Source organism: Heterodontus francisci, chromosome 43 (assembly GCF_036365525.1).
Source record: "Heterodontus francisci isolate sHetFra1 chromosome 43, sHetFra1.hap1, whole genome shotgun sequence".
Taxonomy (NCBI): domain Eukaryota; kingdom Metazoa; phylum Chordata; class Chondrichthyes; order Heterodontiformes; family Heterodontidae; genus Heterodontus; species Heterodontus francisci.
The window spans coordinates 9,116,593-9,188,681 of record NC_090413.1 but is presented as its reverse complement, the minus strand read 5'-3'; the positions used below and the strand labels follow the sequence as shown (position 1 = coordinate 9,188,681).

The window sequence follows — 72,089 nt, the reverse complement described above, 5'->3', positions numbered from 1 at the left end:
GTCGCCATTGCGTCATTTGCCAATTACCTTAAATCTGTGCCCTCTTTTTCTAGATCCTTCCACCAATGGGAACTGTTTATCCCTATCTACTCTGTCCAGACCCTACATGATTTTGAATACCTCTATCAAATCTCCTCTCAACCTTCTCTCCTCCAAAGAAAACAGTCCCAACTTCTCTAATCTATTGACATAACTGAACTTCCTGAACACTATAACTATTTTCGTGAATCTTTTCTCTACTCTCTCCAACACATCAATCCTAAAGTGCAGTGCCCAGAACTGGACACAATAATCCAGTTGAGGCCAAACCAGTGTTTTATACAAGTTTAACATAATTTCCTTGTTTTTGTACTCTATGCCCCTATTAATAAAGTCTAGGATGCTGTATGCGCTATTAACAACTCTCTCAACCTGTCGGTCCATCTTCCATGTTTTTTTGCACATTTACCTCCAGGTTCCTGCACCCCCTTTAGAATTGCAACCTTTATTTTATATTGGTTCTCCACATTTTTCCTACCAAAATGAATCACTTCACACTTCTCTGCATTAAATTTCATCTGCCATTTGTCTGTCCATTCTACCAACCTATCTATATCCTATTGAAGTTTAACACTATCCTTCTCACAGTTCACAATGCTTCCAAGTCTCGTATCACATGCAAATTTTGAAATTGTGCCCTGTACACAAAGTTCTAGGTCATTAATATATTTCAGGAAAAGCAAGGATCCCAACACTGATCCCTGTGGAACTCCACTGCAAACCCTCCTCCAGCCCAAAAACATCCACTAATCGCTGCTCTCTGTTTCCTATCCCTCAGCCAATTTCCTATCCATGTTACTGTGGTCCCATTTATTCCACAAGTATAACTTTGTTCACAAGTCTATTGTGCGGCACTTTATTAAATGCCTTTTGGAAGTCTATGTACATCAACAGCATTATCCTCAATAACCCTCTCTGTCACCTCATGAAAAAATTCCAACAAGTTTGATAAACATGATCTACCCTTAACAAATCCTTGCTGGCTTTCCCTAATTAGCCCGCATTTGCCCAGGTGACAATTAATTTTGTTCCGAATTATCGCTTCTAGAAGTTTCCCCACCACCAAGGTTAAATTGGTCTGTAGTTGCTGGGCTTATCTTTACACCCTTTTTTGAACAAGGTTTTTCAAACAAAGTTTTCAATTCTCCAGTCCTCTGGCACCACCCCCGAGTCTAAGGAAGACTGGAAAATTATGGCCAGTGCCTCCGTAATTTCCACAGTCACTTCCATCAATATCCTTGGATGCATCGCATCTGGTCCTGGTGCCTTATCCACTTTAAGTACAGACAGCCTATCGAATACCTCCTTCTAATTAATTTTAAGGCCTTCAAGCATCTGAATTACCTTCTGACCTGCACAGCGTCTTTTCCTTGGTAAAGACAGATGCAAAGTATTCATTTACTACCTCAGCTATGCTCCCTGCCTCCATGCGTAAATCCCCTTTCTGGCCCCTAATTGACCCCACTCCTCCTTTTACCACTCTTTTACTGTTTATATGCCTATAGAAGACTTTTGGATTCCCTTTCATGTTAATTGCCAGTCTTTTCTCATACTCTCTCTTTGCTTCTCTTATTTGTTTTATCAATTCACCTCTGAACCGTCTATCTTCGGCCTGGTTCCCAATTGTATTATCCACCTGACATCTGTCATACGCACCCTTTTATGCTTTATATGAACCTCTCTTTTGTAATCCAGGGAGCTCTGGATTTGTTTGTCCTACATTTCTTCTTTGTTGGAATATATTTTGACTGTTTCCGAGTTATCTCTTTTCTTAAAGGCAGCCCATTGTTCAGTTATTGTTTTGCCTTCAAACCATTGATTCCAATTTATCAGATTCATTCTCACCCCATTGAAGTTGGCTTTCCCCCAGTTAATTCTTCTTACTCTGGATTGTTCCTTTTCCATAGCCAACCTAAACCTTATGATACAATGATTACTGTCCCCTAAATGTTCCCCTGTTAATGGTAGGTTAATGATATTGTTAAAGATGCACACATGAAGGGCATTGTTTAATCAAAGTAATTCATGACAAAGCTACTTCATCGGACACGTCATCAGGATGCGCCGCGGTGCGTACATGCGCAGACGGTCTCATGCCCCCTGCCCATGCGCTGCGGTCCGACCTGCCAGGACCGTTGTGCACATGCGCAGATGACGTCATCGCGTTATTTCGTCTTCCTCGCCGACGCGCCAGTTTGGCCTCTGCGCATGCGTCAAAGCTTCGGCGCGACTTTTTGAAAGTGGAAGGAGGGGAAGTTTCGTCGGGCATTTTCTCGCATTTTATCTGAATTATTTATTCGTTTTGGAGACTTGCTTCATTTTTATTTGACACAGGAGATTGTTCCAAGGTAAGTTGCTCTGCCTTTGTAAGTTGCTCTGAAAACATTTCCATTGTCTGGGCCACCGCATGTTCTCCAGTCCCTGTTGTGAGTTGCTCTGAAAACATTTCCATTGTCTGGGCCACCGCATGTTCTCCAGTCCCTGTTGTGAGTTGCTCTGAAAACATTTCCATTGTCTGGGCCACTGCATGTTCTCCAGTCCCTGTTGTGAGTTGCTCTGAAAACATTTCCATTGTCTGGGCCACCGCATGTTCTCCAGTCCCTGTTGTGAGTTGCTCTGAAAACATTTCCATTGTCTGGGCCACCGCATGTTCTCCAGTCCCTGTTGTGAGTTGCTCTGAAAACATTTCCATTGTCTGGGCCACCGCATGTTCTCCAGTCCCTGTTGTGAGTTGCTCTGAAAACATTTCCATTGTCTGGGCCACCGCATGTTCTCCAGTCCCTGTTGTGAGTTGCTCTGAAAACATTTCCATTGTCTGGGCCACCGCATGTTCTCCAGTCCCTGTTGTGAGTTGCTCTGAAAACATTTCCATTGTCTGGGCCACCGCATGTTCTCCAGTCCCTGTTGTGAGTTGCTCTGAAAACATTTCCATTGGCTGGGCCACCGCATGTAGCAGGATGAAGGCACAGTGACTGTGATTTCTGGCGCCAAACAGTACACACTGCAGATACATGATGGCCAGGCTACCTGCAGCTGCATCTTCTCCATTCAGACTTTGTTGCCCTGCAAACATGCTGTTGTTGTGCAGAGGCATCTGGGTCTGCCTTTGGACAGGCTCGCCCCCAATTGTTGCTGGCGTGCATCTCAGACACCAACGACGACAGGCATGGCTGCTGCCATTGCGATTACAGAGGAACAGCCAAGGCCCCTCAGCCACAATGAAAAATACCGCTTGATTTCAGATCAATTGTACCAGCTACAACAGGCCGTTCTGCAGAGTGGAACGGCAGCATTCATGAGGAGACTGGACTGGCTGCGGCAACAGACTCTCTGCTGGCAGCAAGGACTGGCTGATGAGATGGAGCCATTTACTATACCCAACAATTGCCCGGAAGCACCTTCGGATGGAGGTGGACGCGCGTTGGACATCAGTCACGTGTCACAAACCTTGGATCCTGAGCGTCTCACCCCCTGGCCTAATGATCTGACGGACCATACATATGCCTGCCTGTTCAAATCTCCACTTCCCCTACCTGCGGTACCCTCTCCTTGCTGCTCAGTTACACAGTCACCTGCTCCTACACCCATCAGGGCAGTGCTCATGGACACACAGCCACCTGTTTCCCCATCCGACGTTGAAACAACCATGCAGAGCCTTGTGAGACTCCGCAATTGCCAGTTGCTGCCTGTCAAGCAGAGAGGGCGTCCAAAGGGGTCAAGCACTTGGGGAACATTCAGCAAGAGACTGAGCACTAAAAGAAACAAGCATGCCGTGTCCAGTGGTAGCAGAAATGTGAATGCTCTTGCTGTGAACACAACTGGTGATAGTAGTAGGCAGGATTAAATGGGAATGGATGGAAAGACGCACGAGTAACATAACCACTGGCAGGGAACTGCTGGGCTAAATGGCCAGCTTTATGTTCATAGCCCAAAAGAAATGTGCTTCTTTTCCAGCACCCTCACATCATTCATGTTTTCCCTGAGAGCAGCATTGAACCATCACGAGATAGGGGCAGTAACATCATCCTGCCTCCTACAGCTGAGGTGGGTACTAAGTGATTCACTGGCAGTGTTATCAGTACATGCCTTTACCGCAGAACACAAAGCATGCTCAACAGTAATTTCATTGGAGGGAGGGAAGCTCTGACACTGATGTTCTTTCCTTATTTCCTTTCATGTAAAACGTGCCCTTGAGAAAACAATCCTTGACACTTAAGGACGGCATTCAAGCAAAGGAGGCAGTGCAGGAGATGACGCAAGGATGTGCTGATTCCTGCATCTGAGGTGGGTAATAAGTGCTTCATTGGCGACGTTATCAATTGGTGCCTTCACTACAAAACTTAAAAAGGTGTGCACAACAGTAATTTCTGTGGATGGAGGGAGGCAAGCTCTGACTCTGATTTGCTTTATTTCTTTTCATGTAAAACATGCCGTAGAGAAAACAATCCTTGAGACTTAAGGTCAGCATTCAAGCAACGAAGGCAACTAGATCATGCTGCGGAGCTCATCACGATGTGGAAAGGAACATTGCATTTATGGATGAATTGGGAATGCACATTGGGATGCGCTTGGGGAACATTCACCAAGAATAGACTGAGCTCAGACTCTTGTGACTTTGCCTTCTTCACATGGACAATACAGTAGTGGAATAGAGAGCCAAGCGTTTATTCACCACAAGGCTCTCCAGGAACAATCTCTTTAGCTGTGCATAGCAGAGACTCGGCCTGTCTGTCTAACGGGAATGCTGGACACAACACTCATGTATCCATGCACAGCAGTTCCTCGGATACTTAATGAACTTAATAAAACTTTTCAATAATTAAACCCAGAATTGTTGAGGTTTTGTTTTGCATGCTATTTCCCCGACTTTGCAACTGCACTTCAGGTATTCAACTATGGTGGGGGGGTAGAGGGAGGGGTGGGGAGAGCGGGGAGGAGTGGGGAGAGGGAGCATGCAAAATGCAGGGACCAGACAGTTGCAATGCCTGAAGTACTGTGGAGAAGTACAGAAAGCAACTGGGTAGGGGAGAAAGCAACTGGATTGGGCATCCGCAGCTGGAGGGAACGGCTGAATGGAGAGGGCCGGAAGTGAGAGGCCAGAGAGAGCCGCGGGGAGCGAGCGTGCGAAGACCTTGGTGTCACCGGGTCCAGGGACTGGCCAGTAAGTCTTTTGCTGTTGTGTTTATGGCGCATGCACAGAAAAAGGCACTCCTCTTCCGCTCCGCTGCTCCCCCCCCCCCCCACTCTCTCCCCTTCCTTACCCCTCCCTCTCCCTCCCCCCTTCCTTACCCCTCCCTCTCCCTCCCCCCTTCCTTACCCCTCCCTCTCCCTCCCCCTCTTTCTCTCCCCCTCCCCCCTTCCTTACCCCTCCCTCTTTCTCTCCCCCCCTCCCTCTTTCTCCCCCCCTCTCCCTCCCTCTTTCTCCCCCCTCTCCCTCTCCCTCCCTCTTTCTTCCTCCCTCTCCCTCTTTCTCCTCCCTCCCCCTCCCTCTTCCTCTTTCTCCCCCCTCTCTCTCCCTCTTCCTCTTTCTCCCCCCTCCCTCTCCCTCTTTCTCCCCCCCTGCCTCTCCCTCTTTCTCCCCCCTCCCTCTCCCTCTCCCTCTTTCTCCCCCCTCCCTCTCCCCCTTTCTCCCCCCTCCCTCTCCCCCTTTCTCCCCCCCTCCCTCTCCCCCTTTCTCCCCCCTCCCTCTCTCCCTCTCCCTCCCCCCCTCCCTCTTTCTCCCTCACCCTCTTTCTCCCCCCTCTCCCTCCCTCTTTCTTCCTCCCTCTCCCTCTTTCTCCTCCCTCCCCCTCCCTCTTCCTCTTTCTCCCCCCTCTCTCTCCCTCTTCCTCCCCCCTCCCTCTCCCTCTTTCTCCCCCCCTCCCTCTCTCCCTCTTTCTCCCCCCTCCCTCTCCCTCTTTCTCCCCCCTCCCTCTCCCTCTTTCTCCCCCCCTCCCTCTCTCCCTCTTTCTCCCCCCTCCCTCTCCCTCTTTCTCCCCCCCTCCCTCTCCCCCTTTCTCCCCCCTCCCTCTCCCTCTTTCTCCCCCCTCCCTCTCCCCCTTTCTCCCCCCTCCCTCTCCCCCTTTCTCCCCCCCCTCCCTCTCCCCCTTTCTCCCCCCCTCCCTCTCCCCCTTTCTCCCCCCCTCCCTCTCCCCCTTTCTCCCCCCCTCCCTCTCTCCCTCTCCCTCCCCCCCTCCCTCCCTCTTTCTCCCTCACCCTCTTTCTCTCCCCCTCCCTCTTTCTCACCCCTCCCTCTCCCTCCGGCACCGCTACCGCTGATCTCCCCGGCCCCCGCGCTGCTGATCCCGGCCCCCGCGCTGCTCTCCCCGGCCCCCGCGCTGCTCTCCCCAGTCCACGCGCTGCTCTCCCCGGCCCCCGCACTGATCTCCCCGGCCCCCACGCTGCTCTCCCCGGCCCCCGCGCTGCTGATCCCGGCCCGCTCCACTCCCTCACTCCGGCCATTGTATTCTGCCACGTGTTTGTTAGGTTTCATCTCTGTGATTCTTTGAGCAGCGCCATCTTTAGTCCTGGCAGCTGCGTCAGTCGCAAGCTGTGACGTTTTTGTGGCACATGCTGTATTTGCGCATGTGCCAAAACAGCGCCACCTACCGATCGCGTTGTCAACAATTGCGGTCTTCAAAGTAGGCCTGGAGAGGTGATAATGATCTCTGGGGAAACAGTATCACATAATCTAAAGTGTTTTCCTCTTTCAGTTATAGGAATGTCTGAGGAGACAAGAAACTCACTCACTGAACTCGGGACTAAAATTTCACAGCTTCAGGAAAGTAAGTTAAATAATCATCAGAGAGACATAGAAATATAGAAAATAGGAGCAGGAGTAGGCCATTCGGCCCTTCGAGCCTGCTCCGCCATTCATTATGATCATGGCTGATTATCCAACTCATTAACCTGTTCCCGCTTTCTCCCCATACGTTTTGATCCCTTTCGCCCCAAGAGCTATATCTAACTCCTTTTTGAAAACATACAATGTTTTGGCCTCAACTGCTTTCTGTGGTTCTAGCTCACCACTCTCTGGGTGAAGTAATTTCTCCTCATCTCAGTCCTGAAAGGTTTACCCCATATCCTTAGACTATGACCCCTGGTTCTGGACTCCCCCACCATCGGGAACATGCTTCCTGCATCGACCCTGTCAAGTCCTTTAATCTCCAATTATTCATACTGGAAACTATCTGAATGTTGACACTGGAATCAGCTGATTGATAATACTGTACAGCTACTCATCACTGACTCCAGTTACTATATACATTTGTATCTGGTGTGATCACATCAGCAAGCAATTTCCCTCCTCTCTCTGCTCCTGGAGATGCTGAATTCCCCAACTGACAGGAGGGGAAAGGTTACCCCAGGGTTTCCAGCTACCCCGGGAGGGGGAGGGGGTGGGGCAGAGCTCCTGTGTCTATAACAGGTGCAGGCTTTGCAATCGCGTGGATCTGAAGGGAGGGGTCACCAGCCCGGAGTCTGAGTTTTCTCTGTGAATACAAGTTGCGTGCGTGCGGGGTGTTTAAAGATAATGCGGCCTGTCCTTGGGCCTGGGGCTCTCAGAGGACAGGCCACAGTGCCCTGTGGTCAGTGGATTTCATCCTCCACAGGGACCCAGCAGATCCTTTGGCTCTTTTTGGACACGAGGCCTCGCAGCCAGATACATGACTGTGCTGTTTGCCTCATCAGCTTTCTGACTCCACTGCTGGGTGCCCACCGCTGTCTGGTGCCAGGCCTGTGTTAGGTTCAGGGCCTTGTTAATGACCAGAACCCAGAACTCCAGAAAGGAGTGGGACTTTGTCAAAAGCCTTCTGAAAGTCTAAATAAACCACATCCACTGGCTCCCCCTCATCAACTCTACTAGTTACATCCTTGAAGAAGTCTAGTAGTCATAGTGATACAGCACTGCAACAGGCCCTTCGGCCCACCAAGTCTGTGCCGACCAACAACCACCCTACAGTCATCCCAAATTCTCTACCATTCTCCTACCACCTACCTACACGAGGGGCAATTTACAGCAGCCAATTTACCTATCAACCTACAAGTTTTTGGCTGTGGGAGGAAACCAGATCACCCGGCGAAAGCCCACACAGTCACAGGGGGAAATTGCAAACTCCGCACAGGCAGTACCCAGAATCAAACCCAGGTCCCTGGAGCTGTGAGGCTGCGGTGCTAACCACTGTGCCGCCAACTAGTAGATTTGTCAAGCATGATTTCCCTTTCAGAAATCCATTTTGACTCTGTCCGATTCTACCACTTTTCTCCAAGTGCTCTGCTATAAAATCTTTGATAATGGACTCTAGAATTTTCCCCACTACCGATGTCAGGCTGACTGGTCTATAATTCACTGCTTTCTCTCTACCTCCCTTTTTAAATAGTGGGGTTACATTAGCTAACCTCCAATCTGTAGGAACTGTTCCAGAGTCGATAGAATCTTGAAAGATGACCACCAATGCATCTACTATTTCTAGGGCCACTTCCTTACGTACTCTGGGATGTAGACTATCAGGCCCTGGGGCTTTATCGGCCTTCAATCCCATCAATTTCCCCAACACCATTTCTGTACTTCCTTCCTCTCACTAAACCCTGTGTTCGCCAACATTTCTGGTGTTATTTGTGTCCTCCTTTGTGAAGACATCTAGTTTAGCCATTTCTTTGTTCCCCAATATAAATTCCCCTGTTTCTGACTGTAAGGGACCTACATTTGCCTTCACCAATCTTTTTCTCTTCACATACCTATAGAATCTTTTACAGTCAGTTTTTATGTTCCCTGCAAGCTTACTCTCGTATTCTATTTTCCCCTTCTTAATCAATCCCTTGGTCCTCCTTTGCTGAACTCTAAACTGCTCCCAATCCTCAGGTCTGTTGTTTTTTCTGGCGAATTTGTATGCCTCTCCCTTGGATCTAACGCTATCTCTAATTTCCCTTTTGTGCCAGACAGAAATAAACAATTGTTGCAGTTTATCCATGTGCTCTTTGAATGTTTGCCATTGCCAATCCACCGTCATCCCTTTAAGTAACGTTTCCCAATCCGTCATAGCCAACTCGCACCTCATACCTTTGTAGTTTCCTTTATTAAGATTCAGTCTCAGAATCAACTACGTCACTCTCCATCTTGATGGAGAATTCTATCATATTATGGTCACTCATCTGTGTGGAAGGCAACAGCAAACACCTCAGTTATTCATTGCTAGGGAGTGACTCAAGAAATCTTGGCCTAGAAATTGAATTGCGCTAAGCCTGTTGTACAGGTGCCGAAGGATCCAATATGGTGGGTGGTGAGTTCATTAATTCTGTGCTGGAAGTGCGGCGCTTCCCAGATTGTGAAAGGACATGCAGCTGAAACATACATTTGACACTTTGCAGATGCAAATAGAAAGTCTGGCAACTTTGCACAATCCACCTCTCGTCCTCCATCCAACTGCTTCCCCTTCCCAGACTGTATCCCTTCCACCTTCCCCCAACACCTCTACTTCATCACTGACTACTTTCCCTGTCAACTACCTCCCCTTCCCCGCTCCCTGCACCACCCCCACCCCCTCCATGTCTGTTGCCCTGATTTTCTCCCCTCACTGGATTCTCCAAAAGGCCTCTGCTGGGCCAGATGATCTTGCTGGCTCCTGGGTCCATTGAGCTGTCTCTGGAGTTTGGCACCTGGGTCTGTGGAGCTGCCTCTGGGATTATGACTGGGGTCTGAAGTCCACTGGTAATAAATCATTAGGCCCAGCAGACTGATTTCCCATGGTCCTTTTTATCCACATGCAGTTTGCCACATTGAAATTATGTCTGGTTCAGGCCAGATCCAATTACTAGACCCTGGAGTGTGAGATTCTGAGTTGGATAACTCCTGGGGTCAGACACTTGATGATCTGTAACCAGCAGCTTTACAATGCTGGGTAAAAACTCGGTGAATAAGGAAGTTTGTGAGTGTCCCAGCTGCCTCTAACATTTATTCAAATGTCTTTCCAGATCTGCCTCATTTCCAGTGTCCTGACCAATGGATCTGGTTCTGGCAAAACTGTTATTACTTCTCACCAAACAAAAAAGACTGGGCAGATGCCCAGAAATCCTGTGCATTAATGGACGCCAATCTGGTTGTCATCAACAGTGCTGTGGAACAGGTAGGAGATCATTATAATTTCCAATTCACCAACGGCTGATCATTTGTCAGCATGTTCAGTGGTGATATAAAATCAGAAGGACAGAGACAAAGGCCATTCAGCTCTCATTCCTACGCTGATACTATCCCTTCAACTCGATCTACTCCAAACAAATACCCTGCCCTTTCATCAAATGCTTTTCTATTCCTGTTCAAATATTTTTCTAATTGCTTTTTAATTGTTGTTATAATCTCTGAACACACAGCATCTCTGGGGTTCCAAACCATGATTCTTCCTTCTGCTGCCTTAGAATGAAAACATTGTACTTCATTCCCCTGACAGCGTACATTCAGCTGCTCGATCCCCTCTGATCCCCGACATAGACAGGACTAGGAAAGAGGTTCTGCATACGAGCAGTTAGGGGCTGAATTAAAAAGTAGAATCTCTGGATTATTACCTGAGCCACGAGCAAATTGACATAGGGTAAATAAGATTAGACAGTTAAATGCATGGCTCAAAGATTGATGTGGGAGAAATGGGTTTCATGGGGCACTGGTACCAGTACTGGGGAAAATGGGAGCTGTACTGTTGGGATAGTCTTCACCTGAATCGTGCCGGGACCAGTGTTCTGGCGAGTTGTATAACTAGGATGGTCGAGAGGGCTTTAGTTTAGTTTAGTTTAGAGATACAGCACTGAAACAGGCCCTTTGGCCCACCGAGTCTGTGCCGACCATCAACCACCCATTTTATACTAATCCTGCACTAATTCTATATTCCTACCGCTTCCCCACCTGTCCCTATATTTCCCTACCACCTACCTATACCAGGGGCAATTGCTAATGGCCAATTTACCTATCAACTTGCAAGTCTTTGGCTTGTGGGACGAAACCGGAGCACCCGGAGGAAACCCACACAGACACAGGGAGAACTTGCAAACTCCACACAGGCAGTACCCAGAATTGAACCCGGGTCGCTGGAGCTGTGAGGCTGCGGTGCTAACCACTGCGCCACTTTAAACTAAATAGTGGAGGTGAGGGATCAAGTGAAAGAAGATGTGATAATTTAGAGAGAGAGGAGAAGGCAGGAGAGCAATATAGAAATAAGGGAATTGATAATCTGAGAGTGGTAAGAAGCGAAGCTTGGAAGAAAGCAAAATTGGTAACAGGATATAGAAAAATAGTGAGCAAAATTAGAACTCGGACGAATTGAAGGAAAACATCAAATAGGATTAGAATAAGGAATAATGTTAAAAAGAGAAAGTTAAGGGCACTCTATCTGAATGCACATAGCATTTGCAAGAAGGTAGTTGATTTGAAGGCACAAATAGAGATAAATGGGTATGATTGAACTGCCATTACAGAGACGTGGTTGCAGGGTGACCAAGACTGGGACTGAATATTCAATGATATTCATCATTTAGGAATGATAGTCAAAAAGGAAAAGGAGGTGGGTTAGCACTCTTAATCAGGGACAAGATCAGTTCATTAGTGAGAGAGGTTCTTAGATCGAAGGATCAAGATGTACAATCAATTTGGGTGGAGCTAAGAAACTGCAATGGGCAGCAAACATTGGTGGGAGTTGTTTATAGACCACCAAATGGTAACATTGGATATGGTATAAATCAGGAAATTAGAGGTGCATTTAACATGGGTAATACAGTAATAATGGGCAAATTAAATTTATCCATAGACTGGGTAAATCTAATCAGCAGGAATGCCGTGGAGGATGAATTCCTGGAATGTGTGCGAGATGGGTTTCTGGCGCAGTACATTTGACATTGATCACAAGTCGTGGGAGTCAGTTGCCAGCGTTCGCCAGAGCTGGCGGGCAGCCATAAAGGCGGGGCTAAAGTGTGGCAAGTCGAAGAGACTTAGCAGTTGGCAGGAAAAAAGACAGAGGCGCAAGGAGAGAGCCAACTGTGTAATAGCCCCGACAAACAAATTTTTCTGCAGCACCTGTGGAAGAGCCTGTCACTCTAGAATTGGCCTTTATAGCCACTCCAGGCGCTGCTCCACACACCACTGACCACTTCCAGGCGCTTACCCACTGTCTTTCGAGACAAGGAGGCCAAAGAAGAAAAAAAACACATTTAAGAACCCACTAGGAATCGGGCTATTTTAGATTTAGTATTATGTAATGAGAAAAGGCTAATTAATAACCTTTCTGTAAAGGAGCCTTTGGGAAATAGTGACCATAATATGATAGAATTTTACATTAAGTTTGAAAGTGAAATCTGAACAAAGGAAACTACAAAGGTAAGAGGGGCAAGTTGGCTGTGGTGGATTTGGAAAATACACGAAAAGATTTGACAGTAGACAGGCAATGGCTAGTATTTAAATAAATATTACATGGTCTGCAACAAATATGCATTCCTGTAAGACACAAAAACCCAACATAAATCAACCATGGCTAAAGTAGTTAAACATTGCATTTGATCAAAGGAAGTGGGTTATATGATTGTCAGGAAAAGTAGTAAGTCCGAGGATTAGGAGCAATTTAGAATCCAGCAACAGATAATGAAGAAACTAATAAAGGGAAAAGGGAATATGAATGCAAGCTAGCAAGAAACATAACGGTGGACGGTAAAAGCTTCTTTAGGTATGTGAAAAAGAAAAGATTAGCAAGGACAAATGTGGCTCCATTACTGGCGGAGACAGGAGAATTTATAATGGAGAACAGGGAAATGGCAGAGAAACTAAAAATTACTTTGTGTCTCTCTTCACGGAGGAAGATACAGAAAATGTCCCAGAAATACGAGTGAACCAAGGAACTTGTGAAAATGAGGAACTGAACGAAATTAGTATTAATAAAGAGGTAGTACTCAAAAAGTTAACTGGGCTGAAGGTTGACAAATGCCCTGGACCAGATGAGCTGCATCCCAGAGTGTTGAAAGAGGTGGCTATAGAGATAGTGGATGCGTTGGTGGTTATCTTTCAAGTGGTTAAGAAGGTATATGGAATCCTTTCCTTTATTAGCCGAGGTACAGAATACAAGAGCAGGGAGGTTATGCTGGAACTGTATAACTCATTGGTTAGGCCACAACTTGAATACTGTGTGCAGTTCTGGTCACCTCATTACAGAAAGGATGTAATTGCACTGGAGAGGGTACAGAGGAGATTTATGAGGATGTTGCCAGGAATGGAAAAATGCATCTATGAGGAAAGAGAGGATAGGCTGGGTTGTTCTCCTTGGAACATAGAAGGCTGAGGAGAGATCTGATTGAAATGTAGAAAATTTTGAGGGGCCTGGATAGAGTGGAGGTGAAGGGCCTAATCACCTTAGCAAAGAGGTCAGTGACTAGGGGGCATAGATTTAAAGTTATTGTTGAAATATTAGAGGGATGATGAGGAAATACTTTTTCACCCGGAGGGTGGTGGGGGTCTGGAACTCACTGCCTGAAAGGGTAGTTGAGGCAGAAACCATTCAAAAGGAGTCTGGATATGCACATCAAGCGCCGTAATCTGCAGGACTATGGACGAAATGCTGGAAGGTGGGATTAGAAAGGGTGGATCGTTTTTCCACTGGCACAGACATGATGGGCCAATGGCCTCTTTCTGTGCTTTAAACCTTCTATGGTCCCATTCAATGAATATTCTCTGCTGTACAGGGACACAGTCAAGGCTCCTTTTATCCTGGCTTCTTTCCAATTAACCCTCCCTTCTCCCAATCATCTTTAGCTTTGTTTTTAAAGGATGCATTTCTTAACCAATCCAGGATAATTCTTTGGCTGTTGCTCATCCTTTGGATTTACATAGGTAATACCCCTTTGTGTTGACTACTTTCTCTCAATGCTTTTCGTGGTTCCTTGTGTCATTATGAGACAAATCTACCTTTTGTTCACACAGAAACTGTTTTCACCATCTGCTCTAAAGGTCTCACCATTTTATTGCAAGTAAGCATTTTAAAACTTGACATAATCTCCCAGAATCCCTCTACCTTGACATCTTGTCTATACTATGCCCTATTTCCTAGGTTTTCCCACTTTACCATACAGCAAAGAATGGTCTTAACAAAGCTAACTGTTGGTTTATGGTAATAAGTTAGTTGTTAGTTTATAATAGCTGGATTTTAACAATTAGTATTCGAGTTAGCTGACAACAGCTACATTCAAAATGATGAATACAAATGAGGCTTGCAGCCTCATTATAATATTGAAAATAGCAACCTGCCTCCTTGCAGCTGGTTGGTCACCCCACACCACCACCATCCCCACGCCCACCCCCCCCCACCCCCAACCCCCATTCCCCCTCCTTTAGAACTGATCAGTCTTTGGATTTTTAAACACTTTAACCTCCCACTAAACCCAATGAGGTTAAAACTACGACCCCACCCCCCCCCCCCCCGCCCCAGTGTGTGAGAGGGAATTGCAGTGCTTCAGTCAGTGCACAGTCTGCACTGCTTTGTTCCTGACAGAATTGGCTGGGAGGGGGTTTCGGGACAACATTCCATCGAGTAATCTCAAGAAAACACATCTTACAGCTTCTGCTTGAGCCTCCTGATTCCCTTCCAGTTCTCGGGTCTCTCGTCTTACTCCACTTGCTGTTGCTCCTCCAGATCTTTCCCTCAGTTGGTGTTCAGCATCCAGCAGAGCAGTGACGCTGGGCATTAATTGGATGGTCCTGGCAAGTCTCGTGTCTAGGTGTTGGCAAACAAGGGCAGCTTTTTCTTTATTCTTTCATGGGATGTGGGTGTCGCTGGCAAGGCCAGCATTTGTTGCCCATTCCTAATTGCCCTTGACAACTGAATGGCTCGCTCAGCCATTTCAGAGAGCAGTTAAGAGTTAATCACATTGCTGTGGGTCTGGAGTCACATGTAGGCCAGACCAGGTAAGGATTGCAGATTTCCTTCCCTAAAGAACGGTAGTGAACCAGATGTTTATTTTTGACGTCATTGTTTCATGACACCATTAATAAGACTAGCTTTCAATTCCAGATTTTTTCTCAATTAATTGAATTTACATTCCTTCAGTTGCCAGGGTGGGATTTGAACCCATGCCTTCAGGGCATTAGCCTGCATCTCTGGATTGCTAGTTCAGTGGCATTACCATACGCTACCACCTCCCCAAAAATAAATACTGACTTGCACTTGCAATTCCCAAAGACACCCTCATTCTGGTGTTGGGGCTGAGTTGGTGAGAACACTCTTATGACAATAAGTGACACATTTCACAAAGACCAATTTCACCCTGTTACTGAGTCAAAACTAATTTGAAAGCCAGAGACTTGGATCTGTTGAATGTACGAACCAGACTGTGCTGTTAGTGTATGGTAAACTGAAGGATTTTGCACCACCAGTAAGAAGACAGTGCTACTGGTTCCCCACTGGGTCTGTGGAATATTTGAATTTACAATTATATTTTTACTGTGCTACTGTTCACCCAGTTGCATCCTTTCCTCTTCTCAATTATTGGGCTGGGTTTTCAATCAGGGGATGTGAACCGGAAATGGCAGCTACTTCCGGCTCCACACAGCATGCCCATGGGAATTTAAAATCTTCAGCCCATTAAAGACCAGGGAGAGGGCTTGCCGTCCAATCAGGTGGGCAGGATCCCGACACCGGAGGGCCAATGGGAGCTGACAATCTGCAGATGGTGACTGCGAGGGACAAGCGAAGGCAAGTTTATTTTTAAAAAGTCACAGCAGCCTGGCCATGATCCTGGAGGGGCAACCTCTCCAGGGGACGCAGAAGCCATTACAGGATGTTGTCCAGGTCAACGTGAGCTTCCTGCATTGCTGACTGGGAATTCCATTCATGGGCCCCGTAATTAACAGTAATTGGCTGCCCGCTGCTTGCCAACCAGGAGTCAATCCGACCCCCACCACCCCCCCCCCCCCACCCCTTGCCCTCATTCAAAATAGCTCAGGGTCAGGAATGTACCAACGAACAAGCACGGAGGCCAATGGTGCCAAATTGCCTGCACCCCCACTTACCTCATCTCTGATCTGGACCCCGAACTAGTTTAAATATCCAGCCCATTGCCTTTCAAACGTGTATTACAGTTACATCAAATCCCTCTGGTGCGCATGAGCTGCTCTGATCAGAATTCCCATGATGCACTTTACACCTAATAATACCCATGATGCACCTTAAAAGAAACATCACAAAAGTGGACTGGAAGTGATTTCTGTTCTGATTCAATCTCGCTCCAGATAATTTTGGGGCATAGGGAAGGTGGAGTAGAGGGGGAGATGGGGGGGGGTAGGTAGAGGATGGAAGGGAGGTGGATGATGGAGAGGGAGGCAGGAATGGAGGTGGAGGAAAGGGGGAGGTGGGGGGGGAGAAGTAGAGGATGGAAGGGAGGTGGGTGATAGAGAGGGAGGCAGGAATGGAGGTGGAGGAAAGGGGGAGCTGGAGCACAGGGAAGGTGGGTGGAGGGGTAGTTAGGAGGTGGGGGGGAGCGGAATGTGTGCGGGGAATGTGGGGAAGGGTAGGAGCTGGAGTTTGGGGAGGTGGGGGAGGGGGAGGCACGTTGAACGGGGAGGGGGAAGTGGTGAGGGAGGGGGGTTGCGGTGTTGGGCTGAACAGGAAGGTAGGGATGGAAAGGAGGTGGGGGATGGAAGGGAGGTGGGGCAGAGTGATTGATTACATTTTAGTGAATCCAAGGCCATAGGTTTTTCTGTCTACACTCAGTGCTGAAGGGAGCAGGAACTGTTGAAAGCCCATTATATCCCTCAAAGGAAGAGGACACATGTCACTACAAGTTTGAGATTCCCGGAGCAGCTTTGCTCCAATGGGCCTGGGCTGGAGGGATGTGAGGAAGCAGGACATGCTGGTGTACAAACACTGCACTGACACTTCAACATTCTGGAAAATTGGATGTGGTCCAACACAGTAAAGGGACAGTAGGAAGAGATGGAAAGCCCTGCCCACACATGAACCAGACCAATACCAGTTCAGGGCTGATTTCCCGGTATACATGGACTGACTGTTTAAAAATAGATTCAATATCCACTGACTGTAACATTAAGGAAGACGATATTAGATTGATTTTTCACAGATCATGAAATGACGGGCACTACATGGCCAATCATGCCATTTTCCACTCTGTGTGGTCACGACACAGTCTTCATCTTCATTCCCTTGCTGGCCACTCTCCCAAAACCTGAATGAAGAAAGAGAATAGAACAGAATGAATGGACTGTTGGACAGTCACTGTAGCCTCAAAGACGGTACAAAAATGATTCAACACAGGAGCATGGAATTTTCTTTGTGCGTTAGCTGCTGCAGGCATTTATTTACAAGTTGCCACCATTTTGTGCACTGGCACTAGATAATGTGCCTTCTTTCCTCTCGCTTATGAAATTCTGATGTCCAAACAGTTGACCATATTAACATGTAGAGCCAACTTCTTAATTACAAATTAACTGGATCCATGCAGAAACGCGGGCATAGCTTCATTCTTACACTGTAGGAATGTTGCTTGTTCAGGTGTGGAAGCGATGGGCAGAAAGTGACCTCGAGTAGAGAGGCATAAGTGACAGTGGAGAGAAACTGAGAAAAAACTGGCCCAGGACTCTAACTGTGGCCGAAGCAATGTTTTGTGAAAAACAATAATTTCTGCCCCCATTTATGAAACGCAATTGCTATCGGCCTTGTTTGTGTCTTCAACCTGCACTCGCACTTTCAGGGAATTGTTCGAATGAAGTTCTGTAAGGGATTTGCTGTTTTTCTAGAGTTTTGGGAACTTCTGCCGAGGTTACAACAGACGATTGGGATTATCCCCCTGTGAAAAGTCAGCTCTTGTGTATTTGAACTCTGGGTCTCTCTCTTCATCTGCACCCTTCAGCATGTCTCCATTGAGTGTAAACCCTATTCTTTGTTCTTCCTCTTATTGTGGATCATCACATGCTTCTCCATGTTCACCTTTCTCTGCCATCTGCTAGCCTATTTCACTAAACTTTCTGTCCAAGTCCTTCTCGTCCTCCTCACTGCCCAACTTCCCACTTTCGTGTCGTCAGAAACTTTTAAGATTGTGCCTGCCATTGTTTTTAAGTTAAAATATTAAATTGTCTTGGATCCTGTAGACATAATAGCGCCCCGATATCAATGTGTTTTGAGGCTCCGACTAATAATCGAATGGTGGGAAGATGGTGATGGGGCAGAAAACCAGCATGAGACTGGCTTTGATTTTAACTCCTGTACTGTCCAGTTATTGTTGTGCAGAGGGAGTTAAAATGCTCCTTTAGATCGATAATGAGAAATATTTATAGCAGAAGATGGAAAGGATACAGATCAAGCATATTCTAGGAAAAGAGGGAAGCTGAAAAATGTGTTGCAAATATACAAGACTGTTTTCTGGCTCCATGTTAATGAAGAAACCAGGAACAATTATGTATTAGACAGAGTATTTAGTACTGAGACTGACCTCATTATTGGGGGCTAGATTTTTAAAAGGGTTGTGTCTGGATCGAAGGTGGGGGGAGTGCAATTTGGTGACACTGGCCTCCATGCCACTTCTCTGCCAGTTGCCTGGGCACTAAGCTTTGGAATTCCCTCCCTCCACTTCTCCATCTCACTTTCCTCCTTTATGATACTCCTTAAAACTTCCCTTTTTGACCAAGCTTTTGGTCATCTGCCCTAATATCTCCTTACGAGGCTCAGTATCTTGTTTTATAATGTTCCGATGAAGAACTTTGGGACATGTTATTACATTGAAGATGCTACATAAATACAAGTTATTATTGTTGCAAAGAAATTGAGTGGCTGGACTGAATGCTATCTGTGGGAACTAGAGTTCAAACTATCAGCATACCTTGATGTCTTGTTAGATCAATATACGAAGAGGTAAAATAACTTTCAGCTGAGTATGGGCTGCATTGCGTAAGTGAGCCCGAGTCAGGGATAAGAAGCTGTCGGAATGTATGAAATTCACTCATCCATATTTTTGATCTGGGAGATGTTGAGCTGGTCATTGTTGTTTATAGTAATAAAATGAAGTGGTTCATATAGCCATGGTAACAGAATGATTGGAAGCAATTGAGACAAACTAAACGCATCTTGCTGTTTCCTTGTTGTTGTTCTCATGTCACTTTTATGTATCTTTATGATTTAGTGGTGGTATACATGAAGATGAAAGGTAGAATTAGTATAAGAGTTGAGTGAACCACTGTTTGTTACTCATGCTGGATTGTGGAGTGTGATTTGCCTGACTATTCATTTTGGATCATGTAATGTGAGCTCAATAAGCACCCTGTATTCATACTAGAACCATGAAGTGCGATGTCTCAAAGAAGACCTGATTCTATATTGTTGCAGTTGATGCCTGTGTACTCTGGTGCTTAAAGTAACAAATCAAAATTGAACAAGAAAGTGATTCAATGCTATCCACCCTAGGGTCTTTGGGGAGATGGGATACATGCGGTGTGAGCCCCAACACATCATTTAATAGCTTACTGCACTCTCTGGGTTTGTTCATTTAGCCCTCCCAGCTTTAAAAATGGTGACAAGACAGATCCAGGTAACTATAGGCCCATTAGTTTGACATCAATGATAAGAAAGATGCTTGAGGGAATAATTAGGGCTGCAATATAGGCTTGCTGGCAGGACAAAGGCAGAAAGTAGCAATAGATAGATGTGTTTGGTGTTTGGAGGGATTGGTTTTGGGACTGTGATTCTTTATTGTTTTTATTAATCTTCTAGATGAAGGTGGTGGGTGCACAGTTTGTAAATTTGCAGATGATACCAAGATCTGCCAGACAGTTCTCAATTCATTACCTCTAATAAGAGACTTTAATCTTGTACAGAAACTTCCTGTGCGGTACCTTTTATCAAAAGCTTTTTTGAAGTCTGAGTATACAATGTCTACTGGGCTTCCCTCATTCGCCATCTTCATAAACTGCTTCAAGAATAAGATGTGACCTTTTTATGAAACCATGTCCTGTCTCCCTAAATATCCCTCTATCAGCAAGCCTATATTGCAGCCCTAATTAGCGTCAGGACTCAACTGCTTCAGGCAGATCTTAATGTGTTGGAGATTGGGCTTGTGACTGGCAGACGATGTTTAACTTGGAAAAGTGCAGTGTTAAGCATGTGGGCAGGGTGAATGCTCAACATTCATACATACCCCTTTCAGGGAAAAGCATTAAAGAAGGTGGAGAAAGCAAGCAATCTGGGTGTTCTAGTACATTAATCAGTATAAAGCATCTTAGTTATCAAGATCGGCTAAAAGAGTTGGGACTGTACACATTAGTGTATCAAAGACTTAGGAGTGAACTGATAGAAGTTTATAAAATATTGAATGGAATAGATTGTGTTCCAGCTGACTATTTTGTTCCAATGAAATAGATTAGAGAGGACCGGGGTCAAATTCTAAGCTGTATAAAGCCAGATGCAGGTTCGATGTCAGGAGGTGGCTCATTTCCCAGAGAGTAGTAGGCCTCTGGAACTGGCTGTCAACTTGTGAAACAGATGTTGATTCACTGAATTCAAAAGGGAATTTTACAAATACTTGGAAAGGGAAGATTTTCAGGACTATGGAGAGAGAGCAGGGAGAGTGGGACTAATTGGATAGCTCTTTCAGTGAGCTGGCACAGACCCGTTGGGCTGAATACTATAAGGTTCAATGATTCTATATAACTTAAAAAGGTCCATTTAGCATTATCAGTGCAGATAATGAAGACAGTTGGGCAAAATATATAGAATAGAGGAAAGCTGCCGCAATAGAGATTCGAAAGACTGAGGGAGTCAGAGTAAAATAATTAAAACATAAAAGGCAATAAAAGGCTTTTTCTAGGCACATTGGTGTTCGAAGCGTATGTAAATGTTGGAGTGGTATAGCCCTAAAGAAGAGTGTTAGACAGATCATGGAGATTATTACTCAATAAGAGATGGTACTTAGAGAACTGACCGAAAGCTGAGGACCAATTGACCATCAATGACGCTGGGGAAGCAGGGACAGAAATTCTGAAAGACCTGTTTATAATTTTTCAAAGTTCTGTGAACTGGGGAATTGTGCCAGAGGAATGGAGAAGGGGAAATGGGACGGGAACAAGCCAGGGAATTACAGTCCAGTTATTCTCACTTCCGTTGGTAAACTGAAATACTCAGCACTGAGAGAAACGTGAGTTAATCAGGGAGAATTCCATGAACCTCTAAAAGGAAAGTCATGCTTGACCAACCTTCTTGAATTCTTTGAAGAAATACTGACAGGAAAATGAAATGCAGTGGATGTTGTTTTCATGGATATTTAAAAGCATTTGATAGCAGAGATTTATGGAGAAGGGAATCATGATGAAGGTAATGCCACATGGCATTAAGGGATTAAAAGAAAGCTTGACGGCAGAAATGAATGAGCTAAAATTCGGACAGATTCAATATGATAGGTGATGCACTCTGGATTACTGCCCAGGCAGTGAAAGTGAAAATTATCTTATTGTATAATGCAAAACACTACTCACGTGGCATTTGAATCATATTCTGTACCATCCACCCATCTCCACTTCCCTTCTTCAATACTGTCATAGAGTCCAATCCAATGATCATATTCTATATTCTCTTGTACAAATATCTGACAAGTAAATAACAGTTTAGTGATGCTGGTGAATTTTTTAGTGGTTACCAGTGCAACAAAGGTTGTTAGTCTGGTGACAATAACTCTGCTTACCATTCACACATGACTGTTTATTATAACAGTTTCATAATAAGCTTTATTATAGGTCTTCCATATATATTAAATAACATACAAATAAGACAATCTGGTTCCCAGTAGTACTACTACCTGGAGAATGTGCTCTGAACCCCGCAGGAAAATAACACATGTCATGAGCCCCTGCATGGCTGCTTTGCTCCTGATCATTAAAGACACTCTAAAGTTAAAGGAGCCCTCATTATATTCTTATCCTATAATACAACCTTGGCCTGTATAATACATAGTTTACACCTTTGGCTGACTCTGCATTTTTAGCTTGGTTACGTGGTTTCTTTCTTTTAGCCTTTCCTTTGTGCCATAAGTTTTGTTTCTAGCGCAATAACTGCTTTGGCCAAATGTTTATTCTCCTCCCTAGACCTGGATGTTTTCATTCTCTTCCCGTGGTTTCCATATTGACTGTTGTTCATATATATATGTAGAGAGAGACAAGATTAAGACTTCCCATTCTCTCACATTTACTCCACCATTAAACATGCCAAAAGGAAGGAATGCTGGGATAGATTGATTTTTTTTAAAAATCATCTTAAAATATTCTAACAAACTACATTGAAAAAAAAATCTGTAACAGATGTTAATTATGAGTCTATCTATATCACATTGTAGTGTATGACAGGAGATAGTTAAAGCATGTCTATCTCACTGCATGTTGCGACAAGAGCTAATTAAAAGTAAGAGGGAGAATCTTTGTTAGTTTCTCAATGTCCTCGTTCAGGGGATGTGAGCATCGCTGGCAAAGCCAGTATTTATTGTCCATCCCTAATTGCCTTTGAGAATCTGGGGATGATCCTTCTTCTTGAATGCTGAAGTCCATGTGGCTAGGGTACTCCCACAGTGATGCCCTGCCATTAAACTCAGTAAGTTCTGAGGGAAACCCGAAGGGAAACAGCCCCCTTGCTCCCTACTTGCTGTCGGGCAAATATCAGGCAATATGTCTAGCACACTGGAATTGGCTCATACATTCCTGAGAACTGTCTTGAATATTTTTCAGAGTTCCCTGAATTCCAGAGATTCCTAGAGATAAATCCTAGAGGATTGGAAAATAGCAAACATAGCTTCCACCTCCAAACAAACAAAGGGACAAAGCACAACCCTTATTAAAGACCTATAAAGTTTGGAAAACCTACTTCCTTTGGGAAGGTGTCAGAAAGTATAATGAGGGATAATGGAGCATCTTGAGGGCATGAGATAGACTAATTGAGAAGGTGGTAGATCTACTCACTAGGGAAGATTGTGGATGTTATTGACCTGGATTTAACAAAGGCCTATGACACATAATAGGCTACTACACAAGCCCATAGAATGGATGGGAATGTAGTAAATGGATTAGTAAATGGTTGGCAGGCAACAACAAGTAGTAGTGGATGGGCAGGTATCTGCCAGTTATCAGCGAAGTGCCACCAAGCTCACTGAGAACACTGATGACTATAACTTTTACAAGCAATTTTGAGGAAGGAATTGGGTCCAAAATGTCTAAATTTGCAAACGATTACAGATCAGAGAAGTAAAATGGTGACTATCAATGTGCACAAATGCAAAAACGTCTTGACAGGCTCAATAAATGGGCAGAGAAAAGGCAAATGCAGTTTTATACAGAGAAATATAACCTTATGGGATTTAGCTAATTGATACATTGACACTGGTTGATGTAGGTTATGTGCTATTTGGGAATGTACTTGAAATATTGGACCAGAGGAGAGATCCAGGCATAAATACAACAAATTGGCAATCGCCATTGCTTTCAACAATGACCTGAGTGGCGTGAACAAGCTTTTAAAGGCTAGGGCGAATCAGTCAATGGGATGGCACAAATCATAGCATAATAGAATGGTTACAGTACAGAAGGAGGCCATTCGGCCCATCATGTCCATTCCAGCTCTCTGTAAAAATTACTCAGCTGCCTTTTCTCAGGAACCCTACAAATTGTTTCCTCTTCAGATTATTATCCAATTCCCTTTTGAAAGCCATGACTGAATCTTTCTCCACCACATTCTCAGGCAGTGAATTCCAGAGCCGAACCACTCGCTGTGTACACAAATTTTTCCTCATGTTGTAGTTGTTTCTCTTGCCATTTACCCGATGGCATATCCCAGTTGCTTCATTATTTTCTCATTCTTTACAGCGAAATAATGGTGCATGCTATTAATGCATCATTGTACGAGTGCAAGTTCTCAGCAATTTCAGCCCTTTATTTATAATGTAAGAGTAACAAATGAGCAAATGATCTGCTGTAAATTAAACTGAAGGTTAACAGCCAGTGAGTAGAATGTACAATTAGTTCCTACCTGTTCCTCAGTACTGTTAATGACAACAAGATTGGCATTCATTGATTTACAGAGTCTCTGAGCGCCCTTCCAAGTTGTTTTTTTCAATGAAAAATAGTGAAGTTTTTGATTGAATGGGATCCATTGGATGCAATCTGGAAATGAGACAGAACTGTGAAGATATTTAAATACATGTTGGCAACAACTGGGACACAACACCAGATCACAAATCTCCTTATTCACCAAGGTTTTGCACATGGGACATATTTACTGCTATTCTTTATATGGTAGACCTGCAACATTAAAAATCCTAAGGGTGACAACCTCCCAAGTCTACCACGTCTGTTAAAGGTGTCACACCCCTTAAAGGGACCACACCACTCTGGTGTTCGCCCTGGTTCTGTGGGTAGCTCTCTCACCTTTGAGTCAGAAGATTTTTTTGGTTAAATGTCTCTCCAAAGACATGTGCACAACATCTAGGCTGGCACTTAAATGCAATACTGAGGAAGTTGGAGATCCCAACATTTGGATGAGCTGTTAAACTGAAGCCCTGTCTGTCCCTCCAGAAGATCATTAAAGATCCCATGGCAATATGTTGAAGAGAGTAGTGGTGTTCTCCTCGGTGTCTTGCCAATATTTATCCCTCAGTTAATACCACAAAAATACAGATTATCTGGTCAATAGTACATTGCTGTTTGTGGGGTCTTGCTGTGCACAATTTGGCTACTGCATTTCCTACATTAAAAATGACTGCACTTCAAAAAGTACTTCAGTTTTGTCAGTAAAGTGTTTTGAGTTGTCCTGGGGTTGTGAAAGGGGCTATATAAATACAAGTCTTTCTTTCTCTCCGAAGGACTATACCTGTTATAGGTGTCACAGAACTTCAAGGAACTATACTTGTCAAAGATGTCTCTGTCTCTTAATGGGACCACACCAGCTAATGGTAACACACTAGTTATAGGAGCCACACCTGTTATTGGTATCTCGCCTTTTAAATGGAGGACACATATTAAAGGTGTTTTACCTCATAAAAGGTCTCAAAATTATGAGGGGTGGGGGGGTGCACAAGTCTCTAGAGTAGGATTTCAACCCAAGACCTTCTGACTTGGAGGTGAGACTGAGTCACAGCTGACACCACAACAGGAGTCCATGTTCATAGAGTTAGGCAGCATTGGTGGAAACTCAAATGTACTCCTTGGAGCAGAGAAGGCTAAGGGGAGATTTAATAAAGGTTAGATAGGGTGAAACTGGGCCCAATAGGCAGGAGGACACCTCAGTAACTAGAGGACACACATTTAAGAGAACTGGCAAAAGAATCAGAAAGAGATGAGTTTTTGTTTTACACAGCAAGTTGTTGTGATCTGGAATACGCTGCCTGAAAGGGCAGTAGAAGCAGATTCAATAAATAACCTTCAAAAGGGAATTGGATAAATACTTGAGAAGGACACACTTGCAGGGCTATAGGGAAAGAGCTGTGGAGTGGGCACAGAGGGGACAGTAGACATTGTGGTTCCTTAACATTCAGAGAAGCAAAGAGCAGTCAGGGAAGAAGATTGATTGGTCCGGGCACCAGTGAGGTCTCCAGGAATAGGTAATGATCATTGGATGGACAATGCTGACACAATGTTGTAAGTTGTGGCTCAGTTGGTACCACTCTTGATTTTAAGTCAGAAGGTTGTGGTTTTAAGTCCCACTCCAGGATTTGAGCAGAAAAATCAAGTCTGATGCTTTTTTGTGATGTGACGTTAAACCGAGTTTGACGTCAGTAGTAGGGAAAATGTCGGAATCTATTATAAAGGATGAAATAATTAGACAGTTGGAAAATAATGATATGATTGGGCAGAGTCAACATGGATTTTTGAAAGATATTTCATGTTTGATAAACGTTTTTTGAGGATGTTACTTGTAGCATAGATAAGAGAACCAGTGGATGTGGTGTATTTGAATTTACAGATGGCTTTTGATATCCCACACAGGAGATTAGTAAACAAAATTAGAGAACATGGGGGTAATATACTGCAATGGATTGAGAATTGGTTAAAAGACAGAAAGGAGAGAGTAGGAATAAATGGGTAATTCTCAGGATGGTAGGCTGTTACTAGTGGGGTTAAATGACTTGGATATGGGGACCAATTATAATATTTCTGAATTTGCGGATGACACAAAACTAGGAGGGAATGTAAGTTGTGAGGAGGATGCAAAGGGGCTTCAAGGGGATTTGGACAGGCTAGGTGAATGGGCAAGAACATGGCAGATGGAATATAATGTGAATAAGTGTGAAGTGATCCACATTGGTAGAAAAAAACAAAAAGGCAGAGTATTTCTTAAATGGTGAGAGGTTGGGAAGTGTTGCTATCCAAAGAGACCTGGGTGTCCTTGTTCATGGGTCACTAAAAGCTAGTATGCAGGTGCAGCAAGCAATTAAAAGACAAATTGTATGCTGGTCTTCATTGCAAGGGGATTTGAGTACAGGGGTAAAGATGTATTGCTGCAGTTGTATAAAGCATTGTTGTGTATAGTTTTGGTCTCCTTATCTAAGGAAGGATATACTTGCTATAGAGGGAGTGCCACGGAGGTTCACCAGGGTTGGTGGGATTGTCTTATGAGGAGAGATGCAGAAACTGGGCCTGTATTCACTAGAGTTTCGAAACTTACAAAATTCTTACAGGGCGTGACAGGGTAGATGTTGATAGGATGTTTCCCCTGGCTGGTGAGTCTAGAACAAGGGGCAGGCCATTGAAGACTGAGATGAGGAGGAATTTCTTTACTCAGAAGGTGGTGAATCGGTGGAATTCTCTACCCCCAGAGGGCTGTGTTGTTTAATTGTTGAACATGCTCAAGACAGAAATCAATAGATTTCTGAATACTAATGACATCAAGGGATATGGGGATAGTGGGGAAAAATGGAGTAGAGGTAGATGATCAGCCATGATCTGTTTGAATGGGAGAGCAGGCTCGAAGGGCTGAATGGCCTACTCCTGCTCCTCTGCCCTGTAATCCTATGATCCTATCAGCATTGGGATGAGTGAAAGAAAGGCACGTGGTCCCACAGGAAGCACTGCGTTAAGAAAGAATAGGTTGGTGTGTATTAAGTTTGGACTCCAATGTATTAAAATGCCGACTTCATGCTTTGCTCTTCGTTGAGGTTAAAGCTGTACAGGAACATGGATACTCATTTGGTGATGAGTATTGGCATGCTGGTGTAGGGTCAAACACGAGAAATATGTTGTCATGTTATAGGCTAGGCAGTGGATTGAGAGAATGTCCATTTATCTGAAATTGGGAGAGATCAGGCTCTAGTGTTAGAAGGAGGCAGTGCTATGCAGAAGCGAGGACTGTAGTGATGAGATGTGCTCAGGTGTTGCTCAGCATGTTGCATTTTGTGTTGTAATGCGGAAACACCAATCACGCAGGCAAGATCAGTGAATCCAAAAGGTAGGCTCTTTTATTGAAGATACTGATCTGCACACACCAATACTGGGAAGGTGCTTTACATTGTTGTTCCTGTGGCTGCTTGCAGCAAGTGCTTTGAGGTCACAAGGGTCTGTGCATCACATCCTGTCTGCTGATGGACACCCATGTCAGATATGTCCCTTAAAGCAATACTGCAGCACATAAAGCAATATCCCCCTCTTTTCTAAATTAAAAATATGTCATGAAATAATCAGAACTATTTACCATATAGCAAGTGAAAAAAGAATCTACATCTCCTTACTGTTCTGAATTGTTTGTTGATCACACAGGATACAAATGTATATAGTAACTGGAGTCAGTGATGAGTAGCTGTACAGTATTATCAATCAGCTGATTCCAGTGTCAACATTCAGATAGTTTCCAGTATGAATAATTGGAGATTAAAGGCCTCTTTGAAGATTATTTAACTTACGCTCCTTCAGCTGTGAAATTTTAGTCCCGAGTTCAGTGAGTGAGCTTCTTGTCTCCTCAGACATTCTTGTAACTGAAAGAGGAAAACACTTTAGATCATGTGACACAGTTTGTAGAGCAAGATCAATTTTGTTTTTGAACGATGAGCGATTTTTTCCACAGGAGAAATCAAGAAAATGTAATTCTACTGGTTGCTGAGTTGGGAACTCTGAGATTAATTGAAGATGATCACCAGCACAATGAAGGGGGAGGTTAGGAAATCTTTTATGCAAACAGTTGATTTCTAAGCTATTTTAAACTAAAGACTAAAGTGGATTAAAAAAAACTAAAGACCAGTCTGAAATGTAAATAACAAATTAAAATCTAATTAAATAAAACAGAGATGCAGGGCCTGGGCCTGCATGATGTGGGAGCTGGTGGACCCCATTGTGGTTCCTGGTGAACACATCTGTAGCAAGTGTTGGTTGCTCGAGGAACTCCGGCTCAGAGTTGATGATCTGGAGTCTGAGCTTCGGACACTGTGACACATCAGGGAGGGGGAGAGTTACCTGGACGCTGTGTATCAGGAGGCAGTCACACCCCTTACATTAAATACCTTGAATTCGGCCAGTGGTCAGGGACAGGAGGGTGTGACTATGAGTGAGGCAGGTAGAGGGATCCAGGATGTAGTGCTGCAGGAGCCTCAGCCATTGTCCTTGTCCAACAGGTTCGAGATCCTTGCTCCCTGTGTGGACGAGAGCAGGGACTGTAGGCAGGATGAGCAAACTGACCACAGCACTGTGGTACAGGGAGCCAATCAAGTGGGGGGTTAAAAGAGAAATGTAGTCATAATTGGGGATAGTATAGTTAGGGGCATAGGCACTGTTCTCTGTGGCCAGGATCGAGAGTCCTGAAGGCTCTGTTGCCTACCTGGTGCCAGGGTTCGGGGATATCTCATCTGGGCTACAGAGGAACTTGGAGTGGGAGGGGAAAGATCCAGTTATCGTGGTCCACGTCGGTATCAACGATATAGGTAGAACGAGGTTAGAGGTTCTGCTGAGGGAATATAAGCAGCTAGGAGCTAAATTAAAAAGCAGAACCAAAAAGGTAATAATCTCTAGATTACTACCTGAGCCACGAGCAAATTGGCAAAGGGTCAATAAGATTAAAGAGTTAAATGTGTGGCTCAAAGATTGGCGTGGGAGAAATGGGTTCGAATTTGTGGGACGTTGGCACCAGTACTAGGGAAGGAGGGAGCTGTTCTGATGGGACGGGCTCCACTTGAATCATGCTGGGACCAGAGTCCTGGTAAATCGCATAACTAGGGCTGTAGATAGGGCTTTAAACTAAATAGTGAGGGGGGGGTTCAGTTACATGGAAAAACAGGAAGTTAAAGGAGAAGGTAGGAGTGCAGGTTAGTGGTGAGGCTGATTGTTACCAAACTGCAAGAAGTATACTGGTTAAACCAGAAGAGAGAAATAATAAACAGGCGAATAAAGCATCAGTGCTGAGGGACAGGTTAGGGGATATAGCCCAAATAAGAGTTCTATATACAAATGCAAGGAGTGTAAGAAATAAACTAGATGAACTGCAGGCGCAAATTCAAATGGAAAATTGTGATGTGTTGGCCATTGTGGAGACGTGGCTGCAGGATGGTCAGGACTGGGAACTAAATATACCTGGTTATAAAGTTTACAGGAGGGACAGGGAAAATGACAGAGGGGGTGGAGTAACCTTACTGATTAGAAATAATATCACCTCATTGATGAGGGAGGATATAATGAGGGGAAAGCATCCAGTGGAGACCTTGTGGGTAGAACTGAGGAACAAAAATAGATCTAAAACTGTAATAGGTGTTGTGTATAGACCCCCTGGTAGCAGTTCTGAGGTGTTAAATTGTATAAATGTACATATTAATCAAGTGTGTAACAAAGGCAGAGTAGTATTAATGGGGGATTTTAACTTACACATAGATTGGGAGAGGCAGACTAGCACCTGTCAGAAAGGTAGTGAATTTCTGGAATGTGTCCGGGATAGTTTCCTTACAGCAATATGACCTAGATGTAACCAGGGGACAGGCAATATTAGATTTAGTTATGAGTAATGGGCCAAATGTAATTAGTAGCCTAACTGTGCGTGAACATTTATCAAATAGTGATCACAACATGATCGAATTCAAGGTAGTGTTTGAAAGTGAAAAGCACGAATCAACTATTAGAATTTTAGACTTGGGTCAGGCTGACTTTACTGGGATGAGACAGAGACTGTCCACGGTAAACTGGGTAGATCTGTTAATGGGTCAAACGACTGAAGAACAGTGGAGAATATTTAAAGAAACATTTAACGAAATACAGAGCAAATATATACCCCTGAGAGGAAAAAGCTCCACTTCACAGAAAAAACAGCCATGGACAACTAAAGAGATTAGGGATAGCATAAAACAAAAAGAAATGGCTTACAAAAATGCAAAACGCAGCACAGATCCGGCCGAATGGGATCGATACAAAGACCAGCAAAGGGTCACACAGCAGCTTATTAGAGCCACTAAAAGAAATTATGAAAGGAAACTTGCAAGGGACTTCAAAATCAATAAGAAATTTTATAGTTACATAAAGGGAAAACGGATAGTCAAGAGCAATGTAGTCCCACTAAAAGCTGAAAATGGAGATATTGTCACTGATAATGGGGAAATGGCAGACTTGTTGAACAATTACTTTGCCTCAGTATTTACAGTTGAAAAGGAGGATAACTTGCCAGAAGTCCCAAAAAATTAATAGCCAATAGTGGACAGGGACTTAATTCAATTAACGTTAAGTAACAATCAGTAACAAGGAAATTAATGGAACTAAAGAGTGAGAAATCCCCAGGACCTGACTGTTTCCTTCCGAGGGTGTTAAAGGAAGTAAGGGAGCACATTGTAGATGCATTAACTACAGGCTTTCAGAGTTCCCTAGATTCAGGAGTGGTCCCTCTGGATTGGAAAGTTGCACATGTCACTACTCTTTTTAAGAAGGGTGAAAGGGAGAACCAAGGAAATTACAGACCAGTTAACCTGACATCTGCAGTGGGCAAGTTGCTGGAGTCTATAATCAAGGTTAGGGTGACTGAGCACCTGGAAACATTTCAGTTAATCAGGGACAGCCAGCATGGATTCATGACAGAAAGGTCATGCCTGACAAATCTCATTGAATTTTTTGAAGAGGTGACCAAGGTAGTGGACAGGGGAATGTCTATGGATGTTATTTATATGGACTTCCAGAAGGCATTTGATAAAGTCCCACATAAGAGACTGTTAACTAAGGTAGAAGCTCATGGAGTTGAGGGCAAATTATTGACACGATTAGGAAGTTGGTTGAGTGGTAGGCGACAGAGAGTGGGGATAATGGGTAAGTACTCCGATTGGCAGGATGTGACTAGTGGTGTCCCACAGGGATCTGTGTTGGGGCCTCAATTATTCACATTATTCATTAACAACTTGGATGATGGCATAGTCATATATCCAAATTTGCTGATGATACAAAGTTAGACGGCATTGTAGACAGTCTAGATGATAGCATAAAATTGCTAAGAGATATTGACAGACTAGGTGAGTGGGCAAAACTCTGGCAGATGGATTTCAATGCGGGCAAGTGTGAGGTTATCCATTTTGGACCATAAAAGGATAGAGCAGGGTACTTTCTAAATGGGAAGAGGTTAAGTACAGTGGATGTCCAAAGAGACTTGGGGGTTCAGGTGCATAGATCTTTAAAATGCCACGAGCAAGTGCAAAAAATAATCAAAAAGGCTAATGGAATGCTAGCCTTTATATCCAGAGGATTGGAGTATAAAGACACAGAGGTTATGCTGCAGCTGTACAAAACCCTGGTTAGACCCCACTTGGAGTACTGTGAGCAGTTCTGGGCACCACACCTTAGGAAGGATATATTGGCCTTGGAGGGAGTGCAATGTAGGTTTACAAGAATGATACCTGGACTACAGGGGTTAAGTTACGAGGAGAGATTACACAAATTAGGCCTGTTTTTGGTAGAATTAAGAAGGTTAAGGGAGTCTTCAAGATATTAACCGGAAAAGACAGGCTAGATAAAGATAAACTATTTCCACTGGTTGGAGATTCTAAAACTAGGGGGCAGAGTCTAAAAATTAGGACCAGACTGTTCAGGAGAGATGTTAGGAAGCATGTCTTCATGCAAAGGGTGGTCGAGTTTGAACTCTCTCCCACAAACAGCAGTTGAAGCTAGAACAGTTGTTAATTTTTAATCTGAGATAGATAGACTTTTATTAAGCAAAGATGTTAAGGGATATGGACCAAAGGCAGGTATATGGAGTTAGGCCGCGGATCAGCCATGATCTCATTGAATGGTGGGACAGGCTCGGGGGGCTGAATGGCCTCCCCCTGTTCCTATCTTCCTATGTTCCTATAATCTGATTTCAAAAGTATTGCATGGGCATTTGAGGGAAGTAAACTTACAGGCCTAAGGTGATAGTCTGGGGGAATGGGAGTGATTGGATTGCTCTACAGAGAGCTAGCATGAATTAGATGGGCGGAATGGCTTCCTTCTGTGCCATAATGACTTTATGACTCTGTGATGGACAGCTGCCCTCCGAAAGCAAAAACAAGAGAAAAACGAGACTAAAACCAAAACCTGCAAAGAAGAAGGAAAAAAAATGGGGCAGAGGTTACAGTCTGAAATTGTTGAACATATTATTGAGTCCAGAAGGCTGTAAAGTGCCTAATCAAAAGATAAGGTGCTGTTGCTTAAGCTTACACTCAGATTCATTGGAACACTGCTGGAGGCCAAGGACAGAGAGGTTAGTGTGAGAGCAAGGTGGAGAACTAAAATGACAGGTGACTAGAAACTCGGGATCACACTTGAAAAGTGGTTATCCAGTCTGCCTTTGGTCTCCCCAGTGTAGAGCAGACTGCATAGTGAGCAGCGAAAGCAGTACAAATAGTCATTTGGTAGTACAGAACTTGAGTATTGCTAAAAACAGAGACATTTTGTCAAAGCTTTTCGTCTTGCACTCATCAGGACAATTCACAAGAATACAAATGTAAGAGAAAGCAACAAATTTATACTGTATGAGAAGAATGAAGAAAATCAGCTTCAACAAAATGTCCCGATTTTCAGAAAGCAGTACATGTAAGTCGCTAGTTCACCTGGAAGGAATGTTTGGAGTCTTGGATGGTGAGAAGAGAGGAGGTAAAGGGACAGGTGTTGCATCTCTTGCGCTTGCATGGAAAGATCCATGGGAAGGGGTTTTGGGGGTGATTGAGGAGTGGACCACGGTGTCACATATGTAATGATCTCTTCGGAATGCTGACAGGGGAGGGGAGCGGAAGATGTGTTTGGTGGGGGCATCACGCTGGAGGTGGCGGAAATGACAGATGTTGATCCTTAGATTACGGAGGCTGGTGAGGTGGAAGGTGAAGATGAGGGGAACCCCATCATGGTTCTAGAAGGAAGGGGAAGGGGTGAGACCAGAAACACAGGAAATGAGATGGACAGGGTCTAAGTCCCTGTCAACCACAGTGGGGGGAAATACTTGGTTGAGGAAAAAGGAAGACATATCAGAAATCTTGGTATGGAAGGTTGCATCATCAGAACACATGCGACAGATGGAGAAACTGGGCGAATGGAATGGAGTCCTTACGGAAGTGGGGTGTCAGGAAGTGTAGTTGAGGTAGCTGTGGGAGTCAGTGGGCTTACAGTGAATATTCATTGATAGCCTATGCCCAGAAATGGAGACAAGGAGGTCAAGGAAGGGAAGGGTCGGTGATGGACCATGTGAAGTGGGAGAATGATGGAAGCAAAGATGAAATTTTCCAGTTCAGGGTGAGAGCAGAAAGCTGCACCAATACAGTCATCAATGTACCAGAAAAAGAGGTGAGAGAGGGTGCTGAGTAGGACTGGAACAAGGAATGTTCCACATATCCAACTGGTGTTCGGGAAATTGAGGGGATTGAAGGCCGATAAATCCCCAGGGCCTGATGGTATGCATCCCAGAGTACTTAAGGAAGTGGCCCGAGAAATAGTGGATGCCTTGGTGGTCATCTTCCAAGATTCTATAGACTCTGGAACAGTTCCTACAGATTGGCACAGTGGCGCAGTGGTTAGCACCGCAGCCTCACAGCTCCAGGGACCCGGGTTCAATTCTGGGTACTGTCTGTGTGGAGTTTGCAAGTTCTCCCTGTGACTGCTTGGGTTTTCCCCGGGTGCTCTGGTTTCCTCCCACCACCAAAGACTTGCAGGTGATAGGTAAATTGGCAATTTTAAATTGCCCCTAGTGTAGGTAGGGAATATGGGATTACTGTAGGGTTAGTATAATGGGTGGTTCTTGGTCAGCACAGACTTGGTGGGCCGAAGGGCCTGTTTCAGTGCTGTATCTCTAAAATAAAACGATTGGAGGGTAGCTAATGTAACCCCACAATTTAAGAAAGGAAGGTAGAGAGCAAACAGGGAATTATAGACCAGTCAGCCTGACGTCAATAGTGGGGAAAATTCTAGAGTCCATTATCAAAGATTTTATAGCAGAGCACTTGGAGAACAGCGGTAGAATCGGACAGTCAGCATGGATTTATGAAAGGGAAATCATGCTTGACAAATCTACTAGAATTCTTTGAAGATGTAACTAGTAGAGTTGATGAGGGGGAGCCAGTAGATATGGTTTATTTGGACTTCCAGAAGGCTTTCAACAAAGTCCCACATAAGAGATTGGCATGTAAAATTAAAGCGCATGGGATTGGGGGTAATGTATTGCGATGGATAGAAAATTAGTTGGCGGACAGGAAACAAAGAGTAGGGATAAATGGGTCTTTTTCCGAATGGCAGGCAGTGACTAGTGGGGTACTGCAGGGATCGGTGCGAGGACCCCAGCTATTCACAATATATATTAATGATTTATATGACGGAACTAAATGTAGTATCTCCAAATTTGCAGATGACACAAAACTGGGTGGGAGGGTGAGTTGTGAGGAGGATGCAGAGAGGCTTCAGGGTGATTTGGGCGAGTTGAGTGAGTGGGAAAATGCATGGCAGATGCAGTATAATGTAAATAAATGTTGGATTATCCACTTTGGTAGCAAAAACAGGAAGGCAGATTATTATCTGAATGGCTATCAACTGAGAGGGGGAATATGCAACGAGACCTGTGTGTTCTCGTACACCAGTCGCTGAAGGTAAGCATACAGGTGAAACAGGCGGTAAAAAAGGCAAATGGTATGTTGGCCTTCATAGCGAGAAGATTTGAGTACAGAAGCAGGGATGTCTTGCTGCAATTATACAGGGCCTTGGTGAGGCCACACCTGGAATATTGTGTGCAGTTTTGGTCTCCTTTATTTGAGGAAGGACGTTCTTGCTATAGAGGGAGTGCAGCGAAGGTTTACCAGACTGATTCCTGGGATGGCGGGACTGACATATGAGGAGAGATTGAGTCGGTTAGGATTACATTTGCTGGAGTTCAGAAGAGTGAGGGGAGATCTCATAGAAACCTATAAAATTCTAACAGGACTTGACAGGGTAGATGTAGGAAGGATGTTCCCGATGGCGAGGGAGTCCATAACCAGGGGTCATAGTCTAAGGATACGGGGTAAACCTTTCAGGGCTGAGATGAGGAGAAATTTCTTCACCCAGAGAGTGGTGAGCCTGTGGAATTCGTTACCACAGAAAGCAGTTGAGGCCAAAACATTGAATGTTTTCAAAAAGGAGTTAGATATAGCTCTTGGGTATAAAGGGATCCAAGGATATGGGGTGAAAGCGGGAACAGGTTACTGAGTTGGATGATCAGCCATGATCATAATGAATGGCGGAGCAGGCTCGAAGGGCCGAATTACCTACTGCTGACCTATTTTCTATGTTTCTATGTAACACACCATTTACTTTCCTAATCGCTTCTTGTACATGAATGTTAACTTTCTGTGATTCATGTATAAGGACACCTAGGTCCCTCTAAATGCAAACATTTCCCAGTCTCTCACCATTCAAAAAATATTCTGCAGTTTTATTTTTCACAAGTCACCACATTGTATTCCATCTGCCATATTCTTGCCAACTCACCCAACCTGTCTATATCCCTGGGCAGCCTCCTTGAGTCCTCCTCACCACTTAATTTCCCACCTAACTTTTTATCATCAGCAAACTTGGATACATTACATTCAGTCCCCTCATCTAAGTCATTAATATAGACTGCAATTAGCTGAGGCCCATTCACTGATCCATGTGGGACCCCACTAATTACAACCTGGCCACCCGAAAATGTCTCATTTATTCCTATTCTCTGTTTCTTGTTTATTAACCAATCCTCAATCCATGCTAATATATTAACCCCATCCCATGAGTCCGAATCTGTCTAATAACTTCTTGTGTGGCACCTTATCAAATGCTTTTGAAAATCCAAATACACTACATCCACTGGTTCCCCCTTATCCTTCTCAGTAGTTGCATCCTCAAAAAAAACCTAACAGATTTGCCAAACATAATTTCCCTTACATAAATAAAAACAGAAATGCAGGAAATACTCAGCAGGTTTGGCAGTATCTATGGAGAGAGAAGCAGAGTTAACGTTTCAGGTCAGTGACCCTTCATCAGAACTTCTGAAAATCCGTTTCCGATATAGTACTTACTGCAGCATCATCAGCATATTGGATATCAATGACTGAAGTTGGGGTGGTCTTAGTTTTTGATTGGAGTCGTCTGAGATTAAATAGTTTACCGTCCATTTGATAAATAAGCTGCACTCCAGCAGGGAGCTCGTCTCTAGTCAGACGGAGCATGGCAGCTAGGAAGATTGGAAAGAGAGTTGGGGGCGATGACACAACCTTATTTAACTCCTATCATCACCACAAAGGGGTCTGTAATGGATCCATTGCTGAGGATCACCGCTTGCATATCATCATGAAGCAGACCTACAACACAGAACTACATACATGCTAACCCGTGGAAGCAGCATGCTATAGACAGAGCTAACAGACCCCACAACCAACGGATCAGATCAAAACCCTGAAATCCTGCCATATCCAGACATCAATGGTGGACAATTAAACAATTAATGTGAGGAAGAAACTCCATGAATATCCCTATCTTCAGCAATAGTGCAACTCAGCGTATGAGTGCAAAATACAAAGCTGAAGGGTTCCCAACCATCTTCAACCAAAAGTGCCAAGTGGATAATCCTTCTCGGCTTCCTCCCAATGTCACCACCATGACAGATCTTAATTATGTTTAATCATATGCAGGTGGAGGACATTAATTAGGGTCTTGGGTGTATCTAAGGAGACACTTACTGAAACTGGGTGAAAATTTGAGTGAGGAGCAGCATGTTTGTAATTTTTTAACTTTGTAAAATAAATGCAAGTGTGTGTGTGTGTGAGAGAGAGTTGGAGTGTAGTTTATTATTTTTACTTAGATTTGGTTTGATTTTAAGTACAATAAACAAACCTCTTTCTTGTTTAAACTCAGGAGAACCTGTCCGATTGGTTCTTTTATGATCATAGCACCTAAAAGGGTTAAACACTCATTGAATGGTAAGCTCATCCATTGTTTAAACTAAATAAACCATGTTGTGGTCAAACAAGGAGAGGGACAAGAGGGGAGCCGTTTGATCCCCTCCTCACCTGATCGTAACACCATCCAGGACAAAAGTACAAAGCAGTCCACATGGGCATCGTCTCATCCACTGGACAAAAAAATCAGACCATCTCCCAGTAGTGCTTCATAGCTGTGGAGGCTGAGGGGGTGATGCCATACAGTGAAGGGTGACAGCACGTAGTGGGGGATTGCCTCATGGCAGTCACATGGCGGGTGATCTCACACAGCAAGGGTGTTTAAAATGTCCAACATTTCCACCAAGATTTTAGCTTCAATCGTAAAACAAACCCAGAGCAAAAACAGAATTTTTATTTCAGCGACTTTCACCCAAACAGGACCATTGTCCTTTGTTGTATCTTCCACAGGGGGAGCTCGAACCCTCCAGACTCCAAAGGAGAACAAGACGATCTCAGAATGGGTGTCTAGAGAATGGCCAGACGATTTGAAAAATGAGAGAACTCTCTAGATTGGAGACTCAATGATCTGTCAGATTGGGATTTCATACTCACCATTACTCTTCAACTGGGAAAGTTCCATCTTGAAATCAGCGTCCAACGTCTTCATTCCACTGAAAATCTGTAAAACTGAAATGGAAGCAAGGATTTGATTCTCACACATTAACATGGACTAGATTACCCACTCCTGTCCGTCATGGAGAAAATCACATGGTGACACTAACCTTTGTGTTCCCACCCCAAGCTCCATTTCTTCTCCCAACTCCTCTAAGGGTAGCAGGGTCATTTGTGACTCCAGGGGATGGTCGTCCCTATCCTTTTGAAAGTTGCACCAGGCCCATGTAAGAGTCACGTGCTCAGGGTTATCAGCCTTGGCCAACAGCAGAACCAGCGAGTCGGTGATGATGGCACGAGAGCTAGAACCTCGAGGGACAGCGGTTGCTTACAAGTGGAGGATCCTTTGAGAAGAAGACTTTTGTTTCCTTTAAAGTACACGTGAGGAAAGCAATGGGAAACTACCTCATCTAGTTTTACACGAGTCATATTGCTCATTTTTCATGGAAGTTAAAAAATGGGAGGCTCTTAGAGGCAACTCAAGAGGAAAACCCAGGACTGCTGAGCCATGGAGAAAAGAGCAGAGGACTTGACCTTAGTCAGGTCACTACTACGACTCCTTTGCTGTGAGCCACCTGTACACACCCACCTGGCCAACTGCGCCATTTCCCAACTTCCACTGTAGAAGTATGGATAGAAAATTAGTTGCTGTGCTGGAAACAAAGGGTTTGGTTTAATAGGTGTCAGTCAGATTGGAGAAGGGTTGGAAGTGGTGACCCAGGGACCAGAGCTGGGTTGAATTTTGTTCCTGGAGAGAACAATCCCAGATTAACTGAAGACTGAAAAGTAGTGATTTAGCAAAGAGTGAAGTAGAATGTAAAAGATATCAGGTGGACATAAAGAGGTCAGTGAAATGGGAAGACAGGAGGCAGATGCAATGTGGAGAAGTGTGAGATGAGAGCTGAGGGAGAGAAACCAGGAAATTATAAACTTATTAATCTAACATCTGTTGTGGGGAATTTATTGGAATTTATAATTAAGGACAAAGTGAGAGCAATTAGAGAAATGTGAGTGGGCCAACGTTGATTTGTAAAGTGATGTCTTGTCTAACAAAACAAATTGAATTTTGTGTGCAGTAACTAAAGTAGTAGACAGGAGAATGTCTGAGGATGTAGTTTATATGGATATCCAGAAGGTATTTGATAAGGCTCCACATAAGAGACAGTTAGCTAGAGTTAAAGCTCATGAAGTGAAGGCAAGTTATTGAACTGGTTAGGAGATTGGTTACATACATACATACAGATGGACTAGGAGCAGGAGTTGGCTATTCAGCCCCTCGAGCCTGTTCCGCCATTCTGTAAGATCATGACTGATTAGTTTGTGGACTCAACTCCATTTGCCTGCCTACCTCCCCCAGTAACTTGTTTGTCAAGAATCTGTCTAACCTCTGCCTTAAAAGCATTCAATGACCCTGCCTCCACCACTCTCGGGGGAAGAGAGTTCCACCAACCTCTGACAAAAAAAATTGCCCTCATCCCTGTCTTACATGGGAGAGCTCTTATTTTTAAACTGTGGCCCCTAGCTTTAGTCTCTCCCACAAAAGGAAATATCCTTTCAACGTCCACTCTGTCAAGTCCCCTCAGGATCTTATATGTTTCAATAAGATTGCCTCTCATCCATCTTAACTCCAATGAATACAGACCCAACCTGTCCAACCTTTCCTTATAAGATAACCCTCTCATCCCAGGAATCAGTCGAGTGAACCTTCTCTGAACTGCTTCCAATGCAATTATGTCCTTTCTTAAGTAAGGAGACCAAAACTGTACACAATACTCTAGATGTGGTCTCACCAATGCCCTGTACAACTGTAGAAAACATCTACTTTTATTTTCCATTCCCCTTGCAATAAACAACAGCATTGCATTTGCCTCCTTAATCACTTGCTGTACCTGCATACTAACTTATTGTGTTTCGTGCACGAGGACACCCAGATCCCTCGGCATCTCAGAGTTCTGCAATCTCTCTCCGTTTAAATAATATGTTGCTTTTCTATTTTTCCAGCCAAAGTGGACAAGTTCACATTTTCCCACATTATACTCCATCTGCCAAATCTTTGACCACTCACTTAAACTATCTATATCCCTTTGCAGACTCCTTATGTCCTCTGCACAACTTACTCTCCGACTTATCTTTGTGTCATCAGCAAATTTAGCAACCATACATTCTGTCCCTTCATCCAAGACATTGATATAGATTGTAAATGGTTGAGGCCTACTGCATATGTGATGCAGTTTGGGATGGTAATGGTGAGGAATGGGACTATGCATGCAATAGGAAGACAGTGAAGGGTTGTAAATGAAACACAATTCCTTGATGGTCAATAACATCTTCAGATGTATAATGAGAGACAGGAGAAAAATAAGAAATAATAAACTCAGACAAGGCAATGATTAGGCCATAGTTGAAGATCTGTTTACTATTTGAACATCCCATTAATGATAGGACATTAAAGCATAGAGAGCGTTCGGTTTAGATTCACTAGGATGATGTTAGAGATAGGAAGCTATAATTATGAGGAGAGGCTTGAAATATAGGGACTATTTCCACTAGAGCAGAGAAGACAAAGAGGACATTGAATAGAGATCTTTAAAATTATGAAGAGTATAACTTGAATAGAGAAGGAACTTCAGGGAATTTCCTCATGCTGGGGAGTCAGTGATAAGGTATCATCAATTTAAAATTGCCACTAAGAGTGTGAGGAGAGAGGGTAGAAGGAGGGTAGGATAGAGTGAGGAGGAAGTAAAACAAAAGGTTAGGAGAGAGGACAGGAGAGAGTAAGGAGAGAGGACAAAGGGGGAGTACAAGAGAGTGAAGAGTAACCGAAGAGGTAGGAAAGAATGAGGAGAGCGGATAAAGGGAGGGTAGGAGAGAGAGAGGAGTGAGCGAAGAGAAAGGGTAGGAGGGAGGGTGGGAGAGGTTTCTTGATGCAGGGAATGATTTGACACAGGGAATAGTTCAGGCAGAGGCCACTATATCACTTTTTCTCCAAAAGATGCTCATTTAAAGCAGAGTGAGATACAGGGCGAAAGAGGAGAGGAGTGATACTCATTTAAAGCAGAGTGAGATACAGGGCGAAAGAGGAGAGGAGTGATACTCATTTAAAGCAGAGTGATATACAAGGCGATAGAGGAGAGGAGTGATACTTATTTAAAGCAGAGTGATATACAGGGCAATGGAGGAGAGGAGTGATACTTATTTAAAGCAGAGTGATATACAGGGCGATAGAGGAGAGGAGTGATACTTATTTAAACCAGAGTGATATACAGGGCTATAGAGGAGAGGAGTGATACTTATTTAAAGCAGAGTGATATACAGGGCGATAGAGGAGAGGAGTGATACTTATTTAAAGCAGAGTGATATACAGGGCAATGGAGGAGAGGAGTGATACTTATTTAAAGCAGAGTGATATACAGGGCGATAGAGGAGAGGAGTGATACTTATTTAAAGCAGAGTGATATACAGGGCTATAGAGGAGAGGAGTGATACTTATTTAAAGCAGAGTGATATACAGGGCGATAGAGGAGAGGAGTGATACTTATTTAAAGCAGAGTGATATACAGGGCAATGGAGGAGAGGAGTGATACTTTTTTAAAGCAGAGTGATATACAGGGCTATAGAGGAGAGGAGTGATACTTTTTTAAAGCAGAGTGATATACACGGCTATAGAGGAGAGGAGTGATACTCATTTAAAGCAGAGTGATATACAGGGCAATGGAGGAGAGGAGTGATACTTATTTAAAGCAGAGTGATATACAGGGCTATAGAGGAGAGGAGTGATACTTATTTAAAGCAGAGTGATATACAGGGCAATGGAGGAGAGGAGTGATACTTTTTTAAAGCAGAGTGATATACAGGGCAATAGAGGAGAGGAGTGATACTCATTTAAAGCAGAGTGATATACAGGGCGAGAGAGGAGAGGAGTGATACTCATTTAAAGCAGAGTGATATACAGGGCGATAGAGGAGAGGAGTGATACTTATTTAAAGCAGAGTGATATACAGGGCGACAGAGGAGAGGAGTGATACTCATTTAAAGCAGAGTGATATACAGGGCGAGAGAGGAGAGGAGTGATACTCATTTGGAGAGGAGTGATACTCATTTAAAGCAGAGTGATATACAGGGCTAAAAAGGAGAGGAGTGATACTTATTTGAAGCAGAGTGATATACGGGGCGATAGAGGAGAGGAGTGATACTTATTTAAAGCAGAGTGATATACAGGGCGATAGAGGGGAGGAGTGATACTCATTTAAAGTAGAGTGATATACAGGGCGATAGAGGAGAGGAGTGATACTCATTTAAAGCAGAGTGATATACAGGGCGATAGAGGGGAGGAGTGATACTCATTTAAATCAGAGTGATATACAGGGCGATAGAGGGGAGGAGTGATACTCATTTAAAGCAGAGTGATATACAGGGCTATAGAGGAGAGGAGTGATACTTATTTAAAGCAGAGTGTATACAGGGCGATAGAGGAGAGGAGTGATACTCATTTAAAGCAGAGTGATATACAGGGCGATAGAGGAGAGGAGTGATACTCATTTAAAGCAGAGTGATATACAGGGCGATAGAGGAGAGGAGTGATACTTATTTCAAGCAGAGTGATATACAGGGCGATAGAGGAGAGGAGTGATACTTATTTCAAGCAGAGTGATATACAAGGCGATAGAGGAGAGGAGTGATACTCATTTAAAGCAGAGTGATATGCAGGGTGATAGAGGAGAGGAGTGATACTCATTTCAAGCAGAGTGATATACAAGGCGATAGAGGAGAGGAGTGATACTCATTTAAAGCAGAGTGATATACAGGGCGATAGAGGAGAGGAGTGATACTCATTTAAAGCAGAGTGATATACAATGCGATGGAGGAGAGGAGTGATACTTATTTAAAGCAGAGTGATATGCAGGGCGATAGAGGAGAGGAGTGATACTCATTTAAAGCAGAGTGATATACAGGGCGATAGAGGAGAGGAGTGATACTTATTTAAATCAGAGTGATATACAGGGCGATAGAGGAGAGGAGTGATACTCTTTTGAAGCAGAGTGATATACAGGGCGATAGAGGAGGGAAGTGACTGTGTTCTGGCAAAGAGCCAACAAGAGCTGACTGACGTCCTCTCATTCTGCAATGACGTTTCAGTGAATTATGTATTTGAACCCAGTGTCTCCTTTCATTAGACCCTTTGATCTTTCCATGACTGTGCATTCCCATTCCTTGATTTTCCTCTGAAAATCCTCTTCCTCACATTTATTTGCATTGAGTCCCATTTGCCTTATCCACACGGTTCTGGATTATAAGGGAAGCTCTGTTTGAATACAGAATTCTCACATTTATCCTTTTCTGTTAATGTTCACCTAGAAAAATATGTCAACACTTCCAGTGGTTCAGAACAAGACACGAGGGCTGGGATTTTATAATGTAGACGGGGGTCACAATGTGCGGATAAAGTGATGCCGAGAACCCCGCATTGCCTCTTCTGCAGATGGCCCACCAAATCTAGTATCAATCAAGCACTTAAGTGGACAGCGGAGGGCCTTCCACAGGATCAGGGACCCCGCCATGGAAGTCCCGCTCTTGGAGAGCTGCTGGCCAATCAGAGGCCAGCAGCTCTCCCACTAAGCAGCGCCACCGCACAGGTGGTGGCTGCTGCCGGTGGAGCAACTATTCGAGGCCCAGGAGCATCGCTGGACCCAGGTCACAGGTAGGTCAAGGCAGGAGGAGTTGTGCGGGGTGGGGGTCATGGGGGAGGGGTGTGTAGGGGGGTCGACAGCAAGGACAGAGGGGTGGCTCTCAGCGGGCCCCCTCTTCCCGATGCTGTGTCCCTCATTCAGGAACTAAATGCCTTTTAAGGGGGGATTCCCCCCCAACCCCAACCCCAGAGCCAGAGATCAACCTGCACTGTTTTCTGCCCTGTGCTTCCTATGTGGCGACAGGTCTAATTGCAGCGATGGTGGGATGAGGCCCTTAATTGGGCATTAATTGCCTAGTTAAGGGCCTCTATTGACAGTGGGGCAGGAAGGCCATTCACAGGCCCAGCTGCCCCAGACTTAATTTTGGCGGAGGAGGGAATGTGGCCCCATGCGATTTTATGCTCTTCCCACCTTCAAACCCACTGCAGGGGAGAGCATAAAATTCTCCCTCGATGTCACGGCACCCTGCACTCCACTCAGCCTGATCGGCACCATGATGGAGGATGCAGCTATTGTGTCTGGAGAGGAGAACTGTCGTGAGGAGGGACAAGCGGTTTACGTGTGGTCGCATGGCTGCCATCAATGGCTCACTCTACCTTCTCAAAATCAGCAAAGGTTGGGCTATCAGATTGCGACAGGGCATGGTATTGGGTAATACTGTAAAAGAAACACTATTCTGCTCCCACTACTGCCCAAGGAATTGGAGGAACAAAAATCACCCCCTCCAAGTGTCAGCCAAATTCCCTGTTAGATTGGTGAGTTTATCCTCATGATATGGGATTGCTTAGTGACCAGCTCCATAAACTCAGTCAGGATCACTTTAAGTGTTATTGTTCCTCAGTCGCCAGTACTGAATTAATATTACCTACATTATTAATACATGTTAATTTATGCCCCTCTCTGAATTTTCTTTGTTAACTATCACCGCAAAATTCACAACAATAAGTTCCATAGTTTAAAATGTCTCAAAACTTACATAGTATAACTGCAGTGCTGAGCATCACTACAGACAGCAGAATGGAGAGAGCCAGGATAATGTAAATGACCAGAGGTGACCATTTTCCATGGACAGGCTCTGCTGATTGGACTCCAGGTTCTGTAAAGTGTAAGAGAAAGTCATCAATGAAAGGATTAGAGGAAAGCGTCTTGTGAAAAAGACTGCAAACCCTTTCTCATTCGGTCCTGGAGAAGAGGCAGAGGAGCCGAGTGTTGTTGTCAGCACTGGACTATTTTAAACTTTGCACAGTTGGGCCAAACAAAGACACATTTCCTCAATTCAAGAGTATTCATTAACAGCAGGTTGAAGATATAAACTGAGCAGGAAATTGAAATGACTGCAAGTTATGCACAGTTACAAACAACGGACACAAAATATCATTTACTCCGGTAATCTGCAAAGTACAAAAATAAAAATCTCAGTCCTCATTATTTCTTCAATATTTCACCAGCCCTTATCCAGCATTTTTACTTCAAACTGTTCCTCACTGACTTCAGCGTGAGTCAGTAATGCTGGTCATGGCATTTTCCTGACTCCAATGCTTTATTTCACTACTTGTTAACATCACCATTGGTTAAAGGGATGGTCACAAAGGTTTCAGCTCTAAAATCCATCAGTTCTTCTGAAGAAGTGGAATCTCCTGACAACGAGAAATGACCTTTACACTGTCGATAATTGATCTGAAGCTCTTAAAGAATTCCTAGTAAATTAACTCAAATTGAACAGCCTGCACAGTATGATCAGATCACAGATGTGTACCTGGCTTCAGCTCTTCCTGTTTTCTTCTCTCTCCTTTGAATCGACCAGGATGCAAGTCATCAATATTTTCATAATCGTTTAGCTCCATGTTATCAGCTGGAGGAAATTTTTGACTGTGAAGAGCATGTGAGAGGTGCTTAGAGAAACAGTTCCTCTTCCTGCACTTTCAGTGCTTCTCACAACAACCACAACTATAAATTATGTTTGCTGGATGCCAAGATAATCTAGCACTTCTGTTTTTTGCAGATGAGTTGAAATGGCAATGCCCTGAACTTGAGGGGTCTGTCAGGCACTCCCGCCTAAACATGCTCTCAGACTGGCAGGGGTTTGATATCGATCTCTCAGTGTTTGTAGATATTCGCTGTCGGTCGGAGCCCATGAGTGAAAGTGGTCTTCAGTATCTGGGCTGCTATTGAGGACAATAAGTGTGCCATTAAAGAGAATGATTTCAAGTGATGTTAGGTTCCTGTCACGAAAACGAGCTTTATGTGAAATGATGATTTTTTAATCCAATGTCTGGAAACCCGAATTGAAATAAAAAAAAGAGACTAAAGGCGCACTGCCCTATTGGGCACCACATCATGGAGCTGCTGCGATTTCAAACACAGGGACTCATTTGCCACAGCGCCCACCCCCACCCCCCTCCCCCCCATGATGACGGGGAAGGGGCAGGCGAGCCATCGTAGGCAATGGAGTCCGGCGCCAATGCGCAGTCACCGGTGCCATTTTTAAGAGGCTTACAGCCCTTACTGGACATTTAAAAATTAAAGGGTCAGGTAAGTTACGTTGCAACAAAACAGAATTACACGATCTTTGAATGCATTTTCCCACCCCATCTCCCAATGGCATTTCCGGCCATTTGTGCCTTTCCTCCCCTCAGAAGGCGAATAGAGAGAATTTTCCCTTTCCCGCCTCCAAAGTTCAGTAACTTTGACCTTTACCCCTTCCCATCGGCACCCCGACCAATAGAACATGGAACATTACAGCGCAGTACAGGCCCTTCGGCCCTCGATGTTGTGCCGACCTGTGAAACCATCTGACCTACACTATTCCATTTTCATTCATATGTCTATCCAATGACCACTTAAATGCCCTTAAAGTTGGCGAGTCTACTACTGTTGCAGGCAGGGCGTTCCACGCCCCTACTACTCTCTGAGTAAAGAAACTACCTCTGACATCAGTCCTATATCTATCACCCCTCAGCTTAAAGCTATGTCCCCTCGTGTTTGCCATCACCATCCGAGGACAAAGACTCTCACTATCCACCCTATCGAAACCTCTGATTATCTTATATGTCTCTATTAAGTCACCTCTCCTCCTCCTTCTCTCCAATGAAAACAACCTCAAGTCCCTCAGCCTTTCCTCGTAAGACCTTCCCTCCATACCAGGCAACATCCTAGTAAATCTCCTCTGCACCCTTTCCAAAGCTTCCACATCCTTCCTACAATGCGGTGACCAGAACTGCACGCAATACTCCAGGTGCGGCCGCACCAGAGTTTTGTACAGCTGCAGCATGACCTCGTGGCTCCGAAACTCGATCCCCCTACTAATAAAAGCTAACACACCATATGCCTTCTTAACAGCCCTATTAACCTGGGTGGCAACTTTCAGGGATTTATGTACCTGGACACCAAGATCTCTCTGCTCATCTACACTACCAAGAATCTTCCCATTAGCCCAGTACTCTGCATTCCTGTTACTCCTTCCAAAGTGAATCACCTCACACTTTTCCACATTAAACTCCATTTGCCATCTCTCAGCCCAGCTTTGCAGCCTACCTATGTCCCTCTGTAACCTACAACATCCTTCGGCACTATCCACAACTCCACCGACCTTCGTGTCATCCGCAAATTTACTAACCCACCCTTCTACACCCTCATCCAGGTCATTTAGAAAAATGACAAACAGCAGTGGCCCCAAAACAGATCCTTGCGGTACACCGCTAGTAACTAAGCTCCAGGATGAACATTTGCCATCAACCACCACCCTCTGTCTTCTTTCAGCTCGCCAATTTCTGATCCAAAGCACTAAATCACCTTCAATCCCATACTTCCGTATTTTCTGCAATAGCCGACCGTGGGGAACCTTATCAAACGCCTTACTGAAATCCATATACACCACATCCACGGCTTTACCCTCATCCACCTGTTTGGTCACCTTCTCAAAAAACTCAATAAGGTTTGTGAGGCACGGCCTACCCTTCACAAAACCGTGCTGACTATCGCTAATGAACTTATTCTTTTCAAGATGATTATAAATCTTATCTCTTATAACCTTTTCCAACATTTTACCCACAACCGAAGTAAGGCTCACAAGTCAATAATTACCAGGGCTGTCTCTACTCCCCTTCTTGAACAAGGGGACAACATTTGCTATCTTCCAGTCTTCCGGCACTATTCCTGTCGACAATGACGACATAAAGATCAAGGACAAAGGCTCTGCAATCTCCTCCCTGGCTTCCCAGAGAATCCTAGGATAAATCCCATCTGCCCAGGGGACTTATCTATTTTCACACTTTCCAAAATTGCTAACACCTCCTCCTTGTGAACCTCAATCCCATCTAGCCTGGTAGCCTGAATCTCAGTATTCTCCTCGACAACATTTTCTTTCTCTACTGCAAATACTGACGAAAAATATTCATTTAACGCTTCCCCTATCTCCTCTGATTCCACACACAACTTCCCACTACTATCCTTGATTGGCCCTAATCTAACTCTAGTCATTCTTTTATTCCTGATATACCTGCATCATTTTAACCTCATTACCCTCCACCCCCCGACAGAGAAATAATCTGCCTCCCCCCTCCCCACAGTGATCAAGGAGGCGACGAGACCCTCATTAAATCAGGTATGCAAATTTGTTTGCATATTTAAATGGGGGTCCCATCACTGAGCGGCGGGGCGGCCACCAAGAGGGCTCGCTGCTGACGCTGAGATCGGAACAGGGCCTGTTCATATACATGGACTTCAGTAAGGCGTTTGATAAGGTTCCCCATGGTAGGCTGATGGAGAAAGTGAAGTCGCATGGGGTCCAGGGTGTACTAGCTAGATGGATGAAGAACTGGCTGGGCAACAGGAGACAGAGAGTAGCAGTGGAAGGGAGTTTCTCAAAATGGAGACGTGTGACCAGTGGTGTTCCACAGGGATCCGTGCTGGGACCACTGTTGTTTGTGATATACATAAATGATTTGGAGCAAAGTATAGGTGGTCTGATTAGCAAGTTTGCAGACGACACTAAGATTGGTGGAGTAGCAGATAGTGAAGGGGACTGTCAGAGAATACAGCAGAATATAGATAGATTGGAGAGTTGGGTAGAGAAATGGCAGATGGAGTTCAATCAGGGCAAATGCGAGGTGATGCATTTTGGAAGATCCAATTCAAGAGTGAACTATCCAGTAAATGGAAAAGTCCTGGGGATAATTGATGTAGAGAGAGATTTGGGTGTTCAGGTCCATTGTTCCCTGAAGGTGGCAACGCAGGTCAATAGAGTGGTCAAGAAGGCATTCGGCATGCTTTCCTTCATCGGGCGGGGTATTGAGTACAAGGGCTGGCAGGTCATGTTACAGTTGTATAAGACTTTGGTTCGGCCACATTTGGAGTACTGCGTGCAGTTCTGGTCGTCACATTACCAAAAGGATGCAGATGCTTTGGAGAGGGTGCAGAGGAGGTTCACCAGGATGTTGCCTGGTATGGAGGGCGCTAGCTATGAAGAGAGGTTGAGTAGATTAGGATTATTTTCATTAGAAAGACGGAGGTTGAGGGGGGACCTGATTGAGGTGTACAAAATCATGAGAGGTATAGACAGGGTGGATAGCAAGAAGCTTTTTCTCAGAGTGGGGGATTCAATTACTAGGGGTCACGAGTTCAAAGTGAGAGGGGAAAAGTTTAGGGGGGATATGTGTGGAAAGTTCTTTACGCAGAGGGTGGTGGGTGCCTGGAACGCGTTGCCAGCAGAGGTGGTAGACGCGGGCACGATAGCGTCTTTTAAGATATATCTAGACAGATACATGAATGGGCAGGAAGCAAAGAGATACAGACCCTTAGAAAATAGGCGACATGTTTAGATAGAGGATCTGGATTGGCGCAGGCTTGGAGGGCCGAAGGGCCTGTTCCTGTGCTGTAATTTTCTTTGTTCTTTGTCGCCGTCGGGGTCAATGGTAGGCCTCCGCTGCACTGATCTTCATTGCAACCCACCCCCACACCGCAAATATTCCTGATGGCGGAGGGGCTTTCAAATCCAGCCCACCGTGTCTGTAAAGATCCTTCAAGGACAATGACCTGGGGCATATGAGTGAATCATATACCCTATCCCCTTCGTCTGGGCATCAAGGCAATCATCTGAGCTAAGTAAAATAATAAAATACGCTCCAACTTTCTCACACACGCACACAAAAACACACTCAAAGTTCACAAACTCTCACAAATAGATTACAGAGTGAGGGGATAGATAGATTTGTCAAATTAGAGACCAGAGAAATGAAAGAGATATACAGTCTGTGCAGGTCAGTGAATTGGCTGGCTTTAGGCTGAATTTGGTGGTCATGTGACTTTCTCTTGGTGGTCTCGATGTTTGCGATAACTGTTGGAGATGAACCACTAAATCTAATAGTGTGCACAATGGGACCCTAGCTGCGAGCAATTTCACAGATATGATCTCATCAAGCTATAATGGAAATGTCTTAAACCCAATCATTTGAACAATGGGACCATAGCTGTGAGAGGGGTTTCCCAGACATGAACTGGTCAAGTTGGAAGGAGGAATACACTAATAATGAACGTGTTTGAATCACTGGGTGATGGTCATGTGACTGGCCAACCCTTCATGTGTTAAGCTTATGCTTTCTATGCAGTAAAGACAAGCAGCTGAGTCTCTGACGAGAATAGACCTGAGTGGGGTCCCTCATTCCTCCCTCTCTGCAACCCACCTTGCAAGCTTTGAACCCTGTTTGCTGACCATGACAACCCAGGGATGCCCCTGCTGCAGACAGAGACTCCTTGAAGGAAATCACCCCTGCCTCCAGGAGAACAGTCAAATCAGCCATCTATATCTTTAAATCACAAGCATCAGGACCATCAAGAGAAAGTTGCATGACCACCGAATTCAGCCTGAAGCCAGCTGAGTCAATGACCTCCACAGACTGTATATCTCTTTTATTTCTCTGGTCTCTAATTTGACTAATCTATCTGCCCCTTACTCTGTTTTGTGAGTGTGAGTGTGTGTGTGTGTTTGTGTGTGTGTGTGTGTGTGTGAAAGTTGGAGCATATTTTATTATTTTACTTAGCTCAGTTTAAGTATAATAAAGCTAACATCTTTCTGTGTTAAATTCAAGAAAACCTGTCCGATTGGTTCTTTTATGATTACAGTGCATAAACAGTTAAACACTCACTGAATTGGCAAATATATCCTTTTCAAAAGAGAAGTAAACCTGTTGCAGTTAAATAAGGAGAGCGAGAAGAGAAGAGACCATCGATCCCTCCTTTCCTGATCGTAACAGTTCCCCAGTGCAATATAACCAGGTACAAACATCACAAACCTCAATGGAATTTCAAGGTCAATGGGTCATGGTTTTGCCAAGCATTTAACATCACAGCTTTGCAGGTCTCTGAGGCATGTCCAAGTCACCTGCAACATTGGTCTCGGACCTGAACCAACCTGGCCTGTGTACTCCCATTCCATTGAGTGTGTACGCCTATTACATCAAGTGTGTACTCGGGGGACTAGTTGCAGCTGCAGCTTTGCTCTGCTCTGTAATCAAGCATGTGGCCAGGGGTCTGTCAGCTGATGTGGATTGTTCACTAAAGCATAAATAGTGAGAGTCCTGGTATCAGGGTTTAGATTGAGCCAGTGACATCAAGGTTCCATATGAATAAAGTAATAATTTTGCTGACTCCAGGCTCTCAGACCTATTAGTTAGTAAGACAAGGCATCGGCTGGAATGTTACACTGCATTTTACAGTGATGAGTGAAGCCAGGAATCTAAAGTGAATTTTTTAAGTGTTCCCTACCTGTATCAGGAAGGACCATCCCTGGCAGACAGATAAATCATAATTAACTAGCGCTGGTAAAGTTTATCTAGGTTGGGGGTCTATATCTGGTGCTGCAGGGGCTTGGCTGTGAAAAAAAATCACCTGACCAAGGACAATAGCAAATGTCTGACTCAGTCTGGACGCTGTAAAGAGAAGGATTAGGTCCTGTTTTCTCTCTGTGAGATTCGAGATCTAAATCGATGGGTTTTTTTTACAATCCAGCATCGTTTCTTTAAGTTTACTCAAACTCTGGCTGAGTCTGGAGTTGCTGTGCTGGAGCTGGCTCCGCCCCTTCCTGGTCAGAGCTGTAATGACATTATTGTCAATGACTGCGTCGACACAATGGCCCTGATAGAAACCTGGCTGAGGGGTGATCACACTTTCCCGCTATTTGAAGCCTCCCTGCCTGGCTATACCTTTATCCACTTGCATCGCCCAGACTGTTCCAATGGCGGTGTGGTGCTTATCACCAAATTTCACCTTGCCTGAAGCCCTAGTCAGCTGCCACCTTCTCCTCCTTTGAGTATCTCCCCTGTTCCACCCCTCTCACCTCTCATTTCAAATCCTGGTTCTCTACTGCCTGCCCAAGTACAATGCCAATTTTCTCACTGGCATGCCTTCTCTGATTTCCTCCCTCAGCCTCTTCACCAAGCATCTTCTCATCCTCAGTGATTTCAACCTCCATCTCAACTCATCGTGTTCTCTCTCCTTTGAATTAACTGCCCTTCTACCCTCCATCGAACTCTCCCTCCATGTAAAATCCCCAACAGTTTCACCCTCTTTACCTTTGCCATTTCATGTGGTCTCGCCACTCCCATCATATCAAACACAGTTACGGCCATTTCTGATTATTTCCTTGCTGTTGCTGTCCACCCACATCCTACTTTCCCCTCCAGATCCTTCTTCCCTCTGTGTCTGCTCCTGGAGATAACTCTCTCCCAATTCACTTTCAAATCCCAACTGTCTAACCTTTGGCCCTCCTTTCACCATAACACTTCTGCAGCTGCCAATCTGCTCAACCACATCCTCACCTCCACCTTTGATGCTCTTGTCCCCCATTAAACCCATTTACTCTCTCTCTCACCCTGGTGTAGCTTTCCTGCTACTTTCAGGAGTCAACTTAATCCAACAAGGGTGACTTGGCCGTGCCTACAACAAACCACTATGGCTACAGGTATATGTTGATTATAAGTGCAGCAGATTTATTAAGTAGTTTATATTTATTGCAGAGAAGTAATACTTAACAAAGACAATAGACACAGTCTATTCCTCAGACCCTCTGCAGTAGCCCTCGGAGTGACTGTGGCACCGTCTCCCTTTCTCTTTCTGTGTTATGTTGACTGAAGATTCCCTTCTTTCTTCCTCTGGATTTTTCGTGCTGCTTCTCATGTCCAATAGCTGTTCTTTGATACCATTTTTTGCCAACAGACCACCTTGTAGTTTACCTGACCGTTGGTCCAGGTCCTCTGATGTCACTTACTACCCTACTCTAATTGGGGCTTAATTGATAAAACATTTTACCAATAATTGAGATAAAAAACAATGAAGAGTTCTCTTTATTATGGTTGTTCACTCCTTGGACAGTATGAATTTGTACAGAAATTGATTTTCTTTTAGCCAACTTAATGAATATTATCAGGGCCACAATACTGTTTCTGCTGCCTTTGTGTTAAAGTGACTTACAAAATCCTACTGGCACTGAACTTTCTTACAAGCTTAAGACTTAATTTTTAAACTTAATACTTTTAAGTTAAAGCCCATTCTTTCTAGCATGATCCTTAATTCAATAATTACAACTCAGTCAATATCCATTCCTTCGTAATCATTGTTTCTTGATGGGTAACTACTTTACATTAATTTGATTCATACAGTTGCTGATACAAGAAACATAAATGGCTTCTTTGGTCATGTGTTAGGATTGAGCTGGCTGACTTGACCTTGTTAGTTATGCCAGAGGATACAGTGTGAAAATGGTCAAGCTAAGCTAAACTCCAGCTGCCCAAACCTACTTACACTGGCCATTCCCCTTGATATGGCCCTCAAGTCAGAATGATGCAGACTTGAACATTTATGGCAAACAACTCGTTTAGTTGTTGATTGCCAGATCTGGCTGGACCACAGAAAGCACTATCGGGTCCTGCTCTCATCTGCTAACCATTCCAGGATCATCCTGGAATGCAAAGGTAACCGTCCGCTTCTTTTCTCTACTGAAAGCCATCTTCTTTTTTTTCATTCATGGGATGTGGGCGTCACCAGCCAGGCCAGCATTTAGTGCCCATCCTTAATTGCCCTTGAACTGAGTGGCTTGCTAGGCCATTTCAGAGGGCATGTAAGAGTCAACCACATTGCTGTGGGTCTGGAGTCACATGCAGGCCAGACCAGGTAAGGACAGCAGATTTCCTTCCCTGAAGGACATTAGTGAACCAGATGGGTTTTTACAACAATCGATGATGGTTTCATGGCCATCATTAGACTCGCTTTTTTTTAAATTCCAGATTTATTAATTGAATTCAAATTCCACCTTCTGCTGTGGTGGGATTTGAACCCATGTCCCCAGAGCAATACCCTGGGTCTCTGGGTTACTAGTCCAGTGATAATACCACTACGCCACCGCCTCCCCCCTTAAACCCTCTCCCCTGTTTCCTCCACCCTCACCTCCAACATAAGGGCGAGGAGCTCATGGAATTCTTTGTTACTAAGAATGAGACCATCCTTTCTACTGCCTCTGCTGCTTCCCTCTCTTCTAGCCCACCTGGCCAAACTCCCCATGAGGCTCCCCCTGCCCTAGTCTGGAACTTGTATCTGTCTCTAGTTTCTCTCCTGTCTCCCCTCTCGGAGCTCATTTTGTCCATGAGATCCACTTCCTGCCCCTTCAGCTCTATTTCCACTAAACTACTGACCACCCAACTTTCCTTCCTGGCTCCCAAGTTAGCTGACATTGCTATTGGGTCTCTCCTCAAGTTCCATCCTTCTATCCTTCAAATCTGCCACCATCACCCCTCTCCTTAAAAAAACACTCCTTGACCCCTCTGTCCTTGTAGATCTGCCATCCCATCTCCAACCTCCCTTTCCTCGCCAACGTCCTTGAACATGTCGCCTCCCAAATCCATTCCTATCTTTCCCAGAACTCCATGTTTGAATCTCTCCAATCAGGTTTCAGCCCCTGCCACAGTACTGAAACAGATCTTATCCAAGTCACAAATGACATCCTATGTGACTGTGACAAAGATAAACTTTCCCTCCTCATCCTTCTCCACCGGACTGCAGCCTTTGACACTTGACCACACTATCCTCCTCTCCACTGTCATCCCCTTGATCTGACTGCACTCGCTTCGTTCCATTTTTATGGATCTAACCATAACCAAAGAATTGCTATCAACGGCTTCTCTTCCCACTCCTGTCTCATTATCTTAAGTGTGTCCCAAGGATCTATCCTTGACCCTCTTTAATTTCCCATCTACATGCTGCCCTCAGCCATATCAACTGAAAACACATCAGTTTCCACATGTACACTGACGACACCGAGCTCTACATCACCACCACCTCTCTTGACACTTCCACTGTCTCTAAATTGTCAGGCTGTATATCTGGCATCCAGTATTGGATGAGCAGAAATTTCCTCCAAATAAATATTGGGAAGACCGGAGCCATTGCTTTTGGTCCCCGCCACAAACTCCATTCCCAGGCTACTGACTCCATCCCTCTCTCTGGCAACTGTCTGAGGCTGAACCTGATTGTTTGCAACCTCGTTGTCATATTTGACCTTGAGATGAGCTTTCAACCTTCTATCCAATCTGTCATTAATTCTGCGTATCTCCGCCACCATAAAATGTCTTGACCTCCAGACTTGCCTATTCAGACGTACTCCTGGCTAGCCTCCCACGTTCTACCATCCATCAACTTGAGGTCATCCAAAACTCTGCTGTCTGGGGTATAACTCGCATCAAGTGCCATTCACACATCACCCCTGCGCTCACTGTCTTACACTGACTCCCAGTTAAGCAACACTTCAATTTTTCACAACCCTCCTTGGCCTGCCCTCTTCCGATCTCTGTAATCTCCTCCAGCACTACAACTCTCCATGACATCTGCACTCCACTAACTCTGACCTCTTGTGCATCCCCAATTTTAATTGCTCGCCACTGGTGGCTGTGTCTTCAGCTGCCTCGGCACTAAGTTTTGGAACGCCCTCCCTAAATCTCTCCACCTCACTTTCCTCCTTTAAGACAATCCTTAAGATCTTACCTCTTTCACCAAGGTTTTTGCCCTTTGCCCTAATACCTCCTTTTGTGGCTCGGTATCATATTGTGATGGAATCTACGGCTGTGGAACCAGTGGGAGAACGTGTGTGAACTGTTGTCTGAACAGATGACTTATTGAATGTTCTGTTAGGTACAATTTCAAAGCCTGTTTTCTTTTTAGACAGACCCTAACTGAAAGGGAAACTAAAATTTCAGGTTTCTGGGGAAACAGAAGCTGGTTGGAACCAGATTAAAAGACAGAGCCATCAGGCTCTCATCATGCCGGTGTGGAGTCCAGGCAGGCTGAAGAAAGTAAAGCACAGATCCAGGAGCTGGCCACAGGCAAATACAAGTTGCTGCAGCTGTTTCTGTTACATAAGGTAATACTGGTAGATCCACACCATCAAGACTGTCTTGAGCTGAGGTGTTTCTCGAGAACAGTACAATTTTGGCAAATTCTGTACCCATGGAGCTCAGGGGGAAAAGGAAACTAGTGTCAGATGAGAATCAGTGGCTGCATCTTGGAAGAAAGTTGCTGGAGATCTATTGAAGAAGGTCAGAGCTTTGTAGAACTTTGTGACTCGAATTGGTGCCATTTATGCTGAATGGACTGTCCAGTAAATCAGTGAGATCTATCTTTGTTGTATCTGATAATTAATGTGTAACTGGTGTCACGGAACCATATTTATTTTCTCCTCTGATTAAAACAATTTGCCTTGAAGACTCTGTTACAAACAGTGTACCTTTGGGACAGGGAGAAAAGTTTTGGATTTCTGAGGCACAGAGTGCCAGCTCCACCTGCACCTTTGCCACAGCAGGAGCAGGAGAGAGAGGTCACATGGTGTGTTGTAACAATTTAACTGTGTATAAAAATCAGCTGACACCAGTTTTGATAGACTCAACAGTAATGCATGCTGCTAAAGAAGAGCTGTCTATTTCTCTCAGCAAACATTTTACAAGGAGCTACAGACCGAGTTAATTGCCTAAGAATGAAAAAATATCTGAAGTAAAGTTTTGACTGAGAGACTGTCGGTTTTAAAATTCATGTTGACCTATTGCTGTGCTCATCGTTGAAAGAACTGTTTGATGCCTGCTGCAGCCATAGTGTTTTGAATGCCTATCTACTAAGAGACTATTTCATCAAATCCGCATAGAGACTTCGAGTGGCATTTGATTATTTTCGCATTAGAATACCTCACCCATCAGGAACATAACCCACAAAGACTTATATGCCAGTTATTTATTTATTCTTAAGAAACAACTAATTTTTAAAACATAATTTTTTTTAAAAAGGAAGCCAGTTAACCATAATTTTTGAGTGTATGCGTGTGAATGGGGGAGGTTGGTTAAAATAAGCAGTTATAAGGTCTTTAGACAGGTTTATCTTAATAGTGTTTAAGATTTAATTTTAATAAATAGTTAATTTGTTGTTGTCTAAAGATACCTGGTTTGGTCTGTTTTATTCTGTGGGCTGCTGGAGTGTTTAATTTGGCTGCTTTCCGGTTGGGTGGGAAAGCTTAAATATTGTGCTACGACCTGTGGAGTGATGGGACTGAATTGACAGTGCATTGCTCCCGCCTCAGTCGTAATATTGGTAATACTTGGTAATAATTGTCCATGATTTGTCTGTTCATTCATGTTTAAACTATGTTGATTTTGGTTTGATTGTTAAAGTAAAGATTATAAAAGTGAATATTTTTCCTTTTTTGACTGGGGAAATGAGACAATTCAAAATAGAGAACATGAAATTGGAAAGGGAAAGAGAAGAAAAGGAAAAAGAAAGAGAAATGCAAAACCTTGAATCAAAATGAGAAAGAGAAAGGAAAAAGGAAAATGTAGAAAGAGAAACAAAAAAATGAGAAATATGAAAACTTGACTTAGAATAAGGAAAAGGGAAAGGGAGAACTTAGTATTGGCAAAGGAAAAGCTCAAAGTCCGTGAAGGTGCATTGGAGATGAAAAGTAAGGATCACCCAGAACAACCTCATCACAGTTACGATTTGGCAAAGAATATACACTTGGTGCCCTTTTTTCGGAGGGTGTAGAAATGTACTTTGGGCCATTTGAGAAGGTGCCACCTAGAACATACAGTTTGTAAGATAAAGGTAGACACAGATAATTACGAATTGATTCACAGGAGCTAGTCACAGGCCCCAATTTGGAAACTTTCAGAGAATTTGAAGAGATAGGAAGTTTGATAATGAATAGAGATCTGGTTCTATTGAGAAATATGGCAAAGGTAAAGACACAAACACTCCTCAGGTTGGTAAAAGAGAAAGTCCGGAGGACAAGCTTGGTTCGAGGGGACCGACCTGCTATTTTTATCATAAAAAAAGACATGTGAAAGCTGAGTGTTGGAAATGGAAAAACGAGCCCGTGGCATGTTTGCAGTCAAATGGTGTCCCCCAGGATATACTATCCTAATAGGGTGACATTCATGACAGACAGATAGTTTCTCTCCCATTCCTTGACAGAATGAATCAGTTTGCTGGAAATTATAGATGTTTTCCGTTTGAGGGTGAAGTATCCCCGTGTTTGTCTGGTGAGACAGGGAAGTCAATTGTTATTCTTAGCGATACAGGGGCGGTACAGTCACTGATTTGTCAGGTGCGATAAATTTCCGTACCCCGCCCCCCCCCCCCCCCCCCCCACCCCACCCCGATAGTTTTCTGAATGCGAAGGTGTTAATTCAGGGTATTGTTGGAAATTTACTGATATAGGGTTGATTTGAAATGTGACTTAGTCTTGTGTCTTGTGTCCATTGGTGTTGATCCTAGTTTGCCGACTTAAGGTTGGATTTTTTTTGACAGGAAATAACCTGGCTAGGGATAAGGTATTGGTGTCTCCAATGGTTTTGGGGAAGACAACTGAGGCTGCGGAAACTGAGGTTTTGCAGGAAGAATTTCCTGGACTATTCCCGAATTGTGTTGTGACTGGGTCCCAGGCTCATAGGGTTAAACAAAATGAATTGGATACAGTTGTTGTGAAGGACAATTTGGATGTCTGGTTGGCTGAAGACTTTTTCAAGTACTTGGATGAGGATGTTGGTTTTAAAGGTTCCAAGGTTACCAATAATGAATTGTTTAGAAGATCTGATCTGTGAGGTGTGGAAAACATCTGGAAAACTCGACATCTAGATCTTCTTTGAAACTTGGCTTCAAATTTCTGGACTTATCTCAACATTGAGAAGAAGTTTTTGCTCTGGACTACACTGGTTATAATGCAAGGCCCAACTTTGTCTCTGAATTGCTGCTGTGTCGCGATATTTAAAGTAACTTTGATCAGTTTACTGTCCTTCCCCCACCACTGCTGCAATTGAGAGACTTCAATCTCTGGCTGAGCCTGTGACTGGCCACTGATTATACTGGTTTTTCTGCTTCAGCTTGGCCAGAAAATCGCCGGCGCTGAGTTCACTCCTAAGTGACCCACAGTCATCTCAGATTGACCACCTGAAGGCGTAGTAGTTGTAGAGTTCGGGGGATGGAGGTGGCCACCTGGAGGTGGGAAGCAGGGACCTGCAGCTGCTCCTTTTGCACACCAGGAGGACAAGATCACACCTACTTGTGTGCTGATCTTGGGCCCTGCTGGTCAGTGACTTCAACATTAACAACATCAAGGGCTAAGGGAGTAATCCCGACAAATTCTGGAGTGGAGTCCCATTCGGTGGTTAGTGGCTCCCTCAAGGTAGCACCTTCCAGCAACTCCTGCACCCGAATAGGCCCCAGATGTTTAGGCTTTCGTCTTTCCTCTGGGCACCGGCCACGAGGTTCGAGAGGGGGTTGAAGATGCTAGGCAAGTCTGCGCTTCCTGAAACCATGCATAGACTACACAGCAAACAAAGAAAGATAACCTTTCAGCTTGGAAGCTGGAACGTGAGGACTATGTGCCCTGGAATGAACAACAAACTGCGCTCCACAGCTAGTGTACACAAGACAGCCTGATTGACCTTGAGCTACACAGGTTTGGTGTCAACATTGCCGCTCTCAAAGAAACCAGATTAGCTGACACAGGCTCTATTCGGGAGGCTAATTACTCCTGTTTAGGGGCTTTGATCATTGCAGATTCTCCAGATATTGCTGCTCCTTCAGTCAATGGAATTCTCCCTTGTGTTGCAGGTCTCGCTCACTCCCTCGGACCTAATCGATCTGCTGTGCTTCTGGGCATGTAACCTGTGTCAACCCTTGAACTGCAACAGCTCAACCTAATTCTTCGCCCGCCCAGTGACAGAGCCGCAGTCAGCAGCATAATATCCACTCTAAATCAGCACTGTCATTGCAAATGTGGTCAAGTGCCAGTGGGATTAGGTGGATAGGTGAAGGGAGAAAAAAATTGAATGGGAATAGACACTCAATGGAATGGAAATACATGCTCAATGGAATGGAAATACATGCTCAATGGAATGGAAGTACATTCTCAATGGAATGCGAATACATGCTCACTGGAATGCGAATACATGCTCAATGGAATGGAAATACACGCTCAATGGAATGGAAATACACGCTAAATGGAATGCGAATACATGCTCAATGGAATGGAAATACATGCTCAATGGAATGGAAATACATGCTCAATGGAATGGAAATACACGGTCAATGGAATGGAAATACATGCTCAATGGAATGGAAATACATGCTCAATGGAATGGAAATACATGCTCAATGGAATGTGAATACATGCTCAATGGAATGGAAAATCATGCTCAATGGAATGGAAATACACGCTCAATGGAATGGAAATACACGCTAAATGGAATGCGAATACATGCTCAATGGAATGGAAATACATGCTCAATGGAATGGAAATACACGCTCAATGGAATGGAAATACATGCTCAATGGAATGCGAATACATGCTCAATGGAATGGAAATACATGCTCAATGGAATGTGAATACATGCTCAATGGAATGGAAAATCATGCTCAATGGAATGGAAATACACGCTCAATGGAATGGAAATACATGCTCAATGGAATGGAAATACATGCTCAATGGTATGCGAATATATGCACAATGGAATGGAAATACACGCTCAATGGAATGGAAATACACGCTAAATGGAATGGAAATACATGCTCAATGGAATGGAAATACATGCTCAATTGAATGTGAATACATGCTCAATGGAATGGAAATACACGCTCAATGGAATGGAAATACACGCTAAATGGAATGGAAATACATGCTCAATGGAATGGAAATACATGCTCAATGGAATGGAAGTACATCCTCAATGGAATGCGAATACATGCTCACTGGAATGCGAATACATGCTCAATGGAATGGAAATACATGCTCAATGGAATGGAAATACATGCTCAATGGAATGGAAATACACGCTCAATGGAATGGAAATACATGCTCAATGGAATGCGAATACATGCTCAATTGAATGGAAATACATGCTCAATGGAATGTGAATACATGCTCAATGGAATGGAAATACATGCTCAATGGAATGGAAATACACGCTCAATGGAATGGAAATACATGCTCAATGGAATGGAAATACATGCTCAATGGAATGTGAATACATGCTCAATGGAATGGAAATACACGTTCAATGGAATGGAAATACATGCTCAATGGAATGGAAATACATGCTCAATGGAATGGAAATACATGCTCAATTGAATGTGAATACATGCTCAATGGAATGGAAATACACACTAAATGGAATGGAAATACATGCTCAATGGAATGGAAATACATGCTCAATGGAATGTGAATACATGCTCAATGGAATGGAAATACACGCTCAATGGAATGGAAATACATGCTCAATGGAATGTGAATACATGCTCAATGGAATGGAAATACATGCTCAATGGAATGGAAATAGACGCTCAATGGAATGGAAATACATGCTCAATGGAATGGAAATACACGCTCAATGGAATGGAAATACACACTCAATGGAATGCGAATACATTCTCAATGGAATGGAAATACACGCTCAATGGAATGGAAATACACGCTCAATGGAATGGAAATACATGCTCAATGGAATGTGAATACATGCTCAATGGAATGGAAATACATGCTCAATGGAATGGAAATACATGCTCAATGGAATGTGAATACATGCTCAATGGAATGGAAATACATGTTCAATGGAATGGAAATACACGCTCAATGGAATGGAAATACATGCTCAATGGAATGCGAATACATGCTCAATGGAATGGAAATACATGCTCAATGGAATGGAAATACACGCTCAATGGAATGCGAATACATGCTCAATGGAATGGAAATACATGCTCAATTGGATGCGAATACATGCTCAATGGAATGGAAATACATGCTCAATTGGATGCGAATACATGCTCAATGGAATGCGAATACATGCTCAATGGAATGGAAATACATGCTCAATGGAATGGAAATACACCCTCAATGGAATGCGAATACATGCTCAATGGATTTGAAATACATGCTCAATGGAATGTGAATACATGCTCAATGGAATGGAAATTCATGCTCAATGGAATGGAGATACACGCTCAATGGAATGCGAATACACGCTCAATGGAATTGAAATACACGCTCAATGGAATGCGAATACACGCTCAATGGAATGCGAATACACGCTCAATGGAATGCGAATACATGCTCAATGGAATGGAAATTCATGCTCAATGGAATGGAAATACATGCTCAATGGAATGGAGATACACGCTCAATGGAATGCGAATACACGCTCAATGGAATTGAAATACATGCTCAATGGAATGCGAATACACGCTCAATGGAATGCGAATACACGCTCAATGGAATGCGAATACATGCTCAATGGAATGGAAATTCATGCTCAATGGAATGGAGATACACGCTCAATGGAATGCGAATACACGCTCAATGGATTTGAAATACATGCTCAATGGAATGCGAATACATGCTCAATGGAATGGAAATGCACGCTCAATGGAATGGAAATACATGCTCAATGGAATGGGAGTACACATTCCAGGTTGTGATGTACCTGCCATGAGCTTCTTCATTATCAGAGGAATTATGAATGAGCTGAAAACTTTGAAATCATCAATGAACAGTTTCACTCCTGACCTATAAATGGAGGGAGAATCATTGTTGAAGCAACTGAAAATGGATAGGCTGAGGATGCTGCTGTGAGGACCACCAGCAGTGATGCCTTGGGTTTGCAATGATTGGCCCCTGATAACCATGACCATTTTGATGTTGTTCAGATATCAACCAAGCCATAGGAACAATGGAACAGGAAGAGGCCATTCGGCCCCTTGGACCTGCTTCGTCATTCAATTAGATCATGTCTGATCTACACCTCAACTCTACTTCTCCGCCTTTGCTTCATATCCCTTGATGCTATTCCCTAACAAAAAAATCCTATCAGTCTTGGAAGCTGCAATTGCCCAGCATCCAGAGCTTTTGGGGAGAGCGAGTTCCAAATTTTTACCCTTTGTGCCAAAAAGTGCTTCCTGACTTCGTTCCTGAATGGCCAAGTTCCAGCATCCACCCGATCAAATCCTTTTTATATTTAAAACGCTTTGATTATTTCACCCCTCAATCTGCTATAATCAAGGGAATTCAATGCTTGCATAATGTCCTCTCCTTCATATTCCAGCCCTCTTTGAAATAATGATCTTTGTGTGCATTTAAGATAGTCTTCTGGTGCAATATGTTCTCGAACCAACATGACAGCAGGTCATACTAGGTTTTGTAATGAGCAATCAGCCAGATTTAGTTAATAATTGTACAGTTAAGGGAGCATTTATCAAACAATGATCATAATATGATCAAATTCAATGTTAGGTTTAAAATGGAGAAATATAACACAGTTACTAAGATTCTAAAATTTACGAAGGTATCTTTAATGGGATGAGGCAGAGATCAATGACAGAAGATTGGTCAAAACTGTTATCGGGTAAAACTACAGATGAGAAGTGTTCGAAACAGAAGTTAGCTTAATACAGGATCTGTACATACCTCTGAGGGGCAAGAACTCCAATTACAGAATATAACAGCCATGGTCAAGAAAAGAGGTGAGAGATAATATAAAACTAAAGGGAAGAGGATATAAAAGTGCAAGAAGAGTGTTAATCCAGGGGTTCTGCAGAAGGGTCACTGACCTGAAACGTTAACTCTGCTTCTCTCTCCACAGATGCTGCCAGACCTGCTGAGTATTTCCAGCATTTCTTGTTTTTATTTCAGATTTCCAGCATCTGCAGTATTTTGCTTTTATTTTATGTTAATCCAGGGGACTGGGGGAAACATAATGAACAGCAAAGGAAGACAAAAATGGTTGTAAGAGCTGTTAGAAGGGAATACAAATAGAAATTTGGGAAATTAACCAAGGTTAACATTGGAGGCCAGTGACCAGTGGTGTGCCGTAGGGACTGGTGCTGGGCCGTCTGTTGTTTGTCATATATATTAATGACTTGGATGAGAATGTAGGGGGAATGATTAGTAAATTTGCAGATGACACCAGAATTGGTGGTATAGTGGACAGTGAAGAAGGTTATCTAAGGTTACAAAAGGATATAGATCAACTGGGAAAGTGGGCAAGGGAGTGGCAAATGAAATTTAACACAGACAAGTGTGAAGTGATGCATTTTTGGAAGTTAAACCAGGGCAGGACATATACAGTGAATGGCAGAGCCCTGGGGAGTGTTGTTGAGCAGAGAGACCTTGAGGTGCAAGTACATAGTTCCTTGAAAGTGGCAACACAGGTAGACAGGGTGGTGAAGGCATGCTTGCCTTCATCGGTCGAGGCATTGAGTACAAGAGTTGGGACGTCATGTTGCAGTTGTACATAATGTTGGTTAGGCCGCACTTGGAGTACTGTGTGCAGTTCTGGTCGCTGCACTCCAGGAAAGATATGATTAAGCTTGACAGGGTGCAGAAAAGATTCACAAGGATGTTGCCTGGTTTGGAGGGCTTGAGTTCTAAAGAGAGATTGGATAGGCTGGGTCTGTTTTCCCTGGAGTGAAGGAGGCTGAAAGGGGACATGATAGAGGTATATAAAATTATGAGAGGCATAGATAGGGGTAGATAGCCAGAGTTTGTTTCCCATGGTAGGGGTGACTAAAACTAGAGGGCATAGATTTAAGGTGAGAGGCAGGAGGTTTAAAGGGGATCAAAGGGGTAAATTTTTCACACAAAGAATAGTGGGTATCTGGAATGAGCTGCCTGAGGAGGTGGTGGAGGCAGGAACAGTAGCGACATTTAAGAGGCATCTGGACAGGTACTTGAATGAACAAGGCATAGAGGGATATGGAATTAATGCAGGCAGGTGGGATTAGTATAGATAGGCATTATGATCGGTATGGACGCGGTGGGCCGAAGGGCCTGTTTCTATGCTGAACGACTCTGTGACTCTTTAACATAAAAAAAGTTAATCACAATTATATAGGAAGTAAAGAGACAGTCAAGGGTAACGTGGTCTCTTTAAAAAACGCTGTGAGTAATATTGCAAATGAAAATAAGGAAATGGCAGAATTACTGAATCATTGCTTTGTGTCAGACTTCACAGTAGAGGACATTCCGGGGAAACTAATTACGTGGTGAAGTGGTGAGGTGGTGGTTTGTGGTATTGTCACTGAACTAGTAATCTAGAGGCCCAGGCTAATGTCCTGGGGACATGGCTTCAAATCCCACCACAGCAGCTGTGTGGAATCTCGTTCCACTATTGGTGTCTGTAACATTTGCTGCTGTTACCTTGTTGGCTCTAGACGCCGTCGGCCAGCGGTTGAACAATAGAATTTGTCGTCCCTGTGTTGTCGCGGATTGAAGGGTTAACTCGAATTTCCAGAGATCCCACCGTGTCCGAAACCTAAAACAGCTGTTTAAATATACCAATTATGCAAATAAGAAGGGGCCCAAATGGATGGACTACTATGCGGACAGTTTTGCGAGTCCAGGATCCATGTCCGAATCAATATGGACGAAGGTCCATGGGAATAACAGGAAAAGGAAAGCTGCGAAAATGCGAAAGTTTGCAGCAATTACTTGTTGCCTGAACGAATTAGAAGAAAGAGAAGCAGAAACAGTAGTTTTAAAATGTCGCCTGGAACAAATGGAGAAACAGGCTGACGAGTGGAAGGAAAAGGCCCAGCGCTGGGAAGAGCAGTGAGCCAATTATACATTGCATGTGAGTAGTTTTCAGACTCAGGCCGAGCAGGCGGAGTCCAGTCACTGTAACGTATTCCACCCCACATACAATCACACAGCTGTCCAAAATGAAAAACGATATACCCAACTAGAATGGTACGGGAGACCCATACGCCACGTTTGGCACTTTTAAAAAATTCATTTATGGGATATGGTCGTCACTGGCTATGCCAGCATTTACTGCCCATCCCTAATTGCCCTTGAGAAGGTGGTGGTGAGCTGCCTTCTTGAACCGCTGCAGTCCATGTGAGGTAGGTACACCCACAGTGCTGTTCGGAAGGGAGTTCCAGGATTTTGACCCAGCGACAGTGAAGGAACGGCGATATAGTTCCGAGTCAGGATGGTGTGTGACTTGGACGGGAACTTGCAGGTGGTGGTGTTCCCATGCATCTGCTGCTCTTGTCCTTCGAGGTGGTAGAGGTCGCGGGTTTGGAAGGTGCTGTCTAAGGAGCCTTGGTGCGTTGCTGCAGTGCATCTTGTAGATGGTACACACTGCTGCCACTGTGAGTCGGTGGTGGAGGGAGTGAATGTTTGTAGATGGGGTGCCAATCAAGTGGGCTGCTTTGTTCCGGATGGTGTCGGGCTTCTTGAGTGTTGTTGGAGCTGCACCCATCCAGGCAACTGGAGAATATTCCATCACACTCCTGACTTGTGCCTTGTAGATGGTGGACAGGCTTTGGGGAGTCAGGAGGTGAGTTACTCACCGCAGGATTCCTAGCCTCTGACCTGCTCTTGTGCCCACGGTATTTATATGACTACTCCAGTTCAGTTTCTGGTCAATGGTCACCTCTCGGATGTTGATAGTGAGGGATTCAGCAATGGTAATGTCTTTGAATGTCAAGGGGAGATGGTTAGATTCTCTCTTGTTGGAGATGGTCATTGCCTGGCACTTGTGTGGCGCAAATGTTACATGCCACTTATCAGCCCAAGCCTGGATATTGTCCAGGTCTTGCTGCATTTCTACACGGACTGCTTCAGTATCTGAGGAGTCGCGAATGGTGCTGAACATTGTGCAATCATCAGCAAATATCCTCACTTCTGACCTTATGATTGAAGGAAGGTCATTGATGAAGCAGCTGAAGATGGTTGGGCCTAGGGCGCTACCCTGAGGAACTCCAGCAGTGATTTCCTGGAGCTCAGGTGATTGACCTCCAACAACCACAGCCATCTTTCTTTGCCGAAGTATGACTCCAACCAGCAGAGGGATTTCCTCCTGATTTCCATTGACTCCAGTTTTGCTGGGGCTCCTTGATGCAGATGCTGCCTTGATGTCAAGGGCAATCACTCTCACCTCACCTCTTGAGTTCAGCTCTTTTGTCCATGTTTGAACCAAGGCTGTAATGAGGTCAGGAGCTGAGTGGCCCTGGCAGAACCCAAACTGAGCGTCACTGAGCAGGTTGTTGCGAAGCAAGTGCTGTCACTCAATTAAAATCTCTGCGCGGCTTTGACGATGCAGAGGAAGTGAAACTGCTTGACATGAGCAAAAGTTCCATCCTATTTTCCATCCTATCACAAGATAAATACGAGAGGAGGGCCCCTGAGACAAGCTATTCTAAATGCAGCTGGCCTCAACAGAGGAGAGCCCGATGCTTATTTGAAACGGTGCCAGCAGGGACCACAATTTGCCAATCGCCTGTGGAATAATTTTGATTGGGTGTACAGGCCTGGCCTGGTAAGGGCAAATCTGCCCGTTGAAAAGCAAAGTACATGGAAGCGTACTGTCATAGTCCATGTTTTTTACTTTTAGCATATGAGATTTATCTTTGGAAAGAAAAGGGGTGATGTATGATGGTCTTTAAGAGGATATCCTGTTAAGATCTTAGTATGCTTATAAGCTAAGTGCTGAAAATAGTCATGTGACTCGAAGCCGGAGTCACTCTGCAACTGTAACACCTCGGGTAAGGTTCTATAAATAGTTAGCTCTGTACTGTATATAATAGTTTAGCTGTAATAAACCAATTTGAGATCTTCAACATAACTGGACTACACGCATCTCATTTATGGTGCATCAGACAACATAAAGAACGCATTACAATGCTATTAGCCTTTTTTGAATAGCTTAATTTACACATTTTCACAGAATTGTGTATTTGAATCTCCAGGTCCTTTCTGTTCATCCACAAACTTTCAGCATCTTTCTATTGAGTGTGTACTCCAATTCCACTGAGTGTGTACTCCAATTCTATTAAATGTGTACTCCAATTCCTATGAGTGTGTGCTCCAATTCCACTGAGTGTGCACTCCAATTCTATTAAGTGTGTACTCCAATTCCTATGAGTGTGTGCTCCAATTCCACTGAGTGTGTACTCCAATTCCATTAAATGTGTACTCCCATTCCATTAAGTGTGTACTCCAATTCCGTTGAGTGTGTGCCCCCTTTCCATTAAGTGTTTACTCCAATTCCACTGAGTGTGTACGCCCACTTCATTGCCTGTGTGCTTTTATTTCACTGTGTGCATTCCTGCTCCATTGAGTGTGCACTGGAGGTTTTAGACAAATGTTAATATAAAATGGTGAAATACATTGACATAAAATGGCTGATATTATATGTCTTATGGGAAGTAGAAACAAGCCTGAGTTAGACAGACAGGAACTTCAGTGCAGATAGTTCATCGGGGTAACACTGATTAAACACCCATTGTGATCAGTAAACAGGGAAAATTTAATGGGATAAAGAAATAACAGGAACTTTTCCATTATTAGGCATAAAACAACCTTCAGCCAGAGTGACTAATCAGATAGATTAGATTATAAAGTGGGATGTTTATAACTGTACTTGTGAAACTAAGATAAATAATATATTTAACAGTTGGCAAGTTGGTTTAGGAATAATGAGAAAATCACTGAAGGAAATTAATGAAAGGCCGCTCAATACCAAGGAATGTGTCCTCATAAAGCACAGATAAGAAATGGGACTATTTCCAGCTACAGTTTTGCTCTGTAACAAAGCATGTGGTCTGGGATGTCCTTGGGACTTGAGCAAGGTTTCGCCGAGTTTAGTATAAGATATGAGGCAAAGATTGAGAAGCAAAGACTGCAGCAGCTGAACATAAAGGCTTCTCCTTTTATCCTGTTTCAATTTCACTTTCACTTTCACTCCACTTTGTTAGCATTTGTGTTCTTCAGCAGCTCCAAGTGTACACAAAGCAATTTCAAAACACTGCAACACTGCATCCTTCCCCTTCTTAGTAAATGAGAGACATAGCATGTTTCTAAAAATGGAAGCATTAATCTTCAACATGAATAGTTCACTTTGTAACAGAGCAACTTATGTATGGTGGACATATTATCTCACAAGTCGAATATTATCTCACATCAGGTGTAGTCTTGTTTGAATTATGTTCTTCATCTGAGGTGTCAATGTTGGAATCAGATTCAATGCTTGTGTTTGGTGTTTTCAGTGTTTTGAAGAATGATTGGTTTCTTCTGATGATTTGTGAACCGGGCTTTGCATTAATCATTGATTCTTTTGTGTGGTCACAACAAATGGGTGGACGTCATAAAGGTTTGTTTATTTTCCAATACGACCATCACGTTTCACAAGTACTTTATCTCCTGGTTTTAATGGTGTAGCTCTAAGTTTCACATTTCACTCTGCATGTATTTTCATTCAATCCTTCTGTTCTCGATCGCCTTCACGTACACATTGATCACTAGCTCCGCAGGGTAGCTCAGGTAAACGTGTGCACGTAGGATGTGCAAAGATGATTGTAGCTGGAGGTTTTCCAGTAGTCGAGTGAGATATTGCTCTGTAATTATGTTGTTTCCATGACTTGTTCTCAGCTCTAGCTGTACGTTATCATTTTTATCAAGGTTTGCATAAATTTCTCAACTTCTCCATTAGTTCTTGGCCAAAGGGGTGTGATTTTCCCATGAGTGAACCCGAGACATTTGACGAATTTACTGAACTCATGGCTGTTGAATGGGGACTTACTCTCTATGGACTGAAACATGACCTGCTGCACAAATCATTCTGGATTGTGGGACTCAGGGTAAACAATGAACCCCTTGTACCAATCAGATGGACTTTAGGGATAGCAATAATCACACTGTACCCTCCCAATATCTCGAACTGCTGCGAAACAACACATGAACAGACCATGAGAAACCAACATTACATACCGTCTTTATGAAGAAATAAATTTACAAAAAGCACGATGAAAGCAAATGGCAGATTTCACTCGATTATAATATTTAAAGTTCTGGAAAACAATCTTGGAGTTTTGGAGTTACAGACCCAGCAATCTAATTAAATGGTCCAGGTACCAGAAAGCAAGTGGGCAGGAGAGGTGGGGCAAGTGGGAGGTGGGAAGCAGGTGGCGAGGTGGGCGGTGGAGGGCTGGGCGGAATGAAGGGTATTTGGGGGCAGAAAGTGGGTGGGTCATGGGGGTGGCTGGGGCAGAGGGAGTGGTGGGAGGTGAAGGATGATGGGAGTGGATGGGCAGGTGTGAGGTTGAGGAGGAGGTGGGGGGGGAGGTAAACATTGCAGGGCAGGTGGGAGGGGAACGGGCAGAAGGAAAGGGGAATGAGGATGAGTCTGGACTCCAGTCGTCAGCTGAGATAAGATTTAAGTGAATCCAAGGCCATCGATTTTTCTGTCTACACTCTGATTGCTGAAGGGAGCAGGAACTGTTGAAAGCCCATTACTTCCCTCGAAGGAAGAAGACACATGTCACTACAAGTCTGAGATTCCCAGAGCAGCTTTGCTCCAATGGGCCTGGGCTGGAGGGATGTGAGGAAGCAGGACATGCTGGTGTACACAGGGGTCCGCAAGATGGAGAAAGATGGATAGAGAGGGAGAGGGAGGGAGTGAGAAGGAGGGAGGGAAGAGAGAGGGAGAGAGGGGGCAGAGAGAGAGGGGCAGAGAGAGAGGGGCGCAGAGAATGGAGGGCAGAGAGAGGGGAGCAGAAAGACGAGGCTGAGAGATAGAAAAGGGTGGAGAGAGAGAGGGAAGGGGCAGAAGGAGAGAGAAGGGCAGAGAGAGAGAGAAGAGAGACAGAAAGAGGGAAGGGGCAGAGAGAGAGGGGACACAGAGAGAGAGAAAGGGGGCAGAGAACAAGGGGGGATGACACAGAGGGAGGGGGATTGACACGGAGAGGGGAGGATGACAGAGAGGGGGACACATAGAGCGAAAGAGACAGACAGACACAGAGGTCTGGATTTTGCCAGCCCCCAGACATCAAGGGTCATGGCAGGGCAGTCCAGAAAATGCCTCCAGGAGAGGCCCGCCATGGGCCACGATGCTGGGAAGGCCCTGACCCATATTACCAGCAGAGTGAGTCCTCTTGGCAGCACACCCGCCACTTGGTGACGGGAGCAGGATTTAAATATTTAAATTAGAGAATTAATGAGGCTACCTGCTCCCGTCGGCCGTCCCACTGACCTTTTCCGGTCAGTTGTCCAGACTCCTGCACATTTGTATCTCCGTTTGGAAATCCAAGGCGGCACACTTTTTGGGAGTGGGGAGCAGGTAAGTTTTCAGGTGGGGGTATGGGGAGAGGGGAAAACGATTGTGATTGTTGCAAGGGATGGTGGGAAGGAGTTAAAGGTAAAAGATAATAAGCTTTGGGAGGGAAAGGACAGGATCGCAAAGGAAGTTTTTGGGGGGAGAAGGAAATTAATAAACTGTTTAGTCATTAGGGGGTGGGAGAGGGGGCTTGAATTTTTTATTAAATGTTTTAATTTAACTTTAACATTTATTTAACTTTAAAAATTCAAATTACATGTAAGGCTTGAAGCCCTTTAAAAATAGCACTGCTGCCTGCGCAGTGGCACCGGACGCCATTTCCGGGGACTGAGCACTCGCCCCCTCCACGTCATCGGGGCGGGGGGCGGTCCGCCACAGCCATGTAAATCAGCTACCGCGTCTAATATCACAGGAGCTCCATGGCGTTAAAGCCGCACGTGCAGGCCGCCATCTTGGAAGCTCCAGTAAAATTCAGCCCAGAGAAAGAAGTGGGAGAGAGAGCGATCAAGATCACTCCTGACAATGGGACAATGGACATTTATCCGCAGTACCCCGCATCTCTACAAGAAGTATGTAGGCAAACATTGTCCACTTGTGCAAGCAAAAAAATGCCAGGTGTCATACTAAATCAGTGTCAAACATAGTGACCAGAAAGTAAGTCAATAAATTAGTCTTCTCATTTAAAGCTTCTTCTCAAAAATGCACCTTTGCTTTTTGTTTTTAT

General features: G+C 44.2%; 2 protein-coding genes across 2 annotated transcripts in view; both read right to left on the bottom strand.

Annotated features, from left to right (window-relative positions):
• Positions 1 to 15,958: 15,958 nt before the first annotated feature.
• Positions 15,959 to 45,633, bottom strand: LOC137355539 (hepatic lectin-like). The gene is made up of 7 exons (XM_068020783.1): positions 45,487 to 45,633; positions 44,707 to 44,826; positions 37,984 to 38,058; positions 27,913 to 27,984; positions 24,048 to 24,181; positions 21,515 to 21,624; positions 15,959 to 17,220 (listed from the first exon to the last, which is right to left on the bottom strand). Exons 1-7 carry the CDS (start codon positions 45,572 to 45,574, stop codon positions 17,097 to 17,099), a joined length of 723 nt encoding a protein of 240 aa, XP_067876884.1. The 5' UTR covers positions 45,575 to 45,633; the 3' UTR covers positions 15,959 to 17,096.
• A 22,974-nt stretch (positions 45,634 to 68,607) lies between these two features.
• Positions 68,608 to 72,089, bottom strand: part of LOC137355638 (CD209 antigen-like protein C) — a 15,439-nt gene continuing 11,957 nt past the window's right edge. The window contains exon 5 of the mRNA XM_068021012.1: positions 68,608 to 72,089. This exon is cut by the window's right edge and continues 854 nt beyond it. The gene's annotated coding sequence lies outside the window, so the exon portion shown is untranslated.

What these genes read in the sequence shown, in the direction of transcription:
- LOC137355539 (XM_068020783.1), bottom strand. Translation starts at nt 45,574, where the DNA reads ATGGAGCTAAACGATTATGAAAATATTGATGACTTGCATCCTGGTCGA. An exon ending in CAGCACTGCAGTTATACTAT is followed by an intron (nt 38,059 to 44,706) that starts GTAAGTTTTGAG and finishes CTTCCATTTCAG; the next exon opens with TTTTACAGATTTTCAGTGGA. An exon ending in TTCCCAGTTGAAGAGTAATG is followed by an intron (nt 27,985 to 37,983) that starts GTGAGTATGAAA and finishes TTCCTCTTTCAG; the next exon opens with TTACAAGAATGTCTGAGGAG.